Source organism: Hyaloscypha bicolor (assembly GCF_002865645.1).
Source record: "Hyaloscypha bicolor E unplaced genomic scaffold K444scaffold_42, whole genome shotgun sequence".
In the NCBI taxonomy this organism is placed as follows: domain Eukaryota; kingdom Fungi; phylum Ascomycota; class Leotiomycetes; order Helotiales; family Hyaloscyphaceae; genus Hyaloscypha; species Hyaloscypha bicolor.
Genome location: NW_020194544.1, coordinates 1 through 66,379, shown reverse-complemented (window position 1 = coordinate 66,379; position 66,379 = coordinate 1). Strand labels below are relative to the sequence as shown.

Sequence of the window (66,379 nt, the reverse complement as noted above, 5' to 3'; positions counted from 1 at the left end):
AATTACTAGTACTATTTTATAATAAGTTAATTCTAGTAATAGCCCGAAAAAATACTAGTATCTAGTAGTATTCTGGTCCCGGAAACTCTCTAGAGCCAAATATAACTATAGTACTTATAATAAAGAGCTACTTATAATTATTAAAGCTTTTAAGTATTAGTATTATTATCTTAAAAAGTTCAGGTTTATAATTAAAGTTATTATAAATTATAATAATCTCTAATACTTTATAGAAATAAAGTATTTAAAAAGCTATTAAGTATATTAAGTAATATATCTTATAATATATAATTTTAATATTATTTACTATAAAGGTACTTTAAATCTAGTAAATGAACCTAGTAGAAAACCTAATTATAAAAAAGGTCCTATTAATATAACTTGACTTCTGATTTTTTAAAATAAACTAAAGAAAGCTTTTATAATTATAATTCAGAGGTTCTTATAAATATCTAAAGAGTTCTTTCTTTAGAATAGGTATTATTTAATACTTACTATATTTATAATAGCTAAGAAGAAATATTTATTATAAGATAAGTAAATAGATTATTTTATAGATTCCTTAATTATAGAATTAGTTAAGAAGCAAGATATAGAGAGATATCTTAAAGGCTTTATTATTATAGCTAAGGTAATAGGGGTATTTATAACCGTATTATTTAATAGAACTAAAGATTTCTTAGTTCCTCGAGTTTTTGAATTAGATAATTATAAATACCTAATTTCCCGTATATAGATATATGCGGCTATTAAAAGAGCTATAGTACTAGCTCTTCTATCTAAATTTCTTCTAGATATTATCTAGGTAGCTCAGAGAAATAATTCTTAATATTAGAATATTATAAAATAGAGGCTTAGTAAGAAAGATACTAAGAGAAAAGAAATCTAGAAAAATAATTCGAGCCTATTTAGGTATTATTTAAGAATTATTATATCTAATAATTCCGCTTTATATTAAGAAGTTATAAAGCTTTATTATAATAACTTAATAGCCGGATATTATAAAATAAAGAAAACTCTTGAGCTTTTTAGAAAGTCCTAATATTAGGAGAATATAAAAAGAAATATTTATAATTATTATTAAGAATATAATATTTACTAGAAAATTAAGATAAAAAGGCATTTACTATATAATTTACTTAGTAATTTATTATAGCCTAAGAGATCCTAAAATAAGATTTTTATAGATTTTATTATAGGTTTACTACTATATAAAAACCTAGTAAAAGGTTCCGATTTTAATATAATTCTTATAGTTATTAACTAGTACTCTAAAATAGCAAGATATATTATATATTATAAGACTATTAACTTTCTAGAGTTTACTAAGATTATATAAGAATATGTTTTCTTAATCTTTAGCTTCCTTAATAGAATTATTTCTAATTAAGAAATAGTATTTACTAGCTAGTTCTAGTTTGCTTTCTATTTCTATTTAATATATAAATAATATTTAAGTATAGCTTATTATTCTTAAATAAATAATTAAATAGAAAAATAAAACTAGGCCCTAAAATATTACCTGAGATATTATTATAATACCTAAAAAAATAACTAGTTTAAGAAATTATCTTTTACGGAATTTATATATAATAACTTAAAATATTAGATTTTATAAAATATACTTTTTTATATATATTATAGATATTACTCTTAACTTTTATAAAATTCTAAAAATAGAATTATAAGGAAAATACTAGCTATATATAAGAGGCTAGAAACCCTTAAAATAAAATAAAGAAAGCTTAAGGATTTATAATATTATATATAAAATAACTAGGAAATCTACTATAATAAGTACTAGTTAGCTAAATATTACTGATAAATTAATTTATGATAATGAAGAAAAAATCTAAATAACTCATTAATTATTATCGTAAGATAAAACGATAAGAATAAGAAAATAATAATAAATGATTAAGGCCTTCAAAAGGCCTTTTTATAATGTTATAATATAAGGATTATAAGAAAGAAATGATATATAAGGAAATTCTTTTCTTATATCTTTTAATTTATATTTATTAATCTATGAAAAATCATCAAGATTGAATATATGATTTATGATAATATAATTTACTAAGATTTATCTAAATATTTAAAACGAATTGCGAAAGAACGGAATTCAAATTATAAAGAAATAATTATTATAGATAAATCCGAAGAAATTTCACTCTTTTTTTTTTTTTTTTTTTTTTTTTTAGAAAAAGAATAGAATTATTCCGTTTTTTATTATGATGAACTTAATCATAGGGATTTCTATTCAAAAAAGATTTATATAAATCCATAAATGATTAAAAATTTCTTTATGATATTTAAATTAAAATTCTATAATTGAGAATAATGATTCGAATAATGATTTTAATAATTTATCAAATAATGATCATGAAATTCATGATTATTATATTATGAATATCGATAAATTCTTGGATTAAAATCTTCGTAAGCCCGAAAACGCATATGTCCGTAATATACATTGGATAATATGCAAGGAATGGAATAAAAAGATTTCATAGGAGAATTCCGAAGCTTATTAGTATTTTTCTAGTCTTTAAAAACCTAATAAATAATATTATTCTTATTAGTATAATATTATTTAGGATATATTTTAAGAAATTTCTTAAAGGCTATAATAGTATTTTCTTAGAACTAGTAAGCCTCTAATAGGTAATAAGGAATCTGAAATTATATTAGCTTTAATAAATATTAAAGCTAAAGAACTTACTAATATATAAGACTTAGAACTCTTATTATAATAGTTATAATTATTCTTACTAGGTACTATAGTATATAAGATAAAGAAATTAATAAGTAAATACTTAAAATATTTCAAGTATTTATTAGTAATAGAAAAGAAGACTATAAAGTTACCTTTATACTTATTATTATATAGGCAGATAATAAAGCTAAAAGAAAATATTATAGAATTAATTAAAAATAATTAAAGAAGGCTTAGAAAAAAGTAGAAAAAAAAGCTAGAAAGTAATAATAGAAAAAGTTATTATATATATAATTAATAGAAAGAAAGAAAGTATATAGTAATATAAAGAGGTTCTTTTATAGAAGTAAAGAACTACCTGGATTAACTACTAGTTTTCGTACTAGTCCTAATTAGAAACTAGTATAACTAATTAATATATATTTTTAGGAGCCCGCAAATAATCTCTAGAATCTCAGAAATATTCATATGAGTTTCTTATATAAATATTTATTAAATTCTTTTTATATAGCTATTTAGATTATTCTAATACGAGATCTAATAAGTAATATTAATTTCGTGGAATAGTACCTTAATACTTTAGATTAAGCTAATTAGAATACTTAGATCCCAAACGAAATTGCAATTACTAACTAGCTCTTATATCTAGGGTATAATTATTCTTTTTTCTTACTTACTTAGCTCTAATCTAATTAGATAATTTTTATATTTATTATCTAGATTATATTAGTAAAACTATTTCCTAAAATACTAGAAGTTTACTTTAATTAAATAAATAATTAATTAAATATTTACTAGAATAAATTAATAGATCCTAAGAATAAGATCCTAGAAAGAAGGTATAGTTATAATATATATAGGGTCGCACGTAACTTAAGGGCATATAATAAACCTCGGATATTGCGGGTATTAATTAGGGAAATTAGAGGCTTTTTAATTTTATAACTAACTACTATTTATATTATAAGTATTAGGCTTATAAATTACTAATTATATATATGTTATCGGGGCCTCCTATTTAAAGGGGGCTTTCCTAGACCTTATAGGAGGAATAGAAATTAGTTCTATACTAAATTTAATACTATAGTTTCATAACTTACTAATTTATTCTATTATCTTATTACTTACTAATAAATACCTCATATATTTTTATTTCTTTTTAAGTTTTTAGAAATAAAATAATTACTTTTTTTAATAGTTTTATTAAAGTATTATTAATTTTAAAAATCTTATATTTATTATAATTAAAAATATATTAGATTTCTAATTTATTTTATTTATTTCCGGATATATTAATATCTATATTCTTAGCTAGGCTATTTCTTTATTTATTATTTCTTAAAATAGTATTTTTCTGGCTTTTTATATAAAATAGCTTTTTTTTTATTCTAGTTTATTTTTAGAAAACCTCTTTAGCTATTTTTATTTCTTTTTTCTTTTTTCTTTTTTCTAAATAAGAAACCTATTATAATATTAATAGAAATACTATTTATAACTAAATTTTAATATTATTAATTAATTCCAGAACCTAAAATATTAGTAATTCTAATATAATTTTCTCTAAAGTAAAGTAGCTATTTAAATTCCCTAAATATAACTTATTTACTTTTATATATAAATCCTGGTTAGCTAGTTTCTTTTTTTCTTTCTTATCTAGTAAACTAGGTATTTCCTAATAATTTTTAGATATTTTTAAGTTAAGTATTTAAGTTATAATTAAATTCTTTTCTTTAGACTTAGAAAATAATTTAGTTAAACTACTAGTACTTACTAGTAAAAAAAAAGAGAATACTTTTTTATTTAGACTTAAATAGTTCTTTATATTATCTTTTATTAAATTAGTAAGTATATTTATAATTTATAAGCTTTTCTATTAGTAAGTAATAGAACTAAAAAATATAAATATATTTTGAATTAATATTATTATTCTTATTCTTATTATAGTATTTATAATAAATTTATTTTCTTAATTCTAGATCTATATTATATATTATATTAATTTAAATAGTATTCTCTAATTATATTTAAAACTAACTTTCTCTAGAATATAATTATTTAGATTCTTTATTTATTTTAGCTTAATTATTATAGTTATTATATTATTTTCTATAATCTTTATTATAACTTCTAGTATATTTTTCTTAAAAACCCAAATTATATTTACTAGACTATTAATACTATTATACTTATTATAGTTAACTAGATTATATAAATAGGCTATAAATATCTTCCCGAATTATAATAATAATTATATTAAATTATAATAATAATAAATAGTTTTTCTAAATTTCTTATTAGCTAGTTAATATTATCTTTTTTAGGTTTACTACTTTTAGTAGATTTTATATAATTAGCTATAGGCTAGATTCTTTTCTTATCTATATTTATAATAGCTTTAGAAAGTATAATAAAAGAAACTAGTAAAAAATAATTATTTTCTAGCTTAGGAATTATATTATAAATTATTATATTTAAGTATTCTTATCTAAGTCTAGATATATCTGAATTATTAGTAATATTAAAATAGTATTTTTTTCTTTTTATATTAATAGAATATTATTATCTTTTTATATATCTTATTATATTTATAAATAGAAATATTTATAAATTTAAAGTTTATATTCTTAAGAATATAATTTTTTAGTAGAATAAATAATTCTTTTATAAATTCTCGATATTAAGTAATTTTTTTTTTCTTTTTAGTAACTTTTTTAATATTTTATTAAATATATTAATATAAGACTTAAAAGAGATTCTTTTATTCTAGGCTTATATAATAATCTAATTAAGAAAGTTATAGCTAATTTTAAGTATTTCCTAGTTATATTCCCGGAATTTCTTTAATAAGGCCTTAAAAAACTCAGTTTTCTAGTAATTTCCTAAATTATTAGTATAGTATTTTAATATAGTTTTAATCTAATTCTTATAAATAAGAGAAATATAGTAAATAATTTTCTTTTTTTTAGTATTATTAGAAATATAATAGTTCTTATATATATTTATATATTATTTCAAGAATATAAAAATATTATTTCCTTAAAACTATAATATTCTAGGAGCTTCTATAAGTAATAGGTTTAAACCTAATACTAGTATATACTTATTTTTAGTTATATTAATCTTAATAATTTCTTTTATAATTAATTATAAAGTTTCTATATCTAAAACTTTTATTAATAAGATTTCTAAAGAACTAACTTCCTATTTAAATATATTTTTTGGTTTAAGAACCGGAATTAGAAAAAAACTAGTTAATAATAATAAATATAATTAAGATTTGAGTTTTAGTATTAGTAGTAATAAAGTAATAACTTTTCTAGTTTTATTTCTATTACTTATATTTTCTTTCTTATTTCTTTAGCTTAATATCTATAGTATTTTTCCTTAATTTTACTAAACTAGATATATTTAATAGTATTACTAAAAGTAATAATAAAAATAATAAAAATAATTTTATTAATTTTTCTGACTTTTCTAAATTCTTTTTATTTTTTTTATTTAGTATTCTTTTCTTTTTCTAGAAGCTTCTTTAGTTTATTTATATAATTTCTTATTTCTAATTCTAGTTTACTATTTTATTTAAATTTAAGAATATTTCCTCTTTTAGGTATTTTCTCTAGATTTAGAAATAAGCTTTTTTACTAAAACTAATACTACTTTTATTCCGGTTTTTACTATAACTAAAAATAATATATAAATTAATAATATAACTTTATTTCCGAGTACTAAAATCTATTTCTAACTAAGATCTATTTTATATTATTTTAGTATAATATTTCTTATTTTATTTTTTCTGCTTTTTTTTCTTTTATAATTAGCCTCTATTTCTATTATTTTTATATATTATACTAGTAATTATATCTTATAATTAACTTATATCTAAATTACTAGATATATTAGAAATTAATATAAGATATTAAGATTAATATTTATATATCTTTAATATTTTAGCCTTAGGCTTAAGGTATTATAATAGCTCTTTTCTCTTCTAATTTACTAAGCTAATAATTCGCCTTATAAATATTTCTTAAAACTTTATAAGAGTATTATTTTAATTATAAAGTTTTAATTCTTTTTATATTACTTATTATAAAATATATAAAAGAGAAACTATAATAAAATAAAAACTTATATAAAATATACTAGAATATAAAACGTAACTTAATAATAAAATAATAAATTAAAAGTATAAATAGTAAAGTATAAATAGTATATAATATATAAAAGCTTAATTAATTAAATACTTATAAGAAATTATTTTCTAGAATTATAGAAAAACCAGTTTTCTTATATAATTTCTATAAGTTATATATAAAAGGCTATAGTCTTTATTATATAACTAAAACCTTAAAACCGCTAAAATAATATTATTTTTAGAAAGTATAGCCTACTATACTATACTAATTAAAATACTATAGCAAGTATTTAAGAGCTTATTTAATTAATTTTTTAGAAAATTATATTTTAGTTTATATTTCTATAATTCTTATTATTTCTATAAGCTTAATTATAATTATATTAGAAGCTATAATTAAGATTATTATTCTAAGAAACCGTAATTCCTAAATAAACTAATTTAATACTTTTTATAAAATAGCTAATAATAAAAGTATCTAAAATAAAATTAATTTATTTAATAATAAAATAATTAAAATAAATATAATAGCTTTTTTATAATAGATATATATAATAGTATATAGACAGGTATTAGATGTCGTGGATCTAGTTTCCTATTTTAGGTAAAGCTTATAATCGGAATTATACAAGTAATTAGAATTATACGAATTATATAGAATTATGTTTCCTAGTTAAGTAAAGTGCTTTATAGGCTTGGCTAAGTACTAGGGAATATATAGGGAGATGCTTCTAGCTTTAGAAAGGGATATTAATTAGTCTTTTATTAGAATTAACTCTTGGAATTAATTATACTTACAAGTATTACTCTGCGGCTTACTTACCTTAATTACTTATATATTATCCTACTATTACGTGCCTTATATTTTTCCAGATTTTTTCCTATAATTAATAAACTTATATTAAAGGAAATAAAGAATTACTATATTAAATACTATGTTAAAACAAAGAATTAAAATAAAAATACTTGATTTATAATTAAGAAAAAATTAAAACTAGTATTTCTATAACCTATAATATTTAGAAATATTAGAGATTATAAGATTAAAAAACTAGACTAAATAAATAAGCTAGTATACTATTATATAATTAAGTAATAGCTTTATTAAATAATTAATATAGAGATTCTTATAAATTCTATTTTAAGACTTAAAGAAAATAAATAAAGTTTAATTTATAAGATTTTTAAGGCTTTATTAATAAAATATAATTCTATAAATAGATTTAGTAAAAATACCTAAATTTCAAGTATTAATATATATTAATACCAGAATTATAAGATATTAATAGTATTAATAATAGTATTAATTCCTCGAATCTAATTTTCTTTTTTAATTATAATTAATTTTAGAACTATTTATTTTATAAGAAAACTTCTAATAATATAAATATTTTACTTAATTCAGGCTTTCTATTTAGCTATTTGTTTTATATTTTAGACTAAAACTTATCTTAATATAGCTATTTCAAGTAAAAATAAGCTTTTAAGATTTTTATAAGGCTTATTTATATATTTAGTATTTTAATAAGAAATATAAATACGAGATATAATTTTCTAAATACGAGAATTATTTCAATTTTAAAATTTTATTAATTTTTATTAATAATTATAAATAACCTTTTAGTAGAAAAACTAGAAATTAAAGAAATTATATATAAATATATTTTTATATAAATTAAATAATAAAATAATAAGATAATTTTTAGAAATAAGAATTAGTTTTAGTATTAATATTATTAATACTAGTATTAATACCTCAAGTATTTTTACTAAATCTATTTATAAATATAATACAAATTACTATTATTCGGAAAATATATAACTCGGTTTTACTATAAGTAAATAAAAAAAATAAGCCTGAAATATTAGTTTACTAATTAGAAAAAGATATTTAATTATACTAGAGCTTTTAAAATTACTAAAATTAAAAATATTTTAATAATAATTAAGTTCTTAATAGTTCTTTAATAAAAACGCGTATTAATCTAGATAATAAAATAGCTTAATAATTTATGTAATAAAAAAGAATTAGGACTTTTAATTCTTATATTTAAATAATATAGCTAGGTATTTAATTAAATTATTATAAGACATATAATAATAAAGTAATATATAAATAATTAAAGTAAATAAACTATAGAATAATATTTATAAATATAATTAATTCCAAGAATTAATTCTAATAAAAGACTAATTAATACTTCTTTCTAAAGCTAGAAGCGTTTTCCTATATATTTCTTAGTATCTAGCTAAGTTTATAAAGTATTTTATTTAACTAAGAAATATAATCTTATATAATTTATATAATTCCGATTATAAGCTTTATTTAAAATAGAAAACTAGATCTATAATATCTAATACCTATCTATATACTATTATAATTATTTTAGAAAATTAGAATATTAAATACTTAAGAGTTCCTATAATCTTTATTATATACGGGAATTAAATTAGTAAAAAATCGGATAATAAACCCGATTTAAATAAATAAAAGTATTATAAATATTCTTATAAGAATTCCAAGAACTTTAAATACTAATAAAATTTATTTAGTAATATTATTATAAAAATTATAATTATTAAATTAAATAAAACCTTAATAAAAAATAAATTAGAAAAATACAAGATAGGCTTTTAATTAAATATTAAAAGAATTTAAAACCTTAATTAGAAAAGAAATATAATATAAAAATTACTAGTAAAAAAGCTATAAAAAAGCTAATACCTAGTACTAGTTTTAAAAAAAAAAGTCTAAAATATCCGGAATCTAATATTCCGGGAATTTTAATACTATTCTAATAAATTTAATACTTATAATTTAGAGTTTAGATTAAGAAATTTATATAATACTCGATTTTTTAAAATATTTACTTTTATAAAATACTTTATTAAATAATTATAGTATTATATATCTAATTAATAATAAGAATCTAATTAATAATAAGAATCTAATTAATAATAAGAATCTAATTAATAATAAGAATCTAATTAATAATAAGAATCTAATTAATTCTAAGAATCTAATTAATAATAAGAATCTAATTAATAGTAAGAATCTAATTAATAATAAGAATCTAATTAATTCTAGTATTTTTATTAAAGCGAAAATTAATAATTATATAAAAGTAAAAATAACTAGTTTTCTAATTATTAAATATAATATTTGTATAATTAAAAACATAATTAATAGACTTATAGAATTATATATTATAAATCTAATTCTTTATAATATTATAGTTATTAAAGAATTTTATATAAATATTATTTCTAAAACTTATTTAATAAAAAAAAGCTTAGTATTATAAATATAATTTTATAATTAGACTAGAAAATTATAAAGAAAATATAGTATTAATATAATTAAAATATAGGTTTAATTTAGTTTTCCTTAAATATATATTACTTTTTATTTATTTTATTATTTTATTCGAAATTTTTACTAATACTAATAATATATTTATATTTCTAATATTCGAATATTTAATTAGAGCTTAATATAAGAAATTAAGGAAATATTTCAAGCCGAGAAGTAATTTAGAAGAAAAATAATATATAAGAGCGAGATATCTAGTTTATAAAACTTTATAAAAGTTTATTAATTATATATATAATATAAAAGTTAATAGATTAATAAGAATTATATATAAATTTTATATTTAGATATATATTAAATAAAAAGAATTTACTAATATTTAATATAATTAGAGATTTTAAATAGTAGATATATAAGTAATATAATCTTTTAATTACTTATATTAAATATAATTAGGAGAAAGTAATTATTTTAATTCAAGAAATATTAGCTTATTAGATCTAAATAAAGAAATAAAATATTAAAATCGAGCTTTCTTTTTTATATATATATAAGCCAAATAGTAATACTAAATAAATAAAATAAGAAATTATAAATAAGGCTATTATAATATATTTAATAATTAATTTACTTAAAAAGCTATAGCTAAAAAGCTCTATAACCGTAATTTGCTTATATAATTAAAGCTATTTATATATAAATAACTAGAAAATACTAAATAAAGTATTCGATTTATAATTCTATAATTATTTCTATTAATATAATTTAGAACTTATAATATAAATAATAATTAATTATTTCAGGCCTAATTAGAATAGGATCTATATATATAATTCTGAGATATATTTAATAATTAAGAACTATAAAATAGAATAAAATAAAAAAGTATTTAAGAATATATTATATCTAATATTTATAAAATCTGGATTCTTGTATTTAATAAAGTAATTATTATATATAATATTATATTTAATAAGAATATTCTTTATAAAAAGAATTATAAATATACTAAAGGCCATAATATAAAGATTATAAAGGATATAATAGAACTATTTCTAAAGAATAAAATTTAAGATACTAAATTAATCTTTAATAATAAAGAATTATAATATAATAACTTATTAGAATAAATAGAAAATGAGCCTGAACTAGAAAATAATAAATAAATAAACTAATAATTAAAAGAGCTTATAAATATATTAATAGATTATAATTCGGTAATAAAAAGCTTTATAACTTTACTAGAAATAGAACTTATAACTTTATAAAGTATTTTAAAACCAGAAAATATACTAGAGCCTATAAATAATAGAAATAAAGGTATTAAGTTTTTAAGAAAACTTAATATAATAAAAAGAAATATAATAGAATATACCGGAAATATTAGAGAAATATACTAAATTAATAAAAGTAGAAAAGAATTTCCTTAGAACTAGTAATAAGATTTACTAATAGCTTTTATAAATAAAGCAGGAAACTTATTTATAAAACGAATAGAAAGCTTAATAGAATTAAGAAAATTCTTTATAGGAAAAATAAATAGCTTAATTAAAATAAAAAATTAAATAGTAAAGCTAAAAAGAAAATAAATAAAAAAGCTAATTATTAAAACTAAAAATAAACTAATCTAAATATACTTATATAAGAGAAATAATTAAAATAGAGATTTAAGTAAAGCTAATAATAATATAATTACTATAATAAATATATTATTATAAATAATAAGTAAATGAAATTAGATTAATTATTTAGAGATTTTTTTAGAGTTTTTCTAGTCTAATTAGCTAAAGAATTATAAGAAGAAATTTAATTATAAGACTATATATATTATAATTATAATAATAGTTTAATTAAGAATATATTTAGAATAAAAAGCTTTAGATAATATAATAATAAGGAAAATTCATATTAATAATCTCTAAAAAGCTCTAAAAACATGAAATAATCTAAAGAAATATCTAGTTAGAAAATATTTTAAATTAGATACTAAACTAGAGATTAATAACTTTAAAGCTCAAAATTACTAGAGAATTATTTCTAGTAATAAAGTAAATATATTTCTAATTTCTTTAAAATAAATATTTATATATAAAATTAATTCTAATAAATATATTATTTAGTATTATTTAAAACTAGTAATTTATAGAAATTTTTAGAAAAAGATATTACTTCTATTTATAATAAGGTTTTTTTTAAATAACTAGTATAATTATAGCTTATTTTAATTTAGAAATAAAATAATTTAATATTATAAATATATTTATTAATATAAAAAGAAATTCTAATAAGCCTATAATAATATATAAGCTATTAGATAGTTTTAAGATATCAGGCTATATAATAGAGATAAATTAAGCTTTATATAAGCTATAATACTTTCCTATTTTATAGTATAAATATTAAATAAATATTTTTAAGAAAATTAGACTTTCTAGACTTAATAAAAAGTCCTATATTTATATAAATATAAATTATAAAATCCTTATTATTTTCTATATAAATTACTTTTAAATACTTTATTATAAAAATAATAAAACACGTATTTAATTAATTATTATTTAAATTAAAAGAATTTATAAACTTTATAATATATGAAATATAAAATAATTTCTAGGGATTTATATAATTAGAGATTAGAAAGCTAAAAAGCTCTAGCTAGTATATAATATCTATATTAAGAAAATTACTAAAAAGTTTAAAATAGTAAATAAGAAATACTTTAATATTTTATTATCTGAAATTAATCTTTAAAAATATAATAATTAAGCTTATTTATATTAAATTGAGATATATTAGAAAAAAATTAGATTATAATACTTTATATTATAATTATAATTAAACCGGATATAGCTTTTATTACTTTAGTACTTTTTTAGTTCTTAATAAACCCTATTTTAAAATACTTTATAACTATAAATTAGGCTTTCTAATACCTGTTTAAAACCTGATTTTTAATAATTTAATATAATAGGAAATATAAAAAGATATAATTATAGATTATATTTAATACTTTATTTATAAATAACCTAGATATATAATAATTAAGCTATAAATATATAATTTCTTTATTTAGAGGTTTAATATTATAAAAAGCTATTTAATAAAATACTATAATTATTTCTTTAATTAAATTAGAAATATATAAAATCGCTTATATAATAAAAGAAGCTATAGCCCTTTAAAGGCTATTTAGGGATTTATATTTAGATTTTATAAAGCTATAGACTATATTTTATAATAATAAGTAAATTATTTAATTAATTATTAGAAAGAATAAAAGAATTATTATAAAGCTTTATTATATTAATATTTAGAATATATAGTTATATTAAAAGTATAATAAAGATATTTTTTAAATTATATATCTTTAAATAAATAATATACTAAGAAATAAACTTATAAAAAATCTATTTTAATTTAAATTCAAGAACTTTAAAGCTTTATTAAATCTTTAGAATATTAGAATAAAAACAAAAATAATTAAATAATATAAAAAGAAGCTTTTATTTATATCTTTTATTTATAAAATCTATTAAAATAATAGAACTTAAAAGCTAAATAGTAGAAAATTTAAAAGCGCTTTATTATAGTATTAATAAGCTTATATAAAAGGCTCTTTATCTAATTAGACTATTTCTTATTTTTCTTAATAGCCTTCTAAGCCTTAGTAAAAGAGCTCTTACTATTATTTTCTTTATTAAATTTAGTAATCTCAAATATAATATAAATAGAATACCTAAAAATAAATAAATGCTTTAAAAGAATTAGAATCTATAAAGAGAATTAAGAAAAAGAAGCTTATAATATCTTTAGTAATCGAGAGTTTAGTAAAAAAGAGCTATATAATAGAAATATAAGAAATCGGAATAGTAGTATAAAAATAACCAGAAATATATTTCTAGTAATAAGAATCTCTACTAATAATATTATAGTAATAACTATTACTTTTACTCTTTAGAATAGAAAAGACTATATTAAATTAAAACGAGCTTTGAAATAGTATAAAGAACTTATAATAACTTATATAAGAGATCTCTCTAGAACTAGTATAAATAGGATAGGAAATATAAGGTTTTAATATAGCCTTTTTTACTTTTAGTAAAGAAATACTAGAAGTATTAAAAGATATAATAGAAATCTAAACCTTAATATTCTATTAAATATAAGCTTTATATTAATAGTTAAGAGCTATATCTATAGCAGACTTGCAAGCTATTTAATACTATTTAAAGTTAGTAAAAGATAAAGCAAGAACTTATTTTAGATTAAAAATATCTTGGATTTATAAGCCGGAATTAACTTAATAGTAGTATAAAAAGAAGTGGAACTAGTATAAGCCATGTTTGCAATAATTAGAAGCTTGGGAAAAGAGCTCTAGAAAGATATTAAAGAAAAGCAGTTTAATTAGAGGCTCTAGAGTTAGTAGAAAGGGGGGCTTTATATAGGGCTCTCCTGGAATTCGGTAATCTGGGAAAACGATATATACTAAACCTATTTAGTTCGGAATATTAATGCGGCTCTGCAAAACCCATATATCAGACGATTTTCGCCATTTCAAAGCTCTCTGATTAGATAGAACAGATAGAATACGATATCGTACCTTTCTGGGGGATATATCGCAGTGAGAATTACTGAATTAGGGCTAGCGCGATCGCTTTGCTTAGTCAGGATCTGTGCACTTCCTGAAGCTTCACACTTCACTCAAGCTCTTTTCTAGCTAGTTCAATCAACTCTTTTACCATTCAATGCAACTCCCTACTCTGCGATCTTTACGTGCATTATAATTCTAATTAATTAGCCTTAATTATTTTTTAATATACTATTAGATAGCGAAGCATTCGTTAAAACTTGACAAAAATGATATGAGAGAACGGAGGATAGATTAAGTATAATTCGCTAAAACGTAGGAAGTCAAATTAGGTGCCAATATAGTTAATCTTGTTCAGAATAATCAGGCCTGCTCAGGTGAGCTGCTTAGGGCACTCAGGGTGCTTTGGTTACTTAGGCGAGTCGACTGAGCCGAGGGTGAGCCGAGGCTGATTAGCGCCTGAGCAAGAGCAGCAAGCTTACTAACCCCATATAGAACTTCAGAAGGAGAATATTGATTCATGATACCGTGAGTATTTCTTTCTCACACTGAAAGCAGCCCTGCCCCCAGCTTCCTTCACTAGCGCTAATTACTAACTAAACAGTCTTCATAATCACATCCCCTATTAATCTCGGCCACGAGGGCTTTAGAGGATTAGGAAAATGTAGCTATAGATAAAGCCCAAAACCTCAAACATCCTCCAGCCCAATGGCTCAAGTGTCAAACCTCGAGAAGCGCTCGATGACTTGTTTGTAGAGCTGGGAGTTGCCGTAACTGTCACTGCTGTAGTAGGCGAGGATAACTCTGTTGTGGATGGACTGGCACTTGTGCTCTCTAAGGGCGACATTATCTGTTTCTGAATCAGTATTTATTACAAGTTGGAGATCATTAGAGTGGATGACTCACCCGGTCAAGCACGTGCATGAGACCATTATTTGTGCTGAGATCTAGTCAGTCAATTGATCGAAAATAAAACTCTGCCGATGTTTCAATTGAATAGATCACCTACAGAACATTCAGTTGGATCGCTTTCGCATCATTGAAATATATAGCTCCATCTTGGATCGTAACCCTGATCGTATCATTACTCAAGCTCATAAAAGTCTGGCCATCTTGCAGGAAGTTCGAGTATAACGGCTGAGGAATAGTATGTAAGGCTAAATATTCCGAAGCAAGCTCAGTGATATTGTCCTTGATATCTGGGCTACCTGCTTGCAGAAATGCTTGGTCATTCGGACCTAGACATGTGACATTGTTCAAATGGTCAAGTACTGATGAAAGGCCTGTACGGTTGAGGGAGAAATCAAGGGATTTGAGACCCCATGCTCGGATTGTTTGAGTGCAAATCTCGGGGAGGGTTAGGAAGCTATTAGTCCGTAAGCTTTGGCTTTAATAATAGTAGAGCAGGGGCAAATACCCATCTATAATTTGGAATATTCCACTGTCCCAAATACCATCAATTATAGTCAGGTTAACTTGGTGGCCGAGACCCGATTGCACATAGGCTTCGGTAGAGCCCAATTTCCGGGGACTAAAGCTAGTAGACATAGTATTTGGAGCAATAAATACTACCTGGCCATTATAGTTCCCAGTTGAGGCACTTGAGGATATTAATGCACTTCCTGCTGTCCTATTATTATAGGTTGGACCTGTAAGTCCAGTTGGTACGGTAAGACCTGCTGGATGAAGAAAGTCTTGGAACGTAAGGTTGCCATTTAGTAGCTGGTAGTTAATAATATTCTGTAGATAAATGTATGGCTGGTTTGCGAATAATTGGCCAGTAACTTCCTGGAAGCTTAGAAACGCTATTGCCGAGTAAGTATATATAATTCCTGATTTGTAAGAAGGGATTCAGGGGCTAAGGAGCCGAGCTCTTAAGATGAACAGGAGTGATAGTTCCCAGAATACTCCTGGGCTCTGAGCTCTCAAACAAAAAGATAGCAATTTGGTTTCGGAATAAGCTTACCGTTATTGTCCGGAACTAGGACTGTCTGCGGTGCAGAGTAAGAGACTGAATAGAAGGGTTCCGCGAGGCCAGGGTTTGAAATAAGGAGGCTTGTAAAGTTGGAAAGTTGTGGGTAGGTTGAGATAGCCTGGACAAAAGATACTGCTTGGGCAACAAGGAAAAAGTAAGAAGCAAAGGTAAGGATGCAAACTTTTAGAGAGAGCTTCATTTTGAGTGCTGATCTGGCTCTGTGATCGATACTGGAAATGCAGCTGTCAGAGGCAAGCACAAGCTCTTAATTAGTCGTTAAGCAGCTGGCTCGCGCATGGTGAGACTAAAGAAGCTGCGAATCACATCTTCAGAGCCTGCAGCCGCGAGAAATGGAAAGTCCCGACAAAGGTGGGGCAAATCAGCCACGTTCGATCACGGTTGGTCAGACTAGTCAGACCACTTCACCCTGCCGCTCCTCAGCTGCTGTCTTTCACCCTGCAGCTCCTCAGCTGCCGCCGATCACCCTGCCATGATTCGATTGCCTTTTGCATACCGAGAGGCGAAGTTTTTACAGCGAGCTCCAGTGACAATTCCTCTACCTTTAAGAGGTCGGCAAATTGATACTCATGGGCCGCGTTTGGCCGCAAGGGCTTGATGCTCCAAGCCACTCCTGTATCACCACCACACGCTGGGTTGGGAGTACAAAACTAACTATTTCTCCAATACAGTAGAGACTCTCGCCTAAGCAGAATGCCTTCTGAAGTTTGAAGAATTATAAATGCTTTTACACAATGCCTTCCCCGTGGTCTATTATATTTCTTATATATGCTCTTGATACTTTAAACGCACTGGAATTCGCCCCTACTCCAACTTGGGCCACGCTACAAAGTTCAGCTCTGGGCTGGGACAATGTGCCAACTATTACTACTGGGACCTTCAATACAGATTTAAAGGCGAGGGCCACAAACCAGCAGAATCCCATTTGTGGTTGGATTGGGGGGAATGCAGGTACGGAAACCCGTTTGATAAAAAATCCCGTGTCTCAATATTCTCAAACTCGACTGTATAGGAGTCTTTCGCTGAATTTTCGCGTTGGAAAATAGCTTCAGCAGTGAGCTGCGGCAGTAACTTCTATTGTGCAACCGAGAGTACATACGTTGGTTGCTGCGCGACTACTAGCTGTGCCGGAATCGTCACAACATGTTTCGACCTCCTAGGGTCGATATGCGATGCTAATTGTCAAAATAATATTGGGAACCTGGTTTGGTTAGTGAAATATCGAGTGTTAGAGACTGAGACTTACCCTTATTTAGTTCCTCCACATTACCATACTGCGCGACGTATAATTACGAAGGTGGATCAGTAGGATATGGCTGCGCTATTGCAATAGGCTATAGGGTATCGGTTTTACTGAGCACAACGACTAGTAACGGTGGCCCACTCATAACTTCTTCACCACTAACATCTACCTCCTCAACCTTCGCAGCGCTCTCTACATTATCGACAGCTACTTCAAGCAGCACAAAGAGCGGATTGGGCGGCGGCCCAACCGCCGGAATCGTGATCGGTAGCATCGCTGTGATTGCCTTGGTCGCCTTCCTGGTCTTCTTGCTGCTCAGAAACCAACGCAAATATCGCCAAGAGATGCAAGCACTCCAGCAGCAAGCAAATCCCTATCCACTGCAAGAGCGGAGAAGTTACGTGAGCCAACCGCACTCAGGAACAACCGCTGGTTACTCTGTCCAGAACAAAGAAGGCGTCCTCTCTGGCTCGCCTCCAGTCAGCGATACACCGGGCTCACCTTACGAATCGAATTTCAGCCGCACGCCAAGGGATAGCCATGCGCCTGGCTATATGGGCCCGACAATCCCGGAAATGGAGGCGGGGCCTGGAGGGTAAGAAAGCACAACTGTAGAGGAGGGGATGACGGGTTGAGGCGGTCTGGCGATTTCATGTATCTTCAGTAGTTAAATCGTAGACATTCGTTCATTGAGTCTCAGAGCTTTCTGTGATGGCTGTAGGATCTTGCGGCCCTCAGTGTGGGCGGAGAGACGATAAAACGTGAGCAAGGTGTTCTGTCTCGGAAAGAGTTTGGTCTCTCGCGGCTATGCGAGGTCTTCGTCGGCTTAATCAAATTTTTATCGATGAACAGGTGTCAATAATGAAGAAGGAACCTTCGGTGAGGTAAAATCCTTAAAGAGAGGTGGAACAGCCCCCTATCTCCGTCGTAAGCTAATGTGTTTGGAAAGAGTAACAAGGACGTAAGGTTTACATTCCTGCTCGTTCGGGCCCTTTTAATCAGGTTTCGAATGAGCTTATATAATTCCATGTGTGCTTATTTATATATAAAAGCATAATCTAAAATTATATCTTCCTTTACTTAAAATAAACTTACTTTTGAAGTTTGTAATAAAAGAAAGAATATAGAGGCTAGTTCCCAATTAATTATAATAATTTTATATTAACTAAATCTTAATAAATAAATAAATAAAATATATAAGCTTTTATATATATTTAGAAGTTCTAATAACTCAAGTTTTATTTGAAGTTTATTTTATTTAAAAGAAGTATTTTATTATTAATTTTTTTTAATAGCTTAAATTAAATAAATAAAAATTATTATTTATGTATTTTTAATAATAATATAGATATAATAATAGCAAATAAGATTCAAATTCTAGAGCTTTTAAAATATTAAAAATAGATTTATTTAAGAATTTTTTTTAATAAAAGTATTAAATATAAAAAATATTTATATAAAAGAAAGACTTATATATAAGAAGTTATTACGGGTTAAGCTTTTATATAAAAAAGACTAATTATTACGAGACCGGGTCTCTGGGCTTGGAAAGCAAGATAGAGTAGCTCTATTCCGAGAATTCTAAACTAAGGAGGGAAGCTCGTAAGTGCGGGAGCTTGGTGTTCTAAATACTAGCCCCAGCCGTATGTGTTATCGCGGTCACGTGACGCTAAATTTCCCAGTAAAGCGGCAGAGCATAATACTAACAGTTTAATTAACTAAATAGAATTCTTTAAATAATATATAATTGCTTTAATAATTAAATAAGATATATTATATAATAATATAATTTATTAAAGGCTTTTAATTAAATATATAAAGCGAGTTTTAACTTATTATATTATTTTTCTTCTTATTTATAAATATAATTTCTTTAAATAGAAAATATATTTGTTATTATACTTGTTTTTGTTTCTTAAAAGTTATAATTATAATTATTAGTTATTTTAAAACTAATTTAGCAACAAATTTATTATAGTTAATTAAAAAAGCTTATTATAAAAAATATTACAAATTCTTTAATAAAAAGATATTAATTTAAAAACTATAATTTCTTATTACTTTAAGAATTATATAAAATACTATTATATAAAACTTAAATAAAGTAATATAAAAACATATATTTATAAAATATTATTAATAAATAATAAAATAATAAAATAAATTAGTAAGTTATAAAACTATAGTATTAAATTTAGTATAAAACTAATTTATATTTCTCTTATAAAGTTTAGAAAAGCTTTCTTTAAATAAGAGGCCCTAATAATATATGTATTTAATAATTTATAAGCCTAAAGCCTATAATATAAATAGTAATATAATTATAATATTAAAAGACTATTAATTTCTTTAATTAATATTTATAATATTTAAAGTTTATTATAATAACTAATATAATAGTATAATTTACTAAAAACAGAATATTAGAAATAGATATAAAATAGAGCTAAGCCGAAATATTTAGGTAAAATAATACTAAAAGATTAAGGCATTTTCCTTATTTTATTTTATAGTTTAATATTTTCTAATATATAAAATTCTTTAAACTTTAAACCTTTAACTATTATATTAATTCCGCTATTGTATTTATTATATAACTTGTAATTATATGCGACTTTATATATATTATAATATTTTAATAGCTTTATTATTATTATTTCCCTTAATTAATTATATAAGCTTTTACTTTCTTTATTTTATATAATTATATTTTCTTTTTAAGTGTCTATTCTAATATTAAAGGCTGTCGAGCATATGCTGATATGATGTTGGGATAGCGGCGATTCGTATAGCTCATCAAGTTTTAGCATTAGCGGCACGAAATCCTCGGCATCCAATCCGATAGGCAACCCTGCCCAGAGTATGTTCGACTTCAAGACTTTGCCGGAAGTCCTCACCACCCAACTAAACACTTCGTTAACCCTGACATACGACCTGGCATCAGCTGGTGCAACGGCTGTAAGTACCACCATGCTCATGCAAATTACACTGTCCAGATTTATACGCTCGTTCGTAGAGTACGTAAAGCTTTGGACCAAGAATCTCCAACCACAGTGACACACCCCACATATGCGCCATGGACCGCTGAAAGCTCTCTCTTTGCCGTCTGGCTTGGTGTCAACGATGTAAGTGACACGTATTCGCAATCAGGAGAAGACGCGTGGATAAATAGGGACTTGGATAACTACTTCCCTGTCTCCTGTCCTTGTACTCGAGTGGAGCACGAAAGTTTGCTATTCTTAGCATCCCCCGCGAGTCTCCCATACCCACTTTGTTGTCCAAAAGAGCACGCTTATAGTTGCGTAGTAACAGACAAGTCACCGCAGTTGATAGTTCAATTCAACGTGACTACTCTCAAGGTTGTTGTCGCCAATTGAAACTCGCAGATGCCAACACGTATCGCTGCTTTCAAGCCAGCGAATCTCGAAGCGAACGACGCCTTGGTCGACACACAGACGGCGTTCAACACGACAATTAGCAGTCCGTCCGGCTATGGTGCTCCTGACGCCCCTTGTTTCAACTCCGATGGCAAATATTGCTTGCGGTGGAACAACTATCATCCTCAAGCTGCGATACATTAGCTTGTTATTCGGGCAGTTGTTGGCGATCTCCAGGTGAGAATCTTCTAACGGAGCACTGGTTGAGATGAGGAAATCACATGAGCCGTCCTGGAACGGGCCTTAGTTAGAGGAGAGAAGTGAGTGGTGATGGCTTAGAATTGAAGCAAGCCAAGAGACCTTTCGCTACAACCTTGTGTTATGACAAGACTCCCGGCATGGCCTGCTTTTCACCTCTTTGTGCATCCTCCCAAAATGCCTTGCACGCCCGTCCATGTATCCATTCAATCCAAAGAAACTTTCTAAGCACAGCCTCCACTTCTTCCCAGCTCTTGAGACGTAGCTTTGTAACCACAACCTCGAGGCAAGAGCCAAACCACAGTTTATTAATGTGTTGCAGTGGTAGCAAGCCTGCCATGCACGTCAACCACAGCTCCAGCTCCAGGCACTCAGTCTTGAGAGCATCCACGCTAGAATCAATCCTCTTAAGATAAACCTTGAGCTTCTCGAGAATAGTCGTGTGTCTTCGTCCCCGCACGATGTGTGCCGTACCCCACCAGCCGAACTGGTCGAAGACGGTCTTCAAGAAGACCAGCGCTCCAACACGACATGCGTCGCCAATTAATTCTTCGTGAGTAGCTGATCGCCGAGCGGATTCCATGCATAGAAGGCGATATCGTAATGAAGTGGCATCAAAGTCTGTGACTCGCAACGTCTGTTTGTCACCAGAGGAATGCACCTCGCGAAAGACTACACAGAAATTTTCGATGCTGCGGACGATGTTAATAAACTCGTCGTCCAGGTGGACAAGAGTCTGAAGACATTGGAACCCAGCCGGCACCTCTACCATCGATGAATATTCAATTCTTTGCATGTGCGGCCAAGGTAGTCGAGCTCTTCGAAGTACATGCTCCTTCTGGTCTGTATCTTTGCCGGAAGGAGGGGGCTTGAAGCGTGGTTGTTGGTCATGTTCCACACAGCACAAATAGTCGGCGCTGATTACGTGAGAAAGAGCATTTTAAAATCTGGAAGACTGAGGAGTTCTTACAGGCAAATCTTGCGTACTATGTCGTGGTCGAGAGCTTCTAGTCCCCCGCGGACCTTTACCATCCGACTCAAGCCGTCTAAATGAGCATTTGCAGCGGCTTTGTCTCCCCCCAAGCAGTTCACACTCTGTTTGGCAGATGCAATTAGTGCGACTTTTCCAAGCTAGATAGAGATGGACCTTACTTCAGCCATTGCCAAAAATGTAACAGCATGAATCACTTGATCAGAGATTGCCGTAGCGGAATCTCGCAACTTCTCATTAACCTTCTGGATGGCTATGAGCTTGTGAGAGATAATTTCAGTCGACGGGCCTTTTCCAGTTTCTTCCCAGTTTACTCTCCCCGTCAAGTAACACAGGTGAAGTGCCGACGTTAGTAGCAGCACGTGAAACAATGCTTGATCCCTCAGTCCTGCGGCAAAACTGTACATATAGTTGAACGCCCCCGGCTGCGCTAATCCTGCAATGATAGTGACATCTGCCAAATCAGTTGAGCCATTTGAAAATGTTATCTAATCAGTGCACTTACAGTGATTGACCAGTTGGTGTGTGCGAGGCGTCATCTCGATTGGATACTGTGCAAAATGATCTAAGATCCCAGATGGCTGAGGCGGAAGCGAGCAAGTCCCAAAAGGGTCATCAGCCCAGAGGACGCTAGCTGGAATGGATTCTTTAGGATTCTCGGCGTCGAAATGTCCGGACTGGCGTTTTTGAATTGCCTTCTCTCGTTTTCGCCTGAAGTGATCCCGCATAACATGAGTCCGTATCAAAGCTCGTGCCGCCCCGTCTTCTTTCGTCAGTCCATCCTCATGCACGAATGCGAATGGTGAACATTTTGCACTTGCGCTTGCTGCAAGACTTACGCCACCACCTTTAATGGCACCGAGATCACTCTTTGTTGCGTTAAAGACGACAATCATCGGCCGATCGTGGACATCCCGCAAGATACCATCCCCGCCTTTCACAATCTGAAGTGGAGGCTCCATAAGTCAAGAATGAAACCAGGGGGGAAATACAATATATTGTGTTACAAAAGGACTTTGAGTTCTAATGCTACTTGGGTCCGAAGGTGAGAGGTTATCGTTCAAGAAGATCACGCCAATTGACGGAGTGCTAATTGAAGAGCACGGGCAGTCAGCAAGGATGTGGTCAGCCACTACGATTCAGCCGTTGCTGCATTGCCAGGGCAGTGGGAATGTTGTCTGACCATTGGCCGAATCTGCGCTTACAACGTGTTCAATTTGGCTAGGCTCGTACAGACTGCCATCCTAATGAGGCTAGATTCGAGGTCGATCACGCATGGCAGAACCCTTCCGCAGCTACTCTTGAAGGGAGGTGAATTTTGAAAGAAATGTGAGACAAAAGGGGTCGAGGTTCAAGGAAGAGTGCAGAGTCGAATTGAGATAAAGACTATGAAAATCGGCATTCACGTCAGCACGAGGGTGACTCGTGACTATGTCAAGAACCAATCAACAGGAGGCCAGTACAGTATTGGCTGGACGGACTTGGCGACTTGAACGGAAGGCGGAACAACTTCAAAGAACTCAAGGGGGATATCACTGTTCGATATCACTACTCAGTATTACTGTCAGCATTGAGATGTGAAAACTAGCTAGATATTAATTGGACTTTAAGTCATCACCCCATTTGCCCGCTTTTGTGTCAGTTGTTTGGGCTTGATGATGTGGCACGAAGTCCAAATAAATTGCAGAAGGCCGAAAGAAGGGCGTGAACGTGCGATAACAAAAGTACTGAAGAAATTGCTGGATTAGATGTGCAAGATGGTAGAGGTTGCGAGATTCCGATTTCCCGTGGAGCTTCTTCAAGCGGTGATGAACATAAGTCCAGAAGAATGCACCAGCTAAATTGGCTTCGCACCTTGTGCATAAGAAAGAATTGAGTAGAATATTTTCTCCAGTTTTGACGCTGGTTCCGTAGATAATGAGTGCAGTTGAGAGCCAGTAGAGTCGCTGATTTATTGACGATTGCTAACTTTACCTATCGTTTTCTGCCGTGTATTTGGGAGATTCCCAATCTCCGTCACGATGACAGCGTCTGTTAGTGAGACAAATGATTCTCCTACTGCTCGAAATTCTTCAGGAAATACTCCCCAAAAAGTCTCCGAGTTGACAGTAGCTCTTGCTTTCAAGTACAGTACATGCTCAAACACAAACTGCTTAACAATCTCTTGCGGCTCAATTTGGCACCCGAGTTGTCCTATATGGTGGTACAGCAACTTTGCGTCGTGCTGTGCCAACCTCCATTGAAGTGAAAGAGGTTCTAGTAATGGTGGACGCTTATTAATTATTGTTAGATCTCGCCAGAGATAAGCTGTTGGTTTATGTTTTACTCTATTAAAGAATTATACATCGTCTTCTTTCGTCCAACGAACTGTTCAGTCCCATGAAATTCGGCGTTTGAGGATTATTCTTGGCATCCCGCCGTCCGAGGTCTCCCACCACGTATGCGGCCCCAGTACGACGAGACCCTGGTCCGCAATTTTGACTCCTTGGGAAAGCTGAATTTCGAAGCTATATCGACGAAACCTGTAGTGGTGACTAATTGAGAGGCCGTTAGCCAAAAAAAAAAAAAAAATTCAGGGTCCGGACTCCGGTCCAACAACCGTTTGATATCTTGCTTTCGAAGTCGGTGAAATCTCGGAACTCGGAATTGGTAAGTCTCAATCAAGGTCTTGGATGCTCTAGCACTACTATTGTTCGGACTTTGTCCCCTGTGGAAATCCAATCGCACTGTACTGTTTCGACGCGATTCGTCTCAGGAGTCATATGGGCAGCCTCTTCCCTTTCTCCAAACGGGAACCACTCCAGAGGTCCTTCGCAAGCCAAATTTTCCAATTTGACGTCCTCAATTGTCAACTCCGGCAGAGAGGTCTCACTATTGGCTGTTGCTGGGCCTCGTGAAGTGGTTTTGCCTGGGCGTTTTAAATGGTAGCGCTACAGGCTCAAGGTGACTGACATCTTCGGCTCGAACACGTTGCTTTGATAGCACGAATGCACCTGACGAATGGCGGGTATCGTATCAGGGAATGGGTTGCCAAAATTGCTTGTCTAACGCTGACGAGGGTTTCAAGCTTGCTATGGAGGTGCGTTTTGCATGCGGTCTCGAAACTCTCCACGCCCAAGGTTGCGACTGCAGAAATGTACGCAAAAGAGTTCATATAGGAGTATTGAGGGAAATGGAGGGAAATATAGGATCGCGATTCAGGGCAGAGTGAATTCAGCCAATCTTAACAAGTTCGGCGACTATTCTGTTAGTCGAGGGACGGAGATCTTCGCCCCGTTCGCCCCATACGGTTTATTATTATGAAGACTGATATTCATAATTTGTATGGCTCGCAAGCCAATAATTCAAATCTTAAATTTCTGAAGTGTTTGGTTCCGTATGGATCAAGCACGATGCCAGTATAAACCACCCTTGAGAATTCGGTCTTGTGTCTCTTGCTATTTGCTCACGGCCCACGGGAGTTCGAACGGCACAAGCCTTGGGATTTTCATGCACAATTAAGTTGCGCTCCATTCTTGATCAATACTAGAAATTATAATTCAAGTTGAGTCTATTCGTTGTTCATTTGATTGACAAGCACACAACAAGGGGCGCCTCTCTACGGCCGTACATGTTATATGGCCGTCCAATAATGCCATGCAAGCCAGATATGCTTACTTAAGATGAGACCTGTAATAGTAATCATCCCCGCCTTTCACGTGGTTTCGCGACCAAGTGTAAGGGGTTTCGTCATTCTCCTAAGCCCCTTCGCGTCACGTACGCGTAAGACGGCCGAACTCTGGGTGTAACGCACACCTTGTATGGGTTCACCTCCAGCCATGAACTCCCATCGCGCTGCGCCCAAGCAATGAACAGGGGAACAAAATCTCATGCTAGTAACTTTCGTACTTGCGATTATGAAGCCCGGCGTCAAAATGGGAGCTTGCTTTGAAAGCAGGAAGAAAGCGGAGTCCGTACAGAGTCCGAAGAACGATCAACCTTATCCTTTGCCGACTTGGAAATAATATAAAACTCCTTCAATGTTCTATCCGTCTAAGTTTTTCTTCCAGCAAACAGACCATCATCGACTTAGCAAACACATTGCACTCATATTCCAACAAAATTGTCGCCTCGCGATTCGACCACACCACACTTCAACCATCAGCAAAGAATGGGTTTCCAAGTGAGGAACCTCGGCCCCAATTGATGAGTCAAAATTAACCTTCCTACAGAATACTACACGCGAAGAGTGGGTTTCAGCCCGCAAGCTCCTCCTCGAAAAGGAAAAGGAATATACCAAAGCTGGCGACGCTCTCGCAGAACAACGCCGCCAACTCCCCCACGTCAAAGTGGACGAGCCGTATTCCTTCCATGGACCCAATGGACCTCTTACTCTCGCCGATCTCTTTGAAGGCCGCAAGCAGCTAATCATATACCACTTCATGCTGGGTCCCGATCAGAAAGAAGGTTGCGTCGGGTGCTCCTTCGTTGCTGATAACGTCCCCGTGTATCTCCAGCATTTGCATTCTCGCGACACGACCTTTGCAATGGTCTCCCGCGCTCCACTTGAGCAGATCGAAGCTTTCAAGAAGAGGATGGGCTGGACGATGCCGTGGTACTCCTCCTTTGGAAGTGACTTCAATTATCACTTTCATGCAACGAATGACGAGAGCGTTGCGCCTGTTATGTCAAATTGGGAGGACAAGGAATCTCTTGAACAGAAAGGAAAGTTGTTCTTTACTAGGGGTGAGCAGAGTGGGTTGAGTGTGTTTATTATTGGACCGCGGGGAGGTGTGTACCACACGTATTCGGGGTACGAGAGGGGAGTTGAAGGGTTGCTAGTTACTAATCAGCTTTTGGATCTCACGGCTCAAGGGAGGCAGGACCAGCTTCCTCATGGTATCAAGGCTCTTGGTTGGTTGCTTCATGATAGATATAATGGTGAATAGGCAGTGGCTGGATGTTGATGGCGCTGTTCGCTGCAGTAAACCCAAACCGCATGGAATGCCTGCCTTTGAAGTGCCATCAAGTATTGATCCTCAACACGCATGACCACCAGTAGCAGAATCAAGTCTTTCAAGCTTTCCTCCCAATAATGCACACCTGATCAAGGGTATGATAAACCCCCTTATCAACCTCCCTCATCGCCTCCTCCTTCACCCTCTCAATCCTCTCCTTGCTCCAACCACTCCCTTCTACCTCCACCAAGCTCTCCAAACATCCCATGAAGCAAGCGATTACATTCCTGGTTCCCTTATCTCTCAGCTGTAATTCGGGATCCTGCAGCCTATCCGTCGAAAACACATCCTCGTGAACATCAACCAAGCCTATTCCACGAAATACATCTTCCCTCCTCACATTCTTCGGCTCTCTCATCATCATGCCTATCGCGACGTCATTTTTGGAGCGAAACGGCTCTAGACCGTCATACATCTCCTGGCACGCTGCGCGAGAAGTTCCAGGAACGGAATTGTAGAGTGCGAAATTGCAGGAGTCGATCCATTGCAGCCAGCCACCCGGTCTCAACAGCGTGATCAGATTCTTAATCGCGCGAGCCCACTCTATTCGCGTTGTTGCAACGCTAACGAAGCGCACTGCGACTATATCGTAGGTTCTTATCTCCGAAGGTGGGAAGGGGAGGAGCATGTCCTGAATCTTGAATGCCACGTTTGGGGGTAAGGTTTGAGATGGAGGGAAGGCGGATGATGAGACGTCGAAGCCGGTAAGTTGGCATGTCGATGGTAGGCTGTTGGCGACGTCGAGTAGCCAGGCTCCAGTGCCTGCACCTATGTCTGCTATTTTGAGATCGGGTGAGGTGAGTGGGATGTTCGGATGGACGAGGAAGCCGAAGGTTTTAGTCGTGATGATATGTTGTTCGTCTAGTCTGTTTGAGAAGTCAATCTAGATATTCTGATAACAAGCCTTTGAGACCTACCGTTCTGGTATTTCATGTCCGCGGGGGAAGATATTTGAATATGGGGCTTGTGACTCTGTCATGTTATCCTGTACGAATTTAAAATCAGTCTCGGTGGAGTCTCTGTCGGGGCTGAAACCCGACCCGTATATAAAGATACTATGGGGAATGTATAGTCCGGCCTTGAGGGAGCTAAAATGAGCGCCAGATATCTCTTTATACTTGCTCAGACTGACTTCCTACGTGTGCTCAGGTTTCTTCAATCGTGCTCAGAAATACTCACCTTTTGGATAACCCATGCGGCCGCCGCCCCCGAAGCGAGGGGCAAAGGGCAGGTAGCGGGTGCTATGGCAGCACTGTCCAAGTGCACGTCGAGTCGTCGACAGGAGTTGCGAAAGCAACTGATGCCAATGATGCAACAGCGAAAGAGGTAGAGAAACGCATCTTCATGAGATAATCAGAGAGCTTTGAGAACACTGGCACTGATGGAGTGAAAGATCAGAATTCATGGGAGATCAGGGGCATCTAGACCTTCCCGAGAGCCCTTGTGCTTTTGTGGCTTGGCTAAGAGTGGGATTGGGGCGGTTTGGAAAACACTCCAAGACTGGTGCATGCGATAATCGAGAAAAACGGTAAAACACGATAAAAACATTCACCGCGCGCCATAACTCGATGGATTGTGTGCATGGGCCTCGGTGCAAGCGCATTTTGATGATATATTCGGAGCACTTGTAGAAGAAAGGCTGACATGACTGAAATTGGCTAGGCCTTTGCACGAATAAAGGTTGATAATTCCCGCCCACCAGGCACGGAATTATTAATTAATTAAGTTCTAGTTTCTAGGCCCTATAAGGCCTTACAAAATAGGGGCTTATAGGGCTGTCATATTTAGTTTTAGGGACTTGTTCGCTAAATTTCCAGGCTTTCTTAAGTTTATCTTTAAGCTATAAAATATTTATTTTTAAACTTCTTTAATTTGAAGAACTATTACTAATTTATATTTTATAAAAAGTTTATATTGGAATAGCCCTTAATTAGTGCCATAAGAAAATTAAAGAGAAAGCTAGATTTTTGGTATTCTTGTTCGAGCGCCTCTACTTTGAGTTAACACCCGTGGGGGTGTCGTTTTACATATTCCCAATATTAGTGCGGGGTTATTCAAAACAATTCAAAACCCCGGTGTTTTGAAATCAATGATTATAATTGATACTTGTTATGCCGTTCCCGTTCGTGATATGGATATATGAGCGGGAAATTCACAAAAGAAAAAATAAAGTGAAACGCGCAAAGTAGTTGAAGCATTCAAACTGATTTATATTTCTATGTCACTTTTAGGCACAATGGCATCCGCAGATGTTCAGGACCCTCAAGTTTTCAGCCACTTCTTAAAGCATCTCGATGATTATGAGCAACATTCCACCCCAGTGGCTTCTTTATACAAGGCACCCAAGGCACCCTACGAGACTCTCAACCTCACTTCCACATTCAATTATTTCAAAGACAACGAAGATGGATCTCCTCCCGCCCCAAACTATGTTGGTAAGCCAGAAAGCTAATTCAGACCAACATTGCCACAAGACGTGACAGTTTATGACATTCGCAGCACCGAAGACCAATATACCAAGTCGTGAATCATGAAAGTAAAGAGAAGGATTTTATTGATGACGACCAGATCCAGAAAGTCTATTATCCTGAAGTCGAGAAATTGTTGAAGTCGGCGTAAGTGACATCGAGAGAACTTCCTCGACAAGTCTGGATTGGGAATCCTCACTGACGGTTCCAGTACCGGCGCTTCAAAGATCTTCATCTTCGATCATACTCTCCGCCGGGAATCACATGACCAACGCAGCCAAACCGAGCCCAACGAGAAGAAGCCCATTCTCTTGCGTGGTCCCATCTAGCGAGCCCACATCGACCAACCCTACAAAGTCGGCCCGGAAAGAGTGACACACCGTCTCCCCGCCGAAGCAGAAACTCTCCTTCGCGGACGTTACCAAATCATCAACGTCTGGCGACCCATCAAGCAAATTTTGAAACACCCTTGAGAGTTGCCGAAGCCAAGTCGGTTCTTGATGAAGAGCTCATTCCCCTTAAGCTTATTTATCCTGATCGTGAGGGAGAAACGTATTCGGTGAGAGCGAGGCCGGCGCATAAGTGGCATTATTTGAATAAGCAGACCCTGAAAGAGGTGTTGTTGATTAAGTGTTTTTGACTCTAAGACTGAGGGGAGGGCAAAGAGTGCACCGCATAGTGCTTTTATTGATGAGGAACGTGTGGGTGAGGCCTCGAGGGAGAGTATTGAGGTGCGAGCTTTGGTTTTCCATCCAGACGATACTGAGTGAGTGTTGGATTAGGAGGCAGGGCTCGAGCAACCACAATGGCCTACCAGTACCAGCCAACAGACGAACCTGCAACCTTTACAGCTGCAGTTAGTATTTGAATGAAAAGATGGCGCTCATCATACCGAAATCCCTTCTTTCTATTATCCTTCTCACATGGTCAACATCTGAAGCCTCTCGGAACTCAGTCGTACGGTGTATTCCACCATCCAATATTTCAATATATGAAGATCTTTGCCACACACAATAGCATGGCGGACAATAGAATATACGCCGGGCCAATTCTCACGAACAATAGCAGCCACCTGGCAGTCTTTGAAACAACACAAGTACTCTCCTTCGCGAACAGGAGTTGACAACAGAACGCTGCCACTTTGGGATGAACCCCAATATCCAAGAGCAGTAAACTTCTGATTGTAAACTAGAGCTCGTTTTCCACTATTGAATTCGAGAATTGAGCGGGCTTCTAAGTTGTTTAGTGGGACAATATCTTTTGCGTTGGAAGTTGAACCATGGTTTAGCCAGGCAAAATCTTTTGGCTCGAGTCGCGAACTATGTAAGTCGTGTCGCAGGGATCTGAAATCTCCAGGCATAGAACCTGCAAATGAACCATTCTCCCAAATGGTCGTGTTACACGGATCCCATTGTACTTTTTTCGCAACGAGGCCCCCCACCTCGAGTATCTCACCAAGGTCGTAACTACTAGGAATAACGTTCTTCATCCATAAGGGTGTATCACATTTGCTGTCCCAGAAAGGATCGCCGAACACTTGCTGAAGCAGACGACTGAAAGAGACCAGATAGTTATCAGCCCCACTCCAGACAGAGCCACGTTTCCAGAGAGAAGCCTTGACGACTTTCACGTAAAGCTCATGTGGCGGTTTGGTGTAGTCGGGTGTAAAATTATCGGTGTCTTCAGCGGAGTCGGAAAGAGCCAGGAGTCCATACACCATGTCCCTGGGGTCCTTGGCCTGGGATCTAGCAAAAGAGGTTATGAGATATCTCAAAGAGCTGCAGCCGACGCCTCCAGACTTCGTAACCCGGAAAGCCTTCAGAAATTCCACTGCAGGTGTCCCGGCAATTATTTCAACGAGTTCAGGAGATAGTTCATACCCTGGGCCATACATTGTGAGGCCCTCAAGCTCTTTCAGAAACGTAGCATTTAGAAACCTCTCAAATTTGGCCCACCCTAAGACAGAAGCGCCACAGTGAATAATCGGCTCGGAACCCAGAACTGCTTCCTGAATGACCCAGAGTCTGCTCCAGTAGGGGCGCTGGCATATTTCTAATATACCCTTCCGACAACACCTTTGAACCGATCCTGCAACGATGAGCTTGATAGTTTCTTCTAACCGGAAAGACAGGGTACACTACCCTCGAGAGATTCCACTGTGAGATTCTTCGCATCAATTGTACCTAAAATCTTTTTCAGGTCAGCTTCTACATTCTCCCAATCGGATGCCGTCAACAATCCCCCCCCCTCCCAGGCTTTTGATTTCTATTTGATTTCAGTTATGTCTCTTCAAACATAACCCGGAGATCTTACCCCTCAAACGACTTGGAATCAAGAAAGTTTTGGCTCGGAGGCATATCAAAAGAACTTGGTATGTGAGGTCATGCATGGTCAGCAGTGATTGCAGGAGCTCTTCTGGGTCATCGTGATCTGGATAGAGCCTGTTCGCCTTCAACTGCCCCCATGCGACGTCCAAATCTTGTAGATCACGACCTGTGTAAGCCAATTTAGAGATGCTCCTGTTATATGAAGAGTATCAGGGTGATCTTACTGATGATCCTGGTGAGAGGAATTTCGTCGTCATCTATCACGCGTTTGACTTGGGATAAAAAGTCGATTATGCGATCAATACGCTCCCCACCCCGATATCTCAGCCTTGATATGGCTTCTGAGGTCTGGTTCCATATCCGCCCCCCAGGAACTGCAAGAATTAGCCTAGTTGCTCTCGTCTTCCGCTCACAGGGACTAATCAATGTCACCATCAAGAGACAACTTGGTTCCCCTATCAACGAGGGAAAAGTTCTCCATAGCAGGAATGGTGTTTGAGGAATGTTCGCCTAGCCAAATTCGAAGCCTCCATGCCGTTTGGTAGATTTCCCCCATGATCTGGACTTGTGCTCCCCGTTCTATAATGTCGTCTTGGTTGATGCATATTGCGTCGATCCAAATCGTTAAGGGCTTATCGACGGCTATGGAGTTCACCATTCCTGACTTCCATGTTTTTCCCCACCCGAAAAGATTTTGGGATGAATACCAAGGCTCTGAAGTCCCAATTTCGGCAACGAAATCTCCATCTCCCCAAGCAGGTTTCTTAGTCTCCTCACGCCGATTTGTTGCTGTCATAGCTTCATCTCTTCGGACGTCTCGTCCAGTTGCCTTTTTGGAGCCTCGGAAATGGTACAGAGCAAACCAGAGGTTTCGTCGAATGCTGAACAACTCCCCGTTGATCAAAATCGACGCATGCAAAACGTCCGCCCCCCAGACACACGAGAGGGCCTCAAAGTTCGGCTTGCTGCTCAGTGATACGTGGTCAAGTGTACACCTGATTTGTTGAGAGTCTTCGTCTGGAAGGAGGGTTACCAGTCTGATCTGGCGCCTTCCCAAAGGCCGATAAGTAAAGCTTTTGGGTTGGGCCATGGTCCTTGTCATTCAACTCGAAGGCCTCGGCGTTGGCAACAGGTCAAAATTTAGGAATCGAGGGCGACAGCCTTGTCAAGTGGGAAAATGTAAAACGACAACCCCGGGTATCGATTAGGGTGTCAAATAGGGGCCACTAACCCAAAGTAGAGGCGCTCGGACGGGAACACCAAAAATCTAGCTTTCTCTTTAAATTTAAATTACTTTATAAGAATGAATAGAATTAAATACTTTTTTCAATCTTCTTATAGCACTGATTAAGGGCCATTCAAATATAAACTTTTCATAAAATATAAATTAGTGATAGTTCTTTCTCTGCTCACGCTCTGATCGGTTCGCTCACCCTGGGCTCAGATTAAAGCAGCAGTTGCTTGACTAAAACAAAACCAGCGAAAGGGAAGATTAATCCTGAGTCTAAGGGTATTTCGCGTGTGGTCTGGAGTACGTGAATGAATAGGGCATCGGTTGGCGAGATGTGAGGAAATTCCCAGCAAATCCATGGAAAAGGGTTACCATTGTTCTATGTACAGGTGTTGAATGGTTCTTTGGCCAAGTTTGGTGAGTACCACGTGCCGGTAAAGAACAAAAATCCGCAGCCTCCGTTATTGTATTGGTCCGACTCCGTTCAATGCTGGGGAGTCGTGGCCCCAGTGCTATTCGCTTATTAAGCGAGGAGGCTGCCTATTGTACGAATGGGGTACTCAAAATCTCGGAAGCCGCGGAATCCGAGGAATCCTGGTGATCCGCCTATTTTAAAGTTGGGGCATCTCTCACGCAAACCTCTACTTCATTGCCCTTTCCAAAGGAGATCAGCTCCCCTTCCGAGCTATCAAAACCGCCCTTAAACCGCGTAGGCTCTGAAAAGCTGAAACTCACGTGATATGAGTGCAGAAGGAGGTTCAACGCCCACTCCTGAGCCCGACCACTCCATGATCAACACAAAACTAAGAGCCTGTGAGGCATGCAAGTCTAGAAAGGTAAGCTAGCCAACTGGAACTTGGGCATATTTGCTTGACATTCTTCCAGATACGATGCGACAAGTTAAGCCCCTGCTCAGCCTGCAGAAGTGCCAATATCCAATGTTGGACTTCTCGGCAGCCCAGAGAGAAACGTCAGCGTGTGTTGATATCAAACAAATAGTAGGCTAAAACTCTTTGTTTTGTTTCAAGCCTCTGAACGGAGCTGACCGTATCAACCCGAAGTGAGGAGCATCTTGAAAGCATCAGCACCCACTTGTCGCAGCTGCAAGGTATGGTTGCGAACCTAACAAAAGATACTACACCAGTTAGACCCCAGCCCTTAGCACCGCAAATAGTGCCTCCCGTCCTTCCGCCTTCGTCAAATATCAGACGAAGTTCAATACAATCTGAAGAAGCAATCTCAGGCACCATTCCTTACCTCGGGGAATCCTCTTTCGAAGTTCATTCCCAACAAACAAGCCAAGTTTTGGAAAAAGCTCTTAGGAGCACTCCCCCTTCCAATTTCCGTAGTGATGGAGCTTCGTCTGTTTGGCAATCTATCCGGGAAATTCTCATAGAGAAAACAAGTCACCCTCAAGAAAAATTCACCTACGAGCTCCCAATGGTACCTATACAAACTGCGCTTAAAGCTTTGCGCCTTATTGATGGTATGTACTAAATCACATTAATCCGTCTAATCAGGCTGCGTTTTCAATTCTGACTTTTTTTGGCCAGGTTCTCCGGATGAAATCTTGCACTATATGCCAATGGCAGATGCAAGCAAACTAAAGGAAATCTGCCAATCAGTATATTTTCCAATCAAGGGCTATTCAATTTCAGACTTCCTTCTCGTAAATGGCGGGCTAATGAGTATCCTGTGCAACGCAACTGAAACTGAGCTCAAAGTATGCGACATCGATCTGGCTGAGGCTACGCGGAGTATCGTGATTTGCGAGAGCAATATTGCTTTATTGATAGAGCGAATAAATCCTTTCACCGAGCCTACAGTTACCAATATCGATGCTTTGTTGATCTCAGTGAGTGTGGCTTTTGTTAGCCATGGCATGACTGGGAGTAACGCGTGATCATAGGTTCAGATACTTATCTGCCAATCGAAACTTCAAAAAGCTTGGGCTTTGCTCTCTTTGGCTTCCCGACTTTGCCTTGATAGCGGGTTGAATCGACTTCAGGACGACCCAGAAATACCTGAAACATCGGACCTCAGGGCAAAGAAAGTATGCTTTTGGTTCACATATTCCTTAGACAAAGCACTTTCGTTGAACTTTGGTCGAACTTCGAATTTCTCGGATTTCGACATTACGGTTACGTACCCAAACTTCCCGAATACTCCAATCACTGTTACGTATATAGTTTGGATGGACCTCGGTAAAGTGCAGAGCCGCATATATGAAAAGCTTTATTCTGCGAAAGGTCAGCTGGAGAGTCTCGAGTCGAGAGCAAACGTGGCGAGAGGTTTGGCTCAGGAACTTCGAGAGTTGCAGCGGCGGTGCCAGGTAAGTTCTAGGTTATCTGCGAATTTGAACTTGTTTTAACACACACTTTCTAGGATGTTTTTGCGCAATTAACCGAATTGAACGTGCCTCACATAGACACTGAGATGACTATCTTGGCGAACTTGACCCTGGTTTACCGAGCACTTCCAACGCCACAGCCTGATCATCCTCTTCGATTCCCCGAAGAATGCATCTCGACTGCAAGGGAAGCACTTCAGCTGCACCAAAGGCTATGTTTGCTATTCTTCGCAAGATCAGACTATTCTATTCGAATGTACATTGATTGGTTCGTTATTGTCTCTTCCTTCCCCCCCCCAATCCCTCCCCTTACTGCCTCGTCTAACCATCATTCCCTCCGCCTTAGGAACCTTGCATTTTGTCCCTTCACCCCATTCATCGTCATTCTGGGCACAGCCATTTTGAACATAGACTACGAGGATATGAATCTCCTAGCACAAGTGGTCGAGTCCCTTGAGAGGGCATCACGACAGGCGCCTGGTGCGACGAAACTATACAACATATGCAAGATATTGCTGAAGGGTGCCCGGTCCTGCATTGAGCAGAGTCTGAGTACTAAACCAACAGCCACAACAAGGCAAATGCAAACTCAAGACAAAAAAACGCTAGATTATAACCAAGAAGCAGCTCAAAACGACGAGAGTGCTCAATTTGGTTTCCGGGAGGACTGGGATCCCGTTCAGCTGGATCATTTGAGCAACATGTCGACATTGTTTGACAATTATTTGGCAGGAAATTCAAGCTTGATACCGATACTTGACGCCGATTTGACCCAACTCGATATGATGGAATCACCGAGTAATGCTTATTAACTCGAAATCTTCTTGATCAAATTAAGAGTGAATCACTGTTCATGACTGGGAGATCACAACCTGCAGCCTAAAGGGCGGGAATCTCCGTATTCTAAAATGCAGCATACTTTGTAAGATTTAGAATGCTGATCGCTCCTTGACATGATTGATGTTTGGTCTTGAGCCGGCGCTGAGTCTCGGGGTAGAAAAGCTACGACTTAAGGTGATACTGGTAGATGACAGCAAGCGGTTGTTCCGTTATGAAAGATGATTGTAGATCATTCTGATAATAAGATAAATGCAACACGTTGAAGCAATATACCCATACTGCTGCCAGGCCATACCAAAGGAAACACTACATATGCCAATTACCAGTCATCGGATTGGGTTTCCCAGAGACCGCGACCACATGCTTCCATCAAATCTGAAAACCCACTGGCGGCGTCCTCGGCCTCGCCCTTCCGAAATGCATTAGACCATCCGTGCCACTTGCAAATGTGCCTGAGATGCGGGGTGTCTAAGTCCGTTTTTCATTATTTCACCCTTGAACGGACTTCTTCCACGCTAACCTTGTAGGTCCGCTCGTCTGGGGATTTATCTACTGCGATTGTGATCCTTCCCGAGTTACGAGTGGGCTTCAGGCTCTGCTAATACTCTTTCAGGTTCTCGAAGAAAATCCTGACCTCATGTGGTTCAAGTTGATGGTATCTGATCCAATATTCCGGTATGAGGTTGCTGTCCGAGCACTACGGTGCCACTACCAGCTACTATCTTTGGATATGGAGATAAGCGACAACTACGAAGATTGCGGCATAAAGTGACGGGATTACAGGGCATTTACGTTCGCATAGGGGTGTTAGCGGACTCCAGGGTGTGGCTTAAGGTACTGCGCCTGCTATAAGCCTTGTAACTCTAGGCCTGAACCCCTAAAACAAGGGCTGTGAGACATTTCCAAGGTGGTGGAAAATCTTCAAGGGTTATGGTGTTGCTGGCGGAGCAACCGTAGCGCTCGGGCGCTGTGAGAGAGCTATTATAGGACCCTGTAGCGAGTATTCCCCTGTAAGTACAGGGGATATGCCTTCTAAAGGTGTGGTACCCCTTGTTTATAGTTTATAGCGTGCTTATAGGAGAGTAGCCTGGAAATATAGGGGACTTTAGTGGGTGAGTGTAGTAGAAAGTGGCCTGAAAGTGGACTTGCGGTACAAATGCCCTGTAATCCCGTCACTTTATGCCGCAATCTTCGTAATGAGACCCCAGATCATACAGCAGCACATCTAGTCTTCGCTATAGAGTGTGAATGAGATCACTTACCTAAAACGCCTGCATGAATTTTCATCAAGTGTTCCGGCTAATGAATCCCCCACCAAAATTCTTGATGCGAAGTTAGACTTGTCGACAATGTCTTCAGAAATGGAAATGAACAGGGAGTTTCTGTGAAAAATGTATGTTGATTACTATAATCTAATGTCACGCGCACTAAATCATGTACGTATTACTTGGTGTGCCTATACCTTGAATAATTCCTGGGGAATTTATGATACGTGATAATACTAGCTTCCGGCTCGTATTTTCGGAGCTTTAAAGTTTAAATTTTACTATAAAGTTACAAATTAATTCTAAGACACGCACAGGCTTTGCGAGCTTTTATTTAATTGAGCTCAAATACCTTCGAGGGTCATGGGTAAGTCATGAAAGGTACTTACTACAAAGGCGCGCCGAATTGAAAACCGTCCGTTGCGCTAAGCGAGAGTTTTGAAAATCATTCCCTCACCTTTAAAAAATCGTAATAAAACTCCCTAAAAGTTTAGAACCACAGAACCGTAATAAAAGATACTTTGACTTCTTTACTATTATATAAAGCTTAATTTAAAGTATTCGGACTTAGTAGTACTACAATATGCAATTTTCAAAAACTAGAGATTTTAATATTTCTTGCCTAAGGCCCCATTTCATACAAACACACGTCTTTTTATTACTAGCATTTGCTAACAACCAAATTCTAGCATTCAATACTAGTATTTGGGAGCTAGCTTTTAATAATTTAAAAGTATTTTACAAAATCTAAAAACTCAATAACTATTATAATTATAGAGCTTTTAGATTAATCTCTAATATCTTATTTAGCCTCGATTTTCAGCTTTACTAATCTCTTATTTCTTTACTTCTTAATTAGTAAAACTCCTAATTTAAATTACTTTCTTTCTTACTAATAATTTATTATTATTATTATTAATAATAATAATATATATACGGCTTACTATATAGGAAAAAGTTCTAATTACCGAAATAATAATATTTTTTATATTTTGGCCAAATAAATTTAAAACTACTTTTATTAATATTATATAATATTATATTAAAAAAAGAAAGCTTATAAATAATATCTTTAAAAAATCGAATTATATAGTAATTATATTAGAATTATAGTCTATATATATTTCTCTTAGAATTAGTTCTATAACTAATATTATTTCCGGTATATATTAAAATAAAGCTTAAATTATTATATTTTTTTAAGAAAGCTTTAGCTTTCTTAAAACTCTAGAAATTATATCCCTATTTAAAAATAGATTATAGAATATACGGCTTCTAATTTTCGATATTTCTATTTAAGAATAGATTTCTTTGTTTTAATTAAACTAATTAATTAAATATTTACCTAAATAAATAGTAATTAAATAATTAATTAACTAATTAACTAAATAATTAATTAATTAGCTAACTAACTAATTACTTTAAATTAAAAGCTAGAATAAATCCTCTAATATTCCTCTTTATATTATGAATTACTAGTATAATAAAAAAAATAAAGCTTCTTATTATAGTATTTATAATCTGGGTACTTTTTTCTTTTATAGATATTATAAGTTATTTCAGATTAATAGATTCCAGGATATTACTATTTATATTTTAGGTAAATAGACCAGAAAAAGAGGCATTTATTATTTTCTTTTTATATAAGCTCTTTTTATATAAGCTCTTTTTTAGCCTTTTTCTTAATTTCTCTTATAGTTATATATTCTATTATATTATTCTTTCTTTTTAATAATCTCTAATCTTTAGCCTATAGTATCCTTATTACTTTCTTTTTAGTAATTTTATCTAATATTATATTTCAAATCTATATTAATATATTATATATTAAAGAAAGTCCAAGTATAAGAATAAGAAAAATATAATAATTAATAGTAAACTCTATTTTTATAAAATTAATCTTCTTATTAAAGGCTTTAATTCGAGTAATAAAGTTTTCTAAATTAGTATTATTTTCTATTAAATTAAATTATAAAGAAAATAGCTTATATATAGAAATATAAAATAGCTAGTTTTTTATAAAAATATAAAAAGCTTTAAGCTTCTTTTATAAGAGATATTTATTATTCCATTTAGCTTTTATTAGCTTAATTTTAATAAATTTAAAAAGTATTAGAATAAGAATATTTATAATATTAGTATATTTCTTTTTTATAGCTATAAAAGTACTAGTAAAAAAAGAAGTCTAGTAGACTATTTATAGCTTCTTTTATTATAGCTTTGCTTTTATATTAATAATTTAAGTATTATAGTTTTTCTTATTTAGGAATTTAATTTAATTCTTATCTAAAAATATAATAGCTATTTTATAAATTATTATAACTTAATTAAAGATCTATTAATTAGTAAAAATATAATTTTAAGTAAAAGATATATAGAAATATAAAACCGGGTTTTATAATTTATTAAAATAAAGCTTGAATTATTATATTTTTCTAGAAAAGTTTTAGTTTTCTTAAAACTCTGGAAATTATATTTCTATTTAAAAGTAAACTATAGAATATATAATTCCTGATTTTTAATAATATATAAATTAAAGAATATATTAATTAAATAAATATATTCTTTTAATTCTATTTAATTTATTACTAATAATTTGTATTTCTAGTTTAAAAAAATATATAAACTATAGTTTATATTTAAGTTTCTAAATAGTTTCGAATAGAAAAATAATTTATAGTTAATATAAATAAAGGAAAAATATTAGAATAATTTTTTATAAAATCTAAAAAATAAAACTAATTATAAATAATTCAGAAATTATATATATTACTAAATACCCGATATTAAAAAGCTTTTAGAATTCTGTTTTATTACTAATAAATATATATATATTATTAGATTTATTAGAATTATAATAAAGAAAGCTATAAAATTATATTTAAATAAAAATTTATTTAAATTTCTAGAAAATAAAAATATATTTATAATTAAGAACTTTCTAAATATAAATAGAATTATATAATAATACTATTTTCCTAAAAATATATACTTTTTAGAAAATAAAAATTATAATAAAGCTAATAATTTATTTTCTAATTTTTATAAAAATTCAGGAATATTAAAGCCATTATTTATATTAATAATTATATTAAATTAAAATTAAGCTAATATTCTAAAGTATTCTTACTTTTAAAAACTCGAAAAAAAAGAATTTTAGTAAAAGAATAAAGATTATTATAAATACTAGTTTTTCTAAAAATAACTAGTTAAATTACAAATATAATAAAAGAAATTCTAGCTTTAAAAAAAGAGAAATTTATATAAAAAAGATCTATTTATTAAAAGTATATAAATAAGCTTAAATAATAAATATAAATAATATTTCTAATATATCTAAAAAGTATTTCTCGAATAATAAATAATATTACTTTTATTTTTATTTATTTTATTATTAATATTTAAAAAGAATTATTAAGAAATCTATTTATTAAAATAATACTTTATAGTTTATTAGATTGTTTTAAATACTTTTTTACTAAATAAAAAGAATATATAAAAAAGAATAAGAAAAAATATAATTAAAATAATTATATAAAAATAACTAATAATAAAAGAAAATAATAATTCAAATAATTCAAATAAAAGAAATATAAATGGTTTAGTTAAAAAAATACAAATAAAGAAATAGTAGAAGTTAATAATTAAACTAAATTTAATTGTTTTTAAATTATTAGAATAATATAATTTTTCTTAAATATATTAAAAACTTTATATAAATTAATTTAGTATTTTTATATATATTTTAAAATATAATATTATTAATTAATAAAAAATAAAATAATAATTACTTTTATTCTAATAATAGTTATATAAATTTATAAAAAACTTAAAAATATAATTTTTAATATATTAAAATATAATTAATTTATTTTTTCTAATTCTAGTTCTAGTACTAGATCTGTTCCATCCCATCTATTAATACGAGCGGTTTAGGAATCGGGCGCTATAATTAATTAATCGGCTCTCCGATTAATTAATCGTAAATGGAATACGATTCGCAAGCCACAGTGGGTCCCGATTAATTAATTAGAGGGCCGATTAATTAATCGGAGAGCCGATTGCCTAATCGGGTAATATTGAGGTTTCGGGAATAGTAAAAGCTTTACTATACATGCCTCCCACTACGTCTAGGCGCTCCTATAGCCACCCTAGCCCTTTTTGGTGCCCTCCCCTCCACTTGATCACCTGATTCTCCTCCTTCTCTAGCTCCATTCTCACGTGCTTGCTCCTTAGCTACTTTCTTCTTTGCTTTCTCAGATACTCTTCTAGCCTTCTAAACTAACGCAATTGAACCACGATTATTCTCCTTTGCTACTGCTTTAGGAAGGGTAATTTTATCCCTCTTGTGAGTTGCACCAGTAGTAGGTAAATCAGGATAAGTCAATTGGGAGGTGATTTTGTTAAGGGCACTATGCGGCCAGAGAGTAGTAAGCTCGCCATACTTAGTAGCTAGACGGTAGCCCTATTTTAATTAGCTTTTATTAAGAGTAAGGCTCATAAATCACATACCTTTAAAGTCTTTTCCAGAACTCTCACTGAAATCCTAGCCATTTCTGTACCGAATCTGTATTGCTTTGGGATCCCGAGGGTTGCAATCTCTTGAATATCATACTCAAGAGCTTTGGAATTCGCTCTCTTTACCATATTCTCCCTCTATTTTCTCATATGCTCCGCAACCCTCTTAGTTAGTTCAGATAAAATCATCTCCTCAGCTACTTCTTCTTGATCTGCTTCCTCGTTAACGAATAAGCTATCCTCTCTACCCTCAGAACTACTATTCTCATTACTCTCAACCTCCCCCCCTCCCTCTATACCTCCCAGGGCTATACGTGCACGGCGAGCGCTCTTCTTGTAATCCAGGAAATTAGTAGGTGGCTTTTGTCCAAACCAGACCTCGTATGGTGTATTTCCCTTAGGAAGGGCCCCTATAGCTGTGGTATTAATTACCCATATAATTAAAGGAAGTAACTATATCCACGATTAGATACCAGTATCCGCTCGTGCGGCCCGTAGTCTTAGCCTTAAGCCTACGGATCCAGACGAACTTGGAAAAGTGGCATTTCAATTACTAGATCCACGTATATTCTCTGTCCGGATCATGCTATAATAGTATTAATGAAATGTGGATAAAAAGGTTCGGAATTTATGAAAATCGCAGGGATCGCGAAAATTATAGGAAAAGCTTAAAAACGCAGGAAATGCAGGAAATGCAGAAATATAGGGGTAAATCACATGACTTAAGGGACACTTATACGAAAATCTATTAAATCCAGAACCATACGCTCGCCAGGATAATAAGATTAGATAGGTATAATCTCCTTATTATTCTTCTGAGTTTTTTCCTTATTATAGTAAGAATAGCGAGCACTTATCTAAGTGTGGTCGTTACGGGACGGGCCATGCCAAATTCGTCTTATATACTCAAATGCAATATTAGGGGCTATTATATAGGTAATTAGTATAAAAATTAGTATATTTCAGGGGTACTTACCTGTATATATTAATTTCTTATGAATAGTAGTCAAAATCTCAAAGGCATTATTATAGCAAAAAGTATAGCAAGCTAGAAGGATCTCATTGCGGCGACTATTATGGTATTTCTTATGATATACCTGATTATCCTAAAGCTCGTATAATTGGGATTCGTGCTTAATATTAGCCTGGTAGCGTTTCTCTGCTTTTGTTTTACTAGAGAGTAAAGTATTAGGATTTTGCAACCACTATCTAATATCCATACGTTTCCTAGTAGTAAGAATTTTCTTACTACTACCTATAGTAAGCCTTTGATCCCACGCAGCTTCGTCTTTAGCAGACCAATTATTAGTAGGCTCTTTAGTAATAGGGGAGGATAAGAACTGAGTGCCAGAGGAACGTGCTCCTGGTATAGTAATATCAAAATATTAATCTGCTCGGCTATAGGTGCGTTTACGAGGCATATGAGGGGCTAGAGATAAACGAAGGGTTAAAAGAAACATAGTAGAAGTAAGGTAATAATTAAGAAGTATATAGAATCAGTGGTTTTGCTTAGAAAGCTGGTGCTTGTACTATGAACTATATACTGTAAACTGTGTGCTATAAACTATATCTAGGTAGTAAAAAGAGAGCAGAGGCCCTATATATATCTAGAGGCTCTAGAGAAGTATCTTTACCCCTATTATATACTGAGAACTAAAGGGTTTCAGCTATTAGTCTTGAGGATATATTATTATATACTGAGAACTAAAAGGTTTCAGCTATTAGTCTCGAGAATATATTATTATATACTGAGAACTAAAGGGTTTTAGCCATTAGTCTTAAGGATATATTATTACATACTGAGAACTAAAGGGTTTTAGCTATTAGTCTTAAGGATATATTATTATATACTAAGAACTAAAGGGTTTCAGCCTCCTTAAGCCCGAAACCCCAATATTATGCGATTAATTAATCGTAGCGCCCGATTCCTAAACCGCTCGTATTAATAAATGGGATAGAATAGATCTAATTATTTTTAATTAGTTTATAAATTTTATTCTTAAATAATTAATTATAATATTTTATAAATTAGGGAATTTAATATATTAGAATACGAGTTAAAACTAAATAAGATTTAGTTTATATCTTTTAATTAGCTATAGAAATAGTTATAGAATACTAAATTATATTTATAAAAATAATATCTTTTAAAATTATTACTAAAATATTTATATAATAGCCCGATTTTAAAATCTTTTTTTATAACTAGAATATTTTAATAATTACTATTATAACTATAGTTATAATTATACTAAAAGATATTTTAGAAATAATAATATATAAATATTAAAAAAAAACTATTATAATTTTTTTTCTAGTTATAATTAAATTTCTATTAATATACTTTTATAAAGCATTTTTTATATAATATTAAATTAAAAATTAAATATAAGTCTAATAAATAAAAAAAGTAATAATAATTTAAATCTAAAACTAAAATAAAAAACTATTATAATATATTTGAATTTAATATAAAAAAATAAAATAAATATCTAAATATTTTTTTTAATAAAATAACCCCGTATTATTTTATATTTAATAATAATTTTATATATTCTAAACTTTATAATAGCTTTATTATTATTTAAATATTTTTTTAAATAATTTAAAAACAGAAAGTATTTATTTCTTAATATATAATTAGTAAAGCTTTTTCCTTATTAGCCTTTTCTAGTTTATTAATCTTATTATTTCTATTCTTAAATATATTATTTTCTATAATATTATATTAATAAATAAAATTATATAAAATATAAATAATAAAAATAACTCGTATTTAAATTAATAAATTATATTTTATATTAGTTTTAAAAAAAAGAAAAACATATTTGATTTTATTTCTTAATATTAAATATTATAAATTAAAGAATTCTTTATATATTTTAAAAATCTTTTTAATAATAATAACTTTATATAAATACTATTTTATTTTTCTAAATAGAATTATAATCTATCTAGTATTAATATATCTAATATTACTAAAATAAAATCTATTATTTAATATTTAAACCCCTTTTTTTATAATAATATTTTATAAAACTCTTTAATTATTTGTAGAATTCTTTTATTTAGAATATATAAAACAAAATTATAAATTAAATATATATATTATAAATATATTATAAAACAGATATTTATAATAATTCCTAAAAAGAGCTTATATTTTAATATCTAAATAAGTATAAATATAAATAGTATTAATAGTATTAATATAATTATTAAAATAAAATATAAATTAAGAATTATTTATAATTCGAAAATATATTTCTATTATTATATTAGGCTATTTTATAATATATTTAAATAGTAAATTTAGAATAGTAAATATTTTATAAAAGATTCTATTTATTATATTACTAGAAATGTAATTATTTCTAACTTAAAAACTTCTTTTATATATTATAATTTAATATTAGCTAGCTAATAATATATATAAAAATATATATTTTCTTTTTAATAGATATAACTTTATTTTTTTTAATAGAATTTAATTAATATTCTAAATAATATAATTAATATATATAATTATTTTTAATACTAATATAAATACTTGTAATTAAAAAGTTTAATATCTTATAATAATTTTTTTAAAAAAGATTTTTATTAGATTTTTATTATAATATATTATTTTTTAATAATTAGTATTATTAATAATAATTTAAGTAATAATTAACTCGAATTTGGTATTAAACTTATTTTAAAATAATATAGCTATAATAAATAAAGATATAATTAATTATAATATATAATTATATAATAAAATATTCTAAAATTAGAATATTTAGATAAATTTAATTATCTAAAGCCAAATATTTAAATACTAGTATTTTGAGAATTACTTATTATAAATAGTTCTAAAAATGCTATAATTTATATAAGAGCAAATACTAGTAATTAAAAGCTAGTATTTGAAATTTATAAAACGGGCTTTTAGATAAAAATAAACGAATTTTAATTTAATATATCTTTATATTAAACCTATATAATAATAAAGCTTTAAATAAGAAAAATTAGAACTATTTATAAAAATTATAATATAAAATAACAGGATTATAGGGCATTTATACTACAAGCCCACTCTCAGGCCACTTTCTACTATACTTATTTACTAAAGTCTCTTATATTTCTAGGCTACTTTCCTATAAGTATACTATTCCTTTATCTAATAAGAAGTGGTCTGTACTAGCAGGGGGGCCTGGCTCAGGGCGAAAAGGCAATAGATAACTAATAAGTTTCTAAGCAAAGGCATGCCTTTTCGCCCTGAGCCAGGCCCCCCTGCTAGTACAGACCACTTCTTATTAGATAAAGGAATAGTATACTTATAGGAAAGTAGCCTAGAAATATAAGAGACTTTAGTAAATAAGTATAGTAGAAAGTGGCCTGAGAGTGGGCTTGTGGTATAAATGCCCTGTAATCCCGTTACTTTATGCCACAATCTTCGTAGTTACTCTAGGGTCAATAATTGCAATATATATGCTAGTGCATTAGCTCCTTAGAGTATATACCTTTATACTTGAAATTTGCAGTACTATAAAATACGCCCCTGAGATTAGCGAATCAGAAATGAGGCAGCTCTTCAAATTCTCGATCTCAGCAGAAAATTTTAATCCCTGCACCGTATTACAATCTTTTAGAGATTGCACCTAAGCGTAAAGGCAAGTCCCGTAATAAAGATGTATCAAAATTCCCAAGAATCGCTCAGGAAATACCAGATCTTGGAGTTCAGAAACACCGGTAACCTTTCCTCCCTATGAAGGCTATCAGAAGACAACCAACCAGTGAAGACCATGCGTCTCTTGGCACAAGAAAATTTAGACCCACAACCAACTAAATATCACAACATTAACTTGGAGTAGGATGTAGAGCAGTAGAGCTAAAATCGACTCGAAATAGTTCTAGAAGATGGATGGAGTCTTTTAGATATTATGAATGGAGCTCACAGGCTACAAATTGAGAGACGACTGTTGCAAAAATTTCCACAATAGTATAACCTAGTTCAATGAAACTGCTCTTAGCGAGATTCACTAGTTTGTTATTGTCGCGGAAAGGCATGTATATGTCTCCTGTTTGTAAGGTTATATTGAAATACTTCACTGAACCCCTACTCTAAGGAGTTACACCTTGCAGGGCAATCCACACGTACTCTGGATATGCGACATTAAAGGCAAAGCTCCCTTGCCCATAATTATGTTATCATTTACACTAGTGAAAAGTGCCCACCAGAGGCACAGAAAACAGATGAAGATGGGATGCCAGTGTTCTAATTACTGGTCAAAAATCCAGTCAGGGTCCTGAGTGAATGTAACGATGCAAAGGATCAGCTGGATCCATTATCGAGAATCAACTATACTAAGGTCTACGTGGTTGGAAAAGACGTCCGGGTCGCCAACATTGGAATTGTCCATGAGATGTCCATGGCAAGCCTCATCGTTGGTTCCCCCTTTGAAGTAGTCTCAGCGAAAGTTCACAAAATCTGTCCCTCCAACCTCGCCGAGAGAGAAAGGGCAAGGACAAGAGCGTCCAGTAAGCGCATATACTGTAAGTACGCAGACCTGAGCAAGGCACGTCAAATTCAGCTAACACCCCCATTTCTTAGGACTAAGCTGTGATAAAATAGTGAGGTACAATTGAGACAAATGAAGTATTAAGCCCTGGTCCTCACATGGGATTTGGGAATCCGATATTTGACGAAAGACTATTCAGCACAGCAGAACAGTTCTCCTCCCACTTCCTACCCTTCGAGTACCTGTAGCACTGGCTGGTCTTCGCCTCGATGTCTCCCCTTATGACTTCGCCTATCTCTCTCAAGACCCGATTGCCCCTTCCCTCCCTTTCTCAAAAATCTATATCAACGAATGCATCTCGCATGTTTAAGACATAGCTCGTAGAACAAGACACCAAATAAACAAAGGAATGCCATTTAATATTACCAAATAACTACCCTATTTATCTCCCTCCCACCTAAATAACATCCTCCACCGCAATCCCCGCAAAGTTCGTGCCATCATACGTCTCCACCTTATCAACCCCCGCCCGAAAGCTCTCCGGCGGGCCCAGGTAACTATGCCTCAACCCCCCCAAATCAACAATAATCTTCTGGATCACCACGCCCGGCTCCACCGCCCAAACCTTCAGCGTATGCTTCCCCGTCTTACTCAAGTTATGCATGGTCGTCGTCGTATTCCCGCTCGAACTCAGACCCCAAATCGCATCTGCGACTGCTCCAAGCCAGCCGGGAGGGTATCCGCCGCCGGTGTAGTTGCCTACAAACTGGATTGTTTGCGGGATGTCGGCATCGAAGGCGACGCCATACTTGAGAGGTCGTAAAGCACCGTTTTGGTTCTGCGAGGGAGAGATGAGGAGGGTTACATTAGCTTTTGAGACATTGGTGAATGTGTAGATATCGTATTCGAGTACTGGTCCCGTGCCAGCTGGCTGCGAAGGCGCGAGCACAGGCATCAGCGTCACGCCGGACAGGGTGCGGCCGTGGGAAGGCAGTGTAGAGTACGAGATGTTATTGATGGAAGTGTTGCGCGTGGTGTGCTCGGCTTCGATGGATATGTGCTTGTCGCTCTCGACGAAGCCGACAAAATCGGAAGGGATGGCGACGTTTTGCACGGGCACTTGCACCATGGGGGCGTTGTAGCTGCCCCATTTCTTGCCGCAGGAAGAGGAGATGTTCATGTTTATGGTGGTGGTGTTGAGGGCTGCGGGGGCTTTGGCCCAGTCGATTGAGACGAAAACGCGGGTGTCTGTGCCGTTGTCGCCTCCTGTGAAGCCACTTACGGGTGAGACTCTTACGTAGTCTGTCCAGGGCGTGACGTTCCATTGACAGCCATCCATACCGCGAGAGAAGATGTCGATCCAACGAGTTTTGGGTCCATATGGATCCATGGGCGGAAGAACGAGAGTGTTTTTTGAGTTGTCATGGTAGACATCGTCGCCAGAGACCGTGGAATTGTTTCCTTCGACTCCAACACCAAGGTTTCCTCCAATGGATGTTTCAAGCTTCTGGACGAAGGCTAGAGGAGGAGCCGTGTTGCGCATTGGCTGTTGCCAGTATCCCCGATATCCCAGATGGGTTTCTGCTCTGGTCAGTACAATTTCGGCAAAGTGAAAAGCGATACTCACGATCAAGTATATGATTCCACTTCCCATCCAACAATTCATGATATCTCTGCGTCAATTCTGCATCCTGTTTAAAGTAATCCAAAACATCCATCGCCTTGTCATTAGCCGAACTTCTCTTCTGCGCCACATATTGCTCATTCTTCGCCGCATTGATGTAGATTTGATACACGACTTGACCACCAAGGACTGGCTGTAGAATCATCTCATAGAAAGCAGCTTGGTACTCCTCGTCCAGATCATCATATATCCCCTGCGCATCATTGGCCAGCTTTTGCCACTGAGCTAGGACAGCATCGGCTTCATTGTAGTTGATGACACTGTAGAAGCTGGGATCCATGAGCTCATATTTGCGTCGTGCAGCGTACATGCCGTATCGTTCGAGGACCGAGACGATGCCGTCGGCGTGTTCTGCGTCAAAGGAGAGGGTTGCCCATTGGCTGAGCCAATCCGGAACACTATCATAGCTCCACTTCGGAGTGTCGTAGGCCAGATCCAAAAAGTGGCTGATGGGGATTTCCAGAGGCTTGATGTCCCCAACGTTGAGAACCCATATACGGTCTGCTGATCTTGCGTATGCAAGTTGCATCTACTACCGATCAGCCCTGATGTTACTGAAGTGGTCAAGCGAATTTACCTGTTCCACGGTTTTCTCAAGCTGTATGGTATTGATCCACTTGTAATCCCTTGGATCTCCCACATAATCGATATGATAGTAGACACCAGCCCCACCCGACCTCCCCGTCTCATTAGCAAGCGGCAGCCTCCTGATATTCCCCCAATTATCATCTGCCCACAAAAGTGTAACGTGATCGGGAATTGTCAACCCCTGCTGCTCGTAATACCCTTGCACTTCCTTGTACAAACACCACATCTGGGGTATCTCCGTTACATTTGTTCCACTGAAGACTTCAGTCAAGATCTTAATCTGCGCCTTGACGACGTTTTCCACCACAACGATCGCTTGCTCATCAGTCAGGCCAATTGCGGTGTCGCCGCTCCCGCGCATCGCCATGGTGAACAGACTGCTTGCTGCGTATGGTTTGGCCCGCTGAGCGCCGTAGCGGAAGAATTTCTCAATGGATACGTTGTTGGAGTTGTATGCCCATTGGCCGTTGCCTCCGTACTGTGTGCCGAATGTTGGCCACTCATTGGATGCCCGCATCATGGGTTCTGAAGATTTTGTCAGTCTGGGCTTCATCGAACAGGAGAAAGAATTACCCACCAGTATGACTTGATCCCATCACAATTCCATACGCATCAGCCAGCGGCTGGTTGGCAGTATCGTCCACATTAAACATACTGGACCACTCGGCCGGCCAGAAGTAATTAGCCTTGAGTCTGAGCAATAGCTCGAAAACTCGTGCATGGAAGTAGTGATTAAATCCGGCGCCGTAAGGACCGGGAGCATAATTATCGCTGTCAGACCGTTAGCAATCCATTATCACAGCACTTGAAGGGAACAGACTTGATCCAATTAGTCAAAGCAGGCTGCTCATCATTAATGAAGAATCCCCTGTACTTGACGCTCGGCGAGCGCTGCGTCTTCCTCCCCTCGAGCGCCCAAACGCCTGCCAACTTCTTGATCGGAACATCTGCAAAATCCCACCAGGGAGAGACTCCAATTTGCTCGCTCACGTCATAGAGACCATAGATCGTGCCTCTCATGTCGCTTCCTGCGATGACGAGCGCTCTGTCAATGCCCGGGAAAGGATTGTCGACGACATGAGTGATGTATGACTCCCATTTCCCGCGAATTTGCAGCTCGCTGAACTTCTGGGCAACAAGTAGAGCGTTGATCACGTCCGACTTGCCGATTGTACCCGCGATAATTACTGTTTTGAGCGTGGAATTGTTAATGAGAGTTGGTCCTGTGAAATTTTCGGCTGGTCCCACAGTGTACTTTTGAGCTTGTTAGCAACGTTGGAAAGGTCTCAAATTTTCTCGCGAGGCAAAACTCACATTGACGAAGTTCGTCGTTGGTTGGTACATATAATACACGGTCGTCTTGCTCGATGTAGGTGAGCCAGCTGTAGTATTATGCGGGGCACTCGGCGGTGGCGCCTGTCGGGGACTCCATGAACCTCCATTTGGTCCACCATCTCCTCTGTGTGGGGGATGAGGAGGTCCATTCCACCAATCCCATTGAGGATCTGGATCCCTGCGAACATTCTCCGTGCGTTTTGAATAATTCCCAATTCCAGGTATAACACTCCCCTGCCAATTGCCCAACGTCAGGTTCTTGCCCGTAACCTTCCCAAAATCTATGGCCAGATCTTGAGCTGCTCGAATCACTCCCCACCAGTCATTGGCGCTGACCAGTATTTGCCCATCGATTCCAGATCCAGCTAATTGCAGCAAGCCCGGCGACGGCTTCGTCGTGACTGTCGCATTTTGACCGAATGCTGTGACCGAGGAGCAGAAGGCAGAGAGTGTCAGGAGAAACGACTTCGTCCTCATCTTGACCGACTCCTGGCGCGCGACAATTGGCGCTGAGGGAAGTGGGAAGGAAACGGAGCAACAATTGAGGGAGAATCGCCACTTAAGAGTACTTTAACTCAACCGCAGTAACGCGTACGCGCCAGAAAGGATAAACTGATAGAACGAAAACATCATTGCGAGGGTCACGACAGTTGGCTCCAGGGGACCGGCGGTCCAGGTTCCGCATCGAGTAGAAAATTCGGATGGACGGATGAATATCGCGAAGATATGGGGCTTGGCAATAGAAGCAAGCATATAATGATTATAAGCGGTACCTTACATGCAGTGCGAACAGCGCCGCAAATTGAAAGCTGGCAATTCATGAAGGAATTCAAACGAGCTTTGCGGAGACCGGGGGATAGATTTTGCGGGGTAGAATTGCGCTGATCCTTTAGGCTGAACAACTAGCTCGAATCTATGTGGCGGCTGTATAGCAAGGTTTGATGCTATTCCAGGTGCCAAGCGATTGGCCACCGATAAATTTGATTCAAAATGCACCAACTGACACTGTCAGCTTCGAAGCCTAAAGAGAAGTACACATTATCTCCCGTAACGTTATTTCCACTAACTTTGGGGATAAAATTGTGATATTGACCACGTGTTGCATTCAAAGGTACCAAATTGGCCCCCAGTCAAAAGGCAACACAGTTTTGCCTTGCAGAGGACGCATCCGAGGAGTCGGAAACGAATCAAATATTGGCACGACACAAGCATATGATATTGTGATTGTGGGGAACGCATAGTGGAGAGATTGCCAACCTTCATGAAGTACTTCCAAAGGGCTGTACTAACTCGACACCCTCCATCACTCGCCTGCAGCAGTATTCTCTCTCGATCTCAAATGCCGTGTGAATCCATCCACCACTTCCCGGCTCACCTCAACACTTACCGATCGCGGGAACGCAGAATAATCATCAAATAAAGAAACGCTAAAGTCAAAGAACACCTGGAATCTAGGTAACACAGAGTCGAAGTAGAGCCAAATGACTTAGCTGCGCTCTCAGCTTTCATGCCTCCATCCCAATCCTGTCTTCTTGTGTGGCGAGATTATCGAAATGGTGCGAGACAAGTCAGAAGATGATGTACGTGCGGGTGATCGAAGCGGGTGCAAGAAAGAATTAAAGGGAAGAAGACCTGCCACAAGTCCAACATCCCATCCCCTTGCCGAAAGTTCTGCTTCACAGTCCCACACACATGTTATACCTATGCATCAACCGTACCGGCAACACCAGGCAGTGTAGCCGCATCGACAAGGGTGGTTTCAGTCTTGCCTTCTGGGACGAATGCGTACCTTGGCATCATGGCCATTTTCTCCTCCGGGCTCAAGTCGTTGTCTGAGTATACCATCTTGATTGGCTTTTCCTTTTTTGCTTTCTTTTCTCCTTGATCTGTTTTCTCGGTCATTTCGGACTTCTCGAAGCCTTCGGGGGCGGGGGTAGGAGTCGCCGTGGCGGTTGGCGCAGTAGAAGTAACAGTCGATTCGGGAGCCGTAGCTGGTGCTTGTGCCGCCTCTCCCTTCTTCGGAGGCTTGATACCTGCCTCAGCCATCCTGATAATCTCGTCAATGTCATCAGCTTCTCGAGCGGCGCCTGAAACCAGGTCGTCCACCGAAGAAGCGTTAGTCGCATAGTCCCCATTGTAGCCTTGAGAGTGAGGAGGATAAGCTGATGACATAGCTGAATTATGATCTTGACCTTTCCATCCATTGCCTCCCCATCCACCTTGCTGATGAGGAGGAGGGCCTTGGTGCAACTGCTGCATTTGATATGGCGGCACTGCAGGAGCGCCAAATGATGGTCGTTGAGGAAGGCCAGGTGCTGGGGGAAGACTCGGTGGTCGATTTGGGAGGCCGCCGTGTGTTGGTGGGGTGTGTGATGGCGGGCCTTGATAGCTGTTGAAGGAACCCGGGGCCGATCCTGCTCCAAATTGTTGACTAGGGAAATTTTGGTTTGGCTGGTATCCGGGAGGAGGGAAGGATTGGGAGGTTGGATGCTGCGGAGGAGGAGAATATTGGGGCTGGTATTGAGCACCGGGTGGTCCAGAGAACGAAGGTTGTTGGGTGTAAGACTGTTGGTAAGCTACCGCAGGTTGTGTGTACGGCTCTTGAGAGAATGACCCATATCCCGCACCTTGTGTTCCGCCAAAAGTGGCTTGTGGAGGAGGGAAAGGCGATGCATTCTGCAGATAAGGGTCTTAGCATGGTGCGAGATCATAGAAATTTGAGATAACCTTACAAATGCGCCAGGACTTTGTCCCATAGGACTGTTGGCCATTGGTGTATTGCCACCGCTACTACTGCCAGCTGCTTGTTCGGCTTTCCGAGCTTTGTGTTCTGCCAATCTCTTTTTCAGATCCGCAGGCGATTCAAATTTTGGCTTCTTGGGTTGGCCACCCGCTGGATTTGCGCCACCACCTGGAGTAGGATTTCCTGTGGCTGCTCGACGCTCGGCTTCCGCTTGGTAGAATCCTGCGATGATGCGCTGATTATGTGCTTGAGCAACCTCTGCCGGAATGCCTTCCATGCCAAATATTTCGACTTCGAGTCCTTGTCGGTTGGGCAATGAGTTGTCAACGCTGGACAGAGTCTCTTTATGGACCTGATTCATGTGAACGGACAAGCCTGTGCTGTCAGCAGAGATATCAAAGGGGGAGAGTCTTCACGGCTTACCTCCTGCTGTGTTCAGTCTTCGGCCACATCTTTCGCATTTGAAGTGTTTAGCCTTTTGATGGGAGATGAGAATTTTTAGGTCATCGAAATCACGCTCACCTGCGACAATTGTTAGCAATTGACAGCGTGGCAAGGGCAATGGTACGTACAGTAATAGCACCACGGCCGAGCGAGCAGCTCCTCGACATCGGGGTGACCGCGCTTCTTCTTGCCCATGGTGATCTCGACTGGCGATGAATCGAGATGTCGAGGGTTGTTGTATTGATGGGGTACTGTTGAGTCTCGAGGAAGGAAGAAATTGCGGAAGGCTGGAGTTCTAGCCGACGCGCTAATCGAATAGGGTTAGTGCTCCCGGAGTTCATTTCGTAATAGCGAAAGATCTTTGTCCCTTCTTTTTCTTCCTCAACAACCAAATTATGTTAATGCGCTCGACACGATCTGATATTGAAATGATTGACATCCTTCGGGTTTGTTCTGTTGGTTAATTTTGTATCCATCCGCCTTTCCTCTGAGGCGTTCTTTTTTTGACAAAAGCAACACCTTGATCAATCACTCCGCCTACATGGCACCGAAGCTGAGCCCTTCCTCGGAAGGCCTTTCAGCTTTCTCACGTCTTGTGGGGAAGTTGAATGGAGATTGAGAAGAAATCACGTCCTTGGGGCTTGATTTCCACAGAGGGCTGCTGCAATACCGATCCTGGACCATCATAGTCCACACTCCTCCTCTTCACGAGTCTCCCACAGGAGTGTGGCTCCTTGCGTACCAACATTCGAGCACTGCGAGATGGGAATAGAAAAGTAGGGAATGCATCACAGCTTATTTCATCGTCAACTGTGTTTACAAACACCGCTCTTGATTGATGGTCATGTGACTCTTGAGCCCATTGCAATAACAAAGTTCAGCTTCCCAAGGTTCTCTGATCTTCGATGTGGACTAGTTTTAGATTATGCAGCTCTGCAAGCTTGCTTCTTCTCTAACCTTGAGCATCAATGCCAGCAAATCCCGACCTCGATCGAAAACCACGTTTTCAAAGGGTGCGTCAAATCAGAGTTTGGGCCGTGAATGGGCCGAAGAAACAACGTCATACAGCAGCTATCTCCATTGGAACGGCGAGGACGGATAAGGCTCAACGTCAGCTCACTTGTTCTCCCTTCGGCACACGGATTACAAAACGATCATACACGCCACGCCTGCGTTCCTTCAACATATCTCGTCGTTGCCTTGTCTCGCTGAACATCTTTTCGACGGCAATTGACCCCAAAATCTACTCCACAATCTGCCTTGCATCGATCCCAAGATGCCAACTAATCACCCCACCATGGCCCATTTTACACGACGGATGTCTTCCATCCACAAGGAGACCAAACCTCACGAAAAGCATCCCAGGTTTGGGAACCTCCCACTCAGCACGAGCGGACCTCAAGATTGTGCGTTGACTGGCGCTGCGCTCCTCAACACACCATACCTCAACAAAGGGGCTGGGTTTCCTCCGGAAGAGCGGGAGGCGTTCAAATTGACTGGATTGCTTCCCCAGAATGTCCAAACTTTGGATCAGCAAGTGAAAAGAGCTTATCAGCAGTATTCGACTCGAGTTGATGATTTGGCGAAGAATACATTCATGACCAGTCTGGGAGAGCAGAATGAAGTGCTGTATTTCAGAGTGAGTTTTATGACTCCAGAATACTTCTATAAATCTCTTTCCTTTCCTTCCGAACTTCATGCTCCCTATCACCTTCCTCTTCTTCAATTCTTCCAAGGTTGAAGAGCGTACCTACGTGATGAGGATGGGCACGTGTGTCCATTTCTAGATAATCTTCGTGGCTGCTGGAATCAATATCCAATGAAGGCCAAGACATTGAGTTGGGAGTTCTGAATATTTTAAGGGTGATCTGAGAGATTTGCGTTGTCATATTCTTCAATGCCGCGCTGCATTCAACACTGACACCGATCAGTTGATTCAAGACCATCTCAAAGAGATGTTCTCCGTCATCTACACTCCAACAGAAGGAGACGCCATCCAAAACTACTCTCGACTATTTCGAAAACCGGAGGGCTGCTTCCTGAACATCAACGACGTTGGTCGAGTGCATGATGACCTGGCACAATGGGGCTCTCCCGACGACATTGACTACATCGTCGTGACAGGTAGCCGCACAAACCTCTTTTCAAGTCACCAGAGACTGACACCACATAGATGGAGAAGAGATTCTCGGTATTGGAGACCAGGGCGTGGGTGGAATTCTCATCTCCGTCGCTAAGTTGGTTTTGACAACTCTCTGCGCCGGCATCCACCCAAACAGAACTCTCCCCGTCGTTCTAGATTGCGGAACTGACAGTAAAGAACTGCTCAACGATGATCTATACCTTGGACTGAAGAAACCGCGTGTGAGGGGTAAAGAATACGATGATTTCGTTGACGTCTTCGTCCAATCAGCACGAAAGCTGTACCCTAACGCCTACATCCACTTTGAAGATTTCGGCTTGCCAAATGGTATATTTCCCTTCCAATCTACTCCTCTTATTTAGATACTTTCATGACCTCAACTGACTTTTCCAGCCCGTCGCATTCTCGACCGTTATCGCCCCGAGATCCCCTGCTTCAACGACGATGTCCAAGGGACCGGCTGCGTCACACTGGCCGCGATCATGGCTGGTCTCCATGTCAGCAAGTTAAAGCTCGAAGATATGCGTATGGTAATCTTCGGTGCCGGAACAGCAGGAACGGGAATTGCTGATCAAGTGCGGGATGCTATCGCCGCTGATAGCGGAAAGTCAAAGGACGAGGCTGCAAAGCAGATCTGGTATTCCTGCTCTCCTCCTCGCCGATCCCACTTTTATCCACCCTCTTCTGACGAAACCAGGTGCGTCGACAAACCCGGCCTCCTCCTAAAATCCCACGACGACAAACTCACGCATGCACAAATCGATTACGCACGTGACGACTCAGAATGGGAAGGCAAAGAAGGCCATGACCTCCTCGCGGTCATCAAAGGCGTCAAGCCGCACGTCCTCATCGGGACCTCCACCCGTACGCCCACCTCCAATCCCCTTCCCCCACAACCAAACTAACACCCCCACTCCAGGCCCAAAATCCTTCACCAAAGAAATCGTCCAGGAGATGGCCTCCCACGTCGAACGCCCCATAATCTTTCCCCTCTCCAACCCGACACGGCTGCACGAAGCCTCTCCTTCCGATCTCAACGAATGGACAAAAGGAAAAGCGCTCATCGCGACCGGCTCTCCGTTCCCACCGGTCAAGTACGAAGGGAAAGAGTACGAAATAGCAGAGTGCAACAACTCGACCTGTTTCCCGGGTATCGGCCTCGGCTGCGTGCTTTCGCGCTCCAAACTCCTATCCGACAAAATGCTCGTCGCAGCCGTGAAATCGCTCGCTGCACAATCGCCCGCGCTGAAGGATCCGGATAAGGGGTTGTTGCCAGATGTGATAAATGTGAGAGAGATCAGCGTGCATATTGCGAAGGCGGTTATTCAGCAGGCTGTGGAGGAGGGCCTTGCTACGCAGGAGGGGATCCCGGAGGGGGGGGAGGATTTAGAGGAGTGGGTCAGGGAGCAGATGTGGGATGCTGCGTATAGACCGTTGAGGTTTGTGGAGAAGAATAGTGCGGGGAGGCATGCGAGGGGGGAGATGGGTGTTGCGGGGGCCGCGGCACAGGTTTGATTTAAGATCTGAAGATCTGGGGTATGCCGAGGGTTGTGGTATATTCAATTGATTGGAAATCTGTGAATGCGAGACGTGGAGCAAGATAATTAAGATCTTGTCCATATTTCTTTCTGTCTTTGAATGTCTAGCAATTTATACATGCAAGCCCCCTGGCGCCTGCAGGTCCTCGCGAGCTCTTGGACATTCGGGTTGCATACCACCCCCACCCCCAGTGGCGGAAATTCGGAATAAATTTTGTAATGAACTTCGTACTGTTTTGGACATTTTGCAGGTTGATCAACGCTCATCATTTACAATCGCCGCTTTGGATGGATTGTGTTCGTTGACGTTCAACTTGTTGAGTTTCTTTGATGCTGAAATCTGGAAGCAGTCGACTCTCGCAATATTTTTGGCATTGGCTTGCTGGTAATCTTACTCTTCTGTCTTCTCTCACTGCCTCTAACACCGTTCAGGTTATTAACACTTACCCCTTTCCTTCTGCCCGGAACTTTGACTGTAGCTGCCGGTACAGCCACGATCACAAAAGCTCTGCCAATGCCCGCAGTTGAACGAGGACACGGATGCATGACCCAGCACGGTAATTCCTAATACTTCCTTGCCATCCGCCCTCTGCAATGGTGTCCAATCTCGTCACGCAAAGGCGCAGAACAGATTCAAGTTCTCCAATTCAGTCCCCAGCGCCCGTCATCCACCATGGAGGTCCGAAAGCCGTATCTACAACGTGCTGAACCAAACTCAACACAAAGTCCGATCTTCAACTACTACCAAAGGTCATTGGTTACAAACAACGGAATACCCATTGCAATGGTCACAGAAAAGACCTCGCCTCGTACATTGGAATTATTCCAAACCACGCCAAGACTTCATGCAACCAATGCGGCGGATGCTCAAGGCGTGCCTGGACCTCCTGATGTTCATGGCGTCGTCACGTCAGCCTTTGATCCCCTCCTTGGAGAAGGGATGATAACTCTGAAACCTGTGAGTGGAGATATGATCGAGCTTCTCCATACTCAAGAAGTTGATCTCACTGCGAACTTTAGTAGAAACATAGGATACACGCCTTCTTTCTGTCAACCCATGGCTTCAAATTCTACACAGCCAGGAGATGCCCCGGAATGTCAGATGTTTCCGTTCTAGCTCTGGGCCGTGACATCGAATAAAAATTTCATCTTTACGCTTGGAAACGGGACACGGACGGCAAATTTCGACTTTGCTGACGGCGTGAAAACCATTTCAAATGGCGAGCTCAGAAACTTCGACCCCGTCTTCGCGCCTCGAAAGTTCAAGCTCTCTAGGAAAACGAAGATAGTATGACCATTTTGACATACGTATATTATTAATCCTACTCATACATGGCCGTCTACCTCTCATTGCAGACCATGCTGAGCGGCAACATCACAACGTGGATCCCATGGACATCTACCAAAGCCCCTTTTTTCACAGACCAGAGGTTCGCCCTTCGCACTGGTTTACATGCCTGCGAGACAATCAAAAACAACTGGACTCAGATTTACGCCAGCACACTCTTTGAAAAGCCATGTTAGATGTGTCGGACAGTCGAAATCGTTCCCTCGCGAGAGCGATCGAAGACCTTGCCACGAATGCAACACTCAGCATGATAACTTTCGCGGACCTGACGTGGGTTTCTCGTCTCCAAATCGTTATTCTTGCTGATACGTTCTTCACAGTTCTCCCAATGCAACGACAGCACAAGTAGTATTTGCATCCACACACAACGTCCCCGTCTACAAGCCGCTCTTGCTTCTCTTGCCCTACGATATCGCGCACCTGCTCACCATCCCGAGCGTCCGTCTCGGACTTTATACATTCCACACCAACGGCTTGGCGCAGAGCACTTACTTCTCTGCGATCATTGCCACGACTAGGAAGCCAGGACTTGACGTCCTGTCAGACTGAGGGAACACTTTCTCTCTTGACAGTGAAACTTCAAAACTTGGATTGAGATTTGGTGAGGTTGTCATTGGAATGAAGGGTGAAAGGGCAACGCTTGGAATGGCGGATGAGTTGACCCAGTTGAAGAAAGGGAAAATTTACAGGTAGCCATATATTTCAAATCATTAAACAGAAAATTGAGTCCGGTTGAATAAGACCCACAAGCTGAACCCGAACACCGCGATCAAGAATGAATATCTCACCCACGGTCCCGTCAGTGCTCGGGCACAGCACTTGCTCAAAACGGAAGCAGTGTTCATCTGCCTCGAATCACTTGATTCGGGCACCTCTCTGTTGGCGTTCTCGACATCGGAGAGTCGAGACCATTCTATTGACCGGGATCGCCACCAACTGGAAGCCTTGACGTGATGACTCCCTTGTCGCTATTGTTGTGAAGCATCTGGGCAGAAGAACCGTGGTTGGAAATCTTCCGGGCCGACATCGCAATCGTCATAAATCTGGAAGGCTTGAAGAGAACGTCATCACCAGCCTGTCCAATCCCATCCAAGCAGGCCGCAGCCCTCGCGGATTGGAAGCTTGAGAGAAGGTGTCGGCGGCGCTGGCGTCGAAGTTTATTTTGAGTTTGAGCTAGCGGGGTCTCCCGCCCCTTTTTTCCGTAGTGCGCAAGGCTAGAACTGTCAGAACAGAACCAACATTTGACTCTAGATGCTTCTTGCTAGAGTAAGGTTGGCATTAAGATGGGCTCCAGAAATGATGACCGCGGCTTCTTCTTTGGCTCGTTTTAACTTGGTCTTCCGAAGCTGCTGCTCCGTTCAGCTGCTTTCCACCCCCTTTAACGTAGTTCCGTGGAGTAGAGACAGCTCTGGAAAGTCTATTCAATCCATCAACGGCAAATAGAGAAGGATATAACTTCATCCACGAGAATATTCAAGCTTGGAAGGTATTTGTGCTTCTGGAGATTGGCAAAAATTGTAATACCGATAGCTTCCTATGCCTCTCGTGGCATCATGGAAGCTTTGAGCTCTCATCCTGATGCATCGGTGTGATCGCATTCGTCCACACAGGCATGAGGCCTGGGCTCTGAATCTTCTCCCAAGATCAACAACTTTCGGTCGAGGAAGGGGTGCAGCGAGATCTTTCGCATCAGGTGGCCTTGACCCCTCCAATTCTGCCAAATGTCTGGTCCAGAAGAACACCTGTGAAGACCGTCAAACTTTTATTGAGCCTCTAAAAATAAGTCGCAGTTGCTCCCATTCCTCAACAGGGCAGCCGTTACCCCGCAAAATCGTAAAACTAAGCCTTCCCTTCTGTCCCAACGTATTTTGGTATCTCCCAAATTCTTTCCCCTCATGGGCCACCAAAATAGCTTCCGAAATTCTGCTCAACAGTACCCAAGCTTCACGATTGCGTGATTCCTTCCCTAGCGCTCTCTACTGAGTATAAGAACCCATCGACATCGAATTTCCTTTCCTTCCTCCTCACCGCATCTTCATATAACAGCTTCGCACTCACGCTCAAGCTTCAATCACCAAGATTCAGTCCCGCAACCTCAATAGTAGGCTCTCCTTCCTCGTAGACTCCTAGACTCGCAGCTGCAACACACTACATCCTGCCGCCACTGTAATTTGTCGTGCTGTTGGGTGCTTCGACCTCACGGTCGCACCGCTCCTCGAGGAATTTTTGCCGACTTTCGCACACTTCAGCAATCAACGGCACCACGCACCAGCTTCCCTCACGCGTAACTAGTTGTAAGTAATTCCTTCTTTATTTCTTTACATTACAGCGCATTTGTCGTCATTGCACCTCGAAGTCGCTCCTTCCCGCTGTCGCAAATGTAGCAAGAGCACCTGCTGATTTTTTTCCAGGCGATCGAATACCAACAACCTGAGCGCCGCCCACACAACTCAACACAATCATAGCCAACTTGTAAGTAATTTCTCTTCTCGCAATCTCGTCGTAAGCTCTTGGGTTCTAAGCATTCTCGTACATCCCCTTCTTTTGCACTGCATTTCGATTTCCGCGTTGTGTTTTGTCTCGATTTGCGAATCTTTCCTTGCGTAGCCGCGGTCGTAAATGTCTTCAACTCAACTGGGAAGGGACATCCGGCTCTCTTGTGAAGCGAGCGCAAGCTCCTGCCCGTGAAACTGCCACGAAAAATGTGACTTTCCCTGAGAATTTCTCGACTCAGCTCCCAAGGCAGGAGCGACTCTGCACCACCCGAATTTCGAATTTCGAATTTTCTGACTTTGGCTGCGATTGCACGTGCATCGAGAAAATTTGTCCTGTGCCCTTGAGCCCTGGGTGATCTGTGTGCTCGAATTTCAAAAATCTGGGTGTGAGATATAAAATCCCCATGGTTTCGCTTAACGAAAAGGGGCAACTGTCACGTGACATACAAATTCGTCGGGTTCGAGTTCATTCATAACGTGTGATGGTTCGAAGCTCTCTGAAATTCGGTTGCATATCGCTCTTCTTGGGCAATTCCCTTTGGCTTCTGGTGATTTTGAGATAAGGTGGCAACTGGTCATTTCGGCTTCATGCTGCATTGCGAGCGCGGGCCGAGTTGACTCCAGAAGTTTTGAGGATGTCGTCGCCGTTTGACCTCGCCGCCGCTACCTTGCTGTCGTATAAATATTTGTGACTGTATTATCGTAGTGTCTGGTTCCTCTTCATCGTCTAGAACCTTCCAGTGTTCGAGATGGTGTTCGGACATCCAAATTTTCGAAAACGTTGTCTTCCACCAACCTAAGTTTCAATGCTGACTGTATTCGGTTACAGCATTACTATTCGACAATCCGATTCAACCAACAAGATGTCGAATTACCAAGTCTCACGAAGCTATTCGCCGCCTAAGGAGCGGAAAATTCCCGAATGGCGAGTACGGGCAACAAGCGAGCCCAGATCCATGACGAACGACAACAGTGGGGCCTCTCCATCATCCCCTACCCGGGTCCGCAAACGCTACAAACCAACCGGCAAAAACTACAAGCCAGTCCCCGGGCAAGCACCCATCATTGTCCCGGCCGGCAAGCGGGACATCAGCAAGAATTGGAGACGCATCGAGAACCCATTCGACAATAAATCCGATGTTCTTGCCACGGAGGAACATCAGAGCGCCATGGTTCCAGTCATCGAAAGACATCAAATAAACAACAAAGCCCCTGACAACAACTCTGATGTCCCTGTTACCGAGGAACAACAAGCCTCCATTGCCCGAACTAGTGAGAGACATCAAACACTTGACGAATCTTGCACCAGAATCTCCAATGTTCAAGTTAAGGTAGAACAATCCAGTTCCTTGGCTTCCAAATATTCCATCTCCCATATCGAAACTGACAGCTTTCAGCAATGTTCCACAGACTCTTCGTACAATGTGAGCCAACCATCCACACCAACAAAACAAAGAGGCCGCCGTCGCAGAGGCCGACGAAACCGAGTCAAAAATGCCAGCAAGGCAACCATCGAAGAGCCCTTCTCGAAGCGGAACAACCTCAACGAAGGCAGCAAGAAATTCCTCTCCAAAGCAGATCACAACAAGCCGGCATACGCAGGTCCGAGTTGGGGGCTTGGACCGGATCCTAGTACATTGCCACTTCCGAAATTCTACACACCACATACACCAGAGGCAATCCTCAAGGTCAGCAAGTACATGAACAAATCCCGCAACCCCATCCCCCCAAATCAGCCCGAATGTCACGGTTCGGGTCTTGTTCTACCTCATGCAAGTACTTTGGAAATTCCCTCTTGCGTCACACCAATACCAGCCTCCAAGGTCAGCAGCTCCAGCAACACAACTGGAGAATCTACCACCTCCATTTCGCACAATGGGGACAAATATGCGGCCGACGTTTCGGACAATAGCAGCTCTGTCACCAACCTATATGAGGACAATCAGAGCAACTCAAGCTTTGTCACCAGCACTTTCGCGAACAATGGATCCAACGCATCCTTAGTTGCCAACCCTTCCGATGACTGCGACGCCACTTCTACAATCTCGGTCTCAGACAATGAAAGAGAGCCAAATTTCGTCCCCAATTCTTTCGAATGCGACCTCTGCCAGGTCCCTGGCTGTACCATCCAAACCCAGGAGGAGATCCACGCCATCCTGGACGATACCTATATTGTTCGCCACAGAATCCAGGAAGAGATCGAAGCCCACAGAGACGAGTGGAACCAATTGATCTACCAGGAAATTCTACTCATCCCCGACGACCATCAATTGTCTTCTATGGAAGTGAAACACTTTTTCGAGATGGTTCTCGAGAATATTGTGTGGACCAAGCGTTGGTACAGAAATTGCAGCTTGTCTCAACAAACGCTTCCCACGATGTACCAAGAATATGAGGACAAATACAATATCCTATCGTGGATCGACGATGTTGAGGCGGCTTAACCGCCCTCGACAACATTATCGATGCAACCAGAAGTCGTACGCTGGCCATGGGACGGGCATGCTTGAGACTCTGAGAGCAACCTGTCCCGGGGACCCTAACACGAAGGCTTCTGGCCGAGCTTCACCACTCACAATCACGGAAATCGGATCGACACGACAGACCACGAACAAGTTATCACGCAACAAATAACAATATGACAGAGAAACGTTTCAGAATGTGATGGCAGCATGATAGAAAGAGAAATGATCGAAAGACGGAACGATGAAAGATGAAATAAATGTTGGAAGGCTTTTAGGCTTTTAGGTTTGGAGGACCAAGAGGATTCACTTGTATTATCCTCTATCATTATCAGTCAGAATGTCAAGTCAGGACAAGCGGAGGGCATACCTTTCCCACTGGGTTTTAATGGTGCCTCTCGGGATTTGGTTTCTTTGTTGTTTTGGGTTTGGATTTGAGTTTGGATTTGGATTGGGTTTGGGTTCGGGTCTGGATTTCGATTTGGATTGGGGAGTCAAATTGATTAACTTCTTGAAATCATAAAACCCTGGCTTCTTACATGACATGAATGTGAATTCGATGCTATCGTGGCTCCTGCTGTAAAGTCTCCCCGAGTCTGTCTTAGTCCGGTTGGAAACTGGTCAAGCTGTGCCTGGCAAATAATGAACGGAGCCATCGCGCCTCAATGAAATAATGCTCTTCGTGATCTTGATGACGTCTCAAATTATCCCATGGGATGAAGCAGATGGTAATTGTCGTCTGGCGGGCAGCTAACCACTAAAACTAGTCTCTAAAAAAAATAAAAATTTGAAAGCCAATAAAATGAGGAAAGCCCAGAACGTTTTGGTTGTAGATGATGGCGTGGGTAGGGACTGATCCGAGGTTCAAAGGTATTCCAGAAGAAAAAAAATCTTCTCTGGTTGATACCGGGGGCGAGGATGATGAAGAGAAGGACGACTCGTCAGAAGAAAGTGAAGAGGATGACGATGATTGGTTTCATGCTGGTTCATTGTCACGTCCCTGGTTTATTAACTGCTCCGTTTTATATGCCTTACATAGGCTTTCATGATCCCCCTTTGCACGTTTCAGTGCCTTCACACTCCTTATATAAAAGCTCTTTTCGTGTGATTAGCAGATCAATCAACTTGACATTTTATTCCCATTATTTCTTTGTCAGTGGGATCTGATCAATTGGAGAGCTAGTAACGAATCAATACTGGACCTAAACGGTAAGCCAGAAAACTATACGAAACCGGGAAGTGAAGCCTACCAAGAGTCAAGGAGTGGCACTATGGGGAGAAGCGGCGGGGAAGCGTATTATGGGACATTTGCACAAACCGGCTCCCTCATTACCAAATAAAATGCTCGTGAGCTGTTAAGAAAATTGATTTTTTTACACTGAAAAGGGAGATATAATTATTCCTTTCGTGCGAAACCCCCCTCTCTACTGAGGCCCACAGCTAGCTAGCGGACAAATCCGAGAAGCGAAAAGTGATTTTCTGATT

At 36.8% G+C, this 66,379-nt stretch overlaps 14 protein-coding genes across 14 annotated transcripts; 8 read left to right on the top strand and 6 right to left on the bottom strand.

Annotated features, from left to right (window-relative positions):
• Positions 1 to 15,640: 15,640 nt before the first annotated feature.
• On the bottom strand, positions 15,641 to 16,926 carry K444DRAFT_521605 (FAS1 domain-containing protein; the record flags this gene model as incomplete). Its single annotated transcript, XM_024874137.1, has 4 exons — positions 15,641 to 15,692; positions 15,762 to 16,118; positions 16,170 to 16,557; positions 16,719 to 16,926. The coding sequence occupies 4 exons, from the start codon at positions 16,924 to 16,926 to the stop codon at positions 15,641 to 15,643; spliced, it is 1,005 nt and encodes a 334-aa protein (XP_024741032.1).
• Positions 16,927 to 17,446: 520 nt separating this feature from the next.
• Positions 17,447 to 18,062, top strand: K444DRAFT_609260 (uncharacterized protein). Its single transcript, XM_024879541.1, has 2 exons — positions 17,447 to 17,696; positions 17,792 to 18,062. Exons 1-2 carry the CDS (start codon positions 17,480 to 17,482, stop codon positions 18,052 to 18,054), a joined length of 480 nt encoding a protein of 159 aa, XP_024741031.1. The 5' UTR covers positions 17,447 to 17,479; the 3' UTR covers positions 18,055 to 18,062.
• A 2,195-nt stretch (positions 18,063 to 20,257) lies between these two features.
• On the top strand, positions 20,258 to 21,569 carry K444DRAFT_641063 (carbohydrate esterase family 16 protein; the record flags this gene model as incomplete). The annotated part of the gene is made up of 5 exons (XM_024884563.1): positions 20,258 to 20,300; position 20,711; positions 20,766 to 20,946; positions 20,985 to 21,293; positions 21,375 to 21,569. 5 exons carry the CDS (start codon positions 20,258 to 20,260, stop codon positions 21,567 to 21,569), a joined length of 729 nt encoding a protein of 242 aa, XP_024741030.1.
• A 133-nt stretch (positions 21,570 to 21,702) lies between these two features.
• On the bottom strand, positions 21,703 to 23,629 carry K444DRAFT_583572 (uncharacterized protein). Its single transcript, XM_024877831.1, has 4 exons — positions 23,120 to 23,629; positions 22,776 to 23,068; positions 22,594 to 22,718; positions 21,703 to 22,540 (listed from the first exon to the last, which is right to left on the bottom strand). The coding sequence occupies exons 1-4, from the start codon at positions 23,574 to 23,576 to the stop codon at positions 21,745 to 21,747; spliced, it is 1,671 nt and encodes a 556-aa protein (XP_024741029.1). The 5' UTR covers positions 23,577 to 23,629; the 3' UTR covers positions 21,703 to 21,744.
• Positions 23,630 to 26,625: 2,996 nt separating this feature from the next.
• Positions 26,626 to 27,606, top strand: K444DRAFT_309217 (DUF899-domain-containing protein). The gene is made up of 2 exons (XM_024871795.1): positions 26,626 to 26,776; positions 26,826 to 27,606. Exons 1-2 carry the CDS (start codon positions 26,765 to 26,767, stop codon positions 27,540 to 27,542), a joined length of 729 nt encoding a protein of 242 aa, XP_024741028.1. The 5' UTR covers positions 26,626 to 26,764; the 3' UTR covers positions 27,543 to 27,606.
• Positions 27,607 to 27,669: 63 nt separating this feature from the next.
• Positions 27,670 to 28,590, bottom strand: K444DRAFT_641061 (uncharacterized protein; the record flags this gene model as incomplete). The annotated part of the gene is made up of 2 exons (XM_024884562.1): positions 27,670 to 28,477; positions 28,529 to 28,590. The coding sequence occupies 2 exons, from the start codon at positions 28,588 to 28,590 to the stop codon at positions 27,670 to 27,672; spliced, it is 870 nt and encodes a 289-aa protein (XP_024741027.1).
• A 1,257-nt stretch (positions 28,591 to 29,847) lies between these two features.
• Positions 29,848 to 30,849, top strand: K444DRAFT_641060 (uncharacterized protein; the record flags this gene model as incomplete). The annotated part of the gene is made up of 6 exons (XM_024884561.1): positions 29,848 to 30,046; positions 30,133 to 30,226; positions 30,291 to 30,397; positions 30,437 to 30,513; positions 30,556 to 30,638; positions 30,711 to 30,849. 6 exons carry the CDS (start codon positions 29,848 to 29,850, stop codon positions 30,847 to 30,849), a joined length of 699 nt encoding a protein of 232 aa, XP_024741026.1.
• A 149-nt stretch (positions 30,850 to 30,998) lies between these two features.
• On the bottom strand, positions 30,999 to 33,496 carry K444DRAFT_626169 (uncharacterized protein; the record flags this gene model as incomplete). The annotated part of the gene is made up of 5 exons (XM_024882610.1): positions 30,999 to 32,167; positions 32,200 to 32,262; positions 32,393 to 32,572; positions 32,631 to 32,780; positions 32,839 to 33,496. The coding sequence occupies 5 exons, from the start codon at positions 33,494 to 33,496 to the stop codon at positions 30,999 to 31,001; spliced, it is 2,220 nt and encodes a 739-aa protein (XP_024741025.1).
• An 803-nt stretch (positions 33,497 to 34,299) lies between these two features.
• K444DRAFT_660631 (uncharacterized protein) lies at positions 34,300 to 37,092 on the top strand. The gene is made up of 7 exons (XM_024886490.1): positions 34,300 to 34,473; positions 34,523 to 34,635; positions 34,699 to 35,123; positions 35,191 to 35,492; positions 35,547 to 35,969; positions 36,023 to 36,255; positions 36,334 to 37,092. Exons 1-7 carry the CDS (start codon positions 34,378 to 34,380, stop codon positions 36,797 to 36,799), a joined length of 2,058 nt encoding a protein of 685 aa, XP_024741024.1. The 5' UTR covers positions 34,300 to 34,377; the 3' UTR covers positions 36,800 to 37,092.
• Positions 37,093 to 48,089: 10,997 nt separating this feature from the next.
• K444DRAFT_555424 (glycoside hydrolase family 115 protein) lies at positions 48,090 to 52,402 on the bottom strand. The gene is made up of 6 exons (XM_024876707.1): positions 51,701 to 52,402; positions 51,207 to 51,640; positions 50,964 to 51,157; positions 50,376 to 50,911; positions 49,742 to 50,327; positions 48,090 to 49,695 (listed from the first exon to the last, which is right to left on the bottom strand). The coding sequence occupies exons 1-6, from the start codon at positions 52,196 to 52,198 to the stop codon at positions 48,572 to 48,574; spliced, it is 3,372 nt and encodes a 1,123-aa protein (XP_024741023.1). The 5' UTR covers positions 52,199 to 52,402; the 3' UTR covers positions 48,090 to 48,571.
• Positions 52,403 to 53,422: 1,020 nt separating this feature from the next.
• On the bottom strand, positions 53,423 to 55,103 carry K444DRAFT_626166 (uncharacterized protein; the record flags this gene model as incomplete). Its single annotated transcript, XM_024882609.1, has 4 exons — positions 53,423 to 54,397; positions 54,454 to 54,839; positions 54,888 to 54,986; positions 55,037 to 55,103. 4 exons carry the CDS (start codon positions 55,101 to 55,103, stop codon positions 53,423 to 53,425), a joined length of 1,527 nt encoding a protein of 508 aa, XP_024741022.1.
• Positions 55,104 to 56,205: 1,102 nt separating this feature from the next.
• K444DRAFT_714282 (malic-domain-containing protein) lies at positions 56,206 to 58,941 on the top strand (the record flags this gene model as incomplete). Its single annotated transcript, XM_024888324.1, has 5 exons — positions 56,206 to 56,547; positions 56,840 to 57,032; positions 57,082 to 57,378; positions 57,445 to 57,915; positions 57,971 to 58,941. 5 exons carry the CDS (start codon positions 56,206 to 56,208, stop codon positions 58,564 to 58,566), a joined length of 1,899 nt encoding a protein of 632 aa, XP_024741021.1. The 3' UTR covers positions 58,567 to 58,941.
• Positions 58,942 to 59,262: 321 nt separating this feature from the next.
• On the top strand, positions 59,263 to 60,680 carry K444DRAFT_660627 (uncharacterized protein; the record flags this gene model as incomplete). Its single annotated transcript, XM_024886489.1, has 5 exons — positions 59,263 to 59,547; positions 59,707 to 59,877; positions 59,946 to 60,019; positions 60,127 to 60,207; positions 60,258 to 60,680. 5 exons carry the CDS (start codon positions 59,263 to 59,265, stop codon positions 60,484 to 60,486), a joined length of 840 nt encoding a protein of 279 aa, XP_024741020.1. The 3' UTR covers positions 60,487 to 60,680.
• A 2,615-nt stretch (positions 60,681 to 63,295) lies between these two features.
• On the top strand, positions 63,296 to 64,022 carry K444DRAFT_660626 (uncharacterized protein; the record flags this gene model as incomplete). Its single annotated transcript, XM_024886488.1, has 2 exons — positions 63,296 to 63,763; positions 63,830 to 64,022. Coding segments are annotated over 2 exons (660 nt in total), but the record flags the coding sequence as incomplete, so codon positions are not given.
• Between the last annotated feature and the right edge of the window lie 2,357 nt (positions 64,023 to 66,379).

Coding starts and splice junctions, on each gene's coding strand:
- K444DRAFT_609260 (XM_024879541.1), top strand. CDS start 17,480: ATGCCTTCCCCGTGGTCTATTATATTTCTTATATATGCTCTTGATACT. Junction 17,697..17,791: donor TTGGATTGGGGGGAATGCAG/GTACGGAAACCC, acceptor GTTGGAAAATAG/CTTCAGCAGTGAGCTGCGGC.
- K444DRAFT_583572 (XM_024877831.1), bottom strand. CDS start 23,576: ATGGAGCCTCCACTTCAGATTGTGAAAGGCGGGGATGGTATCTTGCGG. Junction 23,069..23,119: donor ACACCAACTGGTCAATCACT/GTAAGTGCACTG, acceptor CTGATTTGGCAG/ATGTCACTATCATTGCAGGA. Junction 22,719..22,775: donor CATTTTTGGCAATGGCTGAA/GTAAGGTCCATC, acceptor TCTGCCAAACAG/AGTGTGAACTGCTTGGGGGG.
- K444DRAFT_660631 (XM_024886490.1), top strand. CDS start 34,378: ATGAGTGCAGAAGGAGGTTCAACGCCCACTCCTGAGCCCGACCACTCC. Junction 35,970..36,022: donor AGTTGCAGCGGCGGTGCCAG/GTAAGTTCTAGG, acceptor CACACTTTCTAG/GATGTTTTTGCGCAATTAAC. Junction 36,256..36,333: donor ATTCGAATGTACATTGATTG/GTTCGTTATTGT, acceptor CCTCCGCCTTAG/GAACCTTGCATTTTGTCCCT.
- K444DRAFT_555424 (XM_024876707.1), bottom strand. CDS start 52,198: ATGAGGACGAAGTCGTTTCTCCTGACACTCTCTGCCTTCTGCTCCTCG. Junction 50,912..50,963: donor GATGGGATCAAGTCATACTG/GTGGGTAATTCT, acceptor CAAAATCTTCAG/AACCCATGATGCGGGCATCC. Junction 49,696..49,741: donor GTGGAATCATATACTTGATC/GTGAGTATCGCT, acceptor TGACCAGAGCAG/AAACCCATCTGGGATATCGG.